Source organism: Heteronotia binoei, chromosome 17, assembly GCF_032191835.1.
Source record: "Heteronotia binoei isolate CCM8104 ecotype False Entrance Well chromosome 17, APGP_CSIRO_Hbin_v1, whole genome shotgun sequence".
In the NCBI taxonomy this organism is placed as follows: domain Eukaryota; kingdom Metazoa; phylum Chordata; class Lepidosauria; order Squamata; family Gekkonidae; genus Heteronotia; species Heteronotia binoei.
The window spans coordinates 6,905,686-6,977,774 of record NC_083239.1 but is presented as its reverse complement, the minus strand read 5'-3'; positions in this window follow the sequence as shown (position 1 = coordinate 6,977,774).

The window sequence follows — 72,089 nt, the reverse complement described above, 5'->3', positions numbered from 1 at the left end:
CGGGGGGAGGAGAAAAAACTGGGGGACTTGGGGAGGATGCTGAAAAGCATTACTTTCATATATTTTAGAGCAGCCAGCCCACCACACATTTGTTTCTGCCCCCAAACGCTACCACATTTATTCTCAATAATAATGTTTGGCTCTCCCTGTACAGTAAAGCGCTTGGAACTTGGTTACATGGCAACATCATCTAAACAGGAAGAATAAGAGTGTGGAAAGGCAATATTAAAAGGTAAGTATCAAAGCTGCTGGATCATTACAGAGCTGGAACTCCTGAAACTCCAGATTGGTTTTATACATGCAAAACATTTTCCCTCCCATCACCTGATGATTTGCAGCTGCATGTAGGACCTACTTCCGAAAATTAGCAGAACCTGTTTGTGGAGTCGGCCCTGTGACAGCTCTTCCCCACATGAAAGCTATCTCCTGATGAACACACACTTGTGGAAGCAGCGGATGGCTACAGACAGGTTAATACACATTTCTGCAATTAATACAACAAGAGCAGTTATTACAGAGCTGCAGCAGCAAGTGCATAGACAGGCAAGCCAAAGCCCCCAAGCTTACCGGAATTCCCGAATACAACCATCAGGTTCTTTCCACTTTACCAAAGTCCAAACAAACAATTCTTGTTCAATCAGAACTATGCTTTGCATAAGATGGGAAGGAAGGGAGACTTCCTTCAATTAATGACAACTCACGGAACTCCTGTTCCATCTGTACAGGCAGTCGGGAGCTTCAGGAAGAAAGGCAGGGATCCCCTGACCATAAAACCAAGGAAACAACCCCGGATGCTACGCCTTGGTCCAGCAGGCAATTCTCCTAACCAATGCTATATTTTGACAAGCCTTTTCTCCAAGGAGTTCAATGGTTAATCAGCAGATTGGGATCAATTAAGAGAACCAGTGAGAGAGATGGACTTGGGAGGCCTGGGCTCAAATCCCCACTCTGCCACAAAGCATACTGGGCTGGCAAACCTTGGGTCAGTCTCTCTTCTCAATATAACCATCCTCACAAGATTATGAGGATAAAATGGGGGAAGGAGAGGACCATTCCCTGAGCTTCTTGGGAATAATGGAAGAGACTGAAGAGATAGGGCAGGGTGTTTAAAGGTACAAGTGTGCCCCCCACCCAAAATTTTGTATGTGCATCTGAGCTGAGAACAAAAGATGGAATATTTAAGACAGACATTCCATACAAGGAGGAACTATAGTTTCACTTGTGTTTGTCTAAGAACGTAAGATTTTCTACCATTTTGGCAACAGCTTAAAAAGACGTTTTCACAAAATTTGGTAATATGCAAACATATTAAGTGGTTGTGATGACAACCCTCATCTACGGCTCCGAATCGTGGGTTTTATACCGTCATCACCTGCGACTCCTTGAGCGCTTTCATCAGCGCTGCCTTCGCACCATCCTCAGCATCCACTGGAGTGACTTTGTGACCAACACTGAAGTCCTCAAGCGGGCAGAGGTTACAAGCATCGAAGCACTGCTGTTGAAGACACAGCTGCGCTGGGCGGGGCATATTTCCAGGATGGAAAACCACTGCCTTCCCAAGATTGCCCTGTATGGCGAACTTTCCACCGGCCATCGAAATAGAGGGGCACCAAAGAAGAGGTACAAGGACTCCTTGAAGAAATCCCTTGGCACCTGTCGCATCAACCATCACCAGTGGTCTGACCTAGCCTCAGATCGCAAAGCATGGAGGCACACCATCCACCAGGCTGTCTCTTCCTTTGAGAACGCGCGCATAGCTGGTCTTGAGGACAAAAGGAGATCGAGGAAGAATCGCACTGCTACAGCACCAACCCCAAATCAGACTTTTCCCTGCAGCCACTGTGGCCGGACCTGCCTGTCCCGCACTGGTCTTGTCAGCCACCAGCGAGCCTGCAGCAGACGTGGACTACTGCACCCTTCTTAAATCTTCGTTCGCGAAGTCAAGCCGAGAGAGAGAGAAAATATAAAAATGCTATAGTCAACTGATGAATCGATTAAGAGACCAATGGCTAATCGAGTGAAATTTTGTCATCAGTCGACAGAATTTTGTCCTTCCTGATAGCAACCACTGAGTGGAGAAAAGTGTATCATGAGAAGAAGTATGGGAGGCAACTGACTGCGTACTGCTTGGCCAGTACAGAATTGTTCCCCGTCTTCCCTCCCTTTGGAACTTTGTATTGCAAAGAACTACTTCAGCAACTTGATTCAGCTAGGCACCGCTGAAGATCGGATCGATGGCCATCAGGTTCTTCCCGGGCCACATTTTTGTGGCTTGCCTGGAGTGGACTAGCTCCCCTCACAGTTAAAAACAAATAAATATATTTTTTTAAATCATCTGTCTGCTTTTAGTTACTTCTTTTAAAAAAGCACTTCAACGGCCCTTATACTGAGCTTGTTCTACATTTTCAACTAATAACGCATTGAATGAATTACTATCCTTGTCACTTTAGGGAGGGGACACATGTGCTCTGCGTCCACAAAGCCAGAGGTTCAAGCCCTGGCCATGTCCAGTTGTCATTTTCTTTATAAAGACTGCACAGTGGTTAGAGTGCTATACTAGGATCTGGGAGAACCAGGTCTGAATCCCAGTCTGCTGTGAAAGACGACCGAGTGACTTTGGGCCAGTCATCCTCTAAGCCTATACTACCTCACAGGATTGTTGTTGTGAGGATAAAATGGAGCAGAAGCTGCTTTTGGTCCTCATTGGCGAGAAAAGCAGGGGCACAAAGACAAATATTTCTGGAGAGCCAGTATGGTGCCACAGGTATTGTGCTGCCTTGGATCTAGGAGACCCAGATTCAGCTCCCACTCTGCCAGAGAAGTCACTTCGTGAATTCAGACACTCTCTCTCAGCCTAATCTATCTTGCAAGATTGTTGTGAGCATAAAACAGAGAAGAAAAGAACAAAGCACGCCACTGAGCTTTTGGGAGACAGGAAGCTTATACAACAAACAAACATGTTTGGAAAAGGAGCACCAAACTTACCAAGAAAGATGCTTGGATTGCCCTTATCTCAAATTTCCCAGGACGCTCTCCTCTTCTGAAGTGAAAAGACCTTAGCCTGAGACCCCGGCTAAATAAACCAAGAGTCTGACTCGGCAATGAAACCATCATCACAGAAGTTGTTATTTCACAAATTCACAGTGGCAATCAAGCAAGTAAGGCGTGGCTACAAAGAGCTAGTTAATCAAGAGCATCCCACTTGGAAAAGAATGAGAGAGGCCATATCCAGGATCACTTCCCTCAGAAGATCTGAAGAAGCTGGACCGAACCTTCACACAAAAGCCTCTGGGGAGACATCTTCCTTTCCACCTTCCAAGTAGCCTTGCTTCTGTCCACAGATGAGCATCAGTCAGCGTTTTGCAGAGAAATATCCTGAACAAAAATGGGTTCTTCTGCAGTCTGGCTCAGCTTGCCCACACAAGGCAGCTAAGTGGAGAACTTTGAAGCGTTCCTACAGTTTTCACATCCCAGCTCTCGTTATTTACAGGGATTTGAGAGCCCATGAATCTGGCCGGAGGAGCAGTGAGTTTTCACCAGGATTCTCCTTGACAACCATAAAAACAACAGAAGTTCCCTGAAATACCCAATGCAGAGGAATTATTGTCCAAACAGCATTTCTTACATGTGGTTTCAAAAGAGTCCACAGTAACACAATGCTTGCATGAAGCATTATGCAATGCTGGGGCGGCAGGGTGGGGGGAGGCGGAAAGAAGCTTATTGTGACATTGGCGAAGTTACAGGTTTTACTTAACATAAGAAAGGGAACTTCCGTCCAGGTTTAGAAGGCCTGTTGCATTCAGAGGAGAGCTGTTTTCCCACTTATGCTCATAATCCAGAGGTCTGTGCGGTATAAAATACACAAAGGTAGACAAAGGTGCTGCCCTCTCATGGTCACAAAAGATATTGCAGCTAGGTTACACAAGGGAAGAGTTCACGCATGCATCGGCTCCAGCACACGGGCCAGACACACTGCAGTTAAGCACAGTGTAAAGGCAAAGATGTACAAAAACGCAAAGGCCAGCTTCTGCTCCCCAAATCCCACAAAGACAGCCAGATGGGGGCTGGAAGGTTGATGCAAAAACGGGAGGCAATGAATGGGGGCTGCTCCATTTCATGCTTCCTGCCTCACGTGCAAAGCGGGCAGCATGAGATCTGCAGGCCGCTCTTGGGCTCACGCATCTCTCTGTGGGGAAGAGATAGAAGCACCCTAAGGCAAAGCTGGCGATGCAGATTCAGACCGGGGGGGGTGTTTATACTATTTGAACAGGAGTTCGATTTCCAAGCCTGTCCGATTCAAAAACCGCAGTTCTAGCAGCTAGACGCTTCTGGCAACAGCACTGAGCCAGCCCTCACCGGTGGTACTAAAACTAGACCTGTTTTCCCACCTGCTTCTAGGAGACACAGCTGTAAAGACTCAGGGCAAGCCGCGCTCGGCAACACAAAGAGCTGCAGATGAGCCACTGACAGGACTTAATCAGAACAAAGGTTCTTCCGACCCCAGTAACTCTGTTTCTAATGCCCCGAGGTTTACTGATATGTCAAACTCTTCTAGAGCAGCGGTCCTTGGTTTATGGGCCGGGACTCTCAGGAGTAGGCTTGCCAATCCCTTGGTCCCAGCAGGGGATCCCCTGGTTTTGCAGACTCCTTCCCGCCCCCAGTCAGCTGGCCGGTTGGGGGAAGTCCCGTCTCCACAGCCCCGGCCTGCCTTTCCAACTTTAGAACTAGAGGAACCTTGAAAAGGCTTGCTTCCTGGATGGCGTGTCTGTGCCTTTAAATCTAGGATCCAGCCAGGCTGAGTGAGGGGGTGTGTGTGTGAACCAGCAGAACAAGCTGTGAAGCTGTAGCAGTTCAGGCCCTCCGTTTGTTTCACAATCCTTTTAGAAGTTGTTTGCATAGCAAAGGAGAAACTAGAACCTTTGCTTTCCATGTGTTAGTCTGATAGAACTTGGCAGGGGTCGTTTTGTAGAAAAATAGGTGGTGGAGCTCATCCAGGGATTGTTATGCAGCTGCAACTACTATTCAAAGGACAAGGAGTAGAGTTGCCAAGTCCAATTCAAGGAATATCTGGGGACTTTGGGGGCGGAGCCAGGAGACTTTGGGGGTGGAGCCAGGAGACTTTGGGGGTGGAGCCAGGAGACTTTGGGGGTGGAGCCAGGAACAAGGGTGTGACAAGCATAACTGAACTCCAAGGGAGTTCTGGCTATCACATTTAAAGAGACAGCACACCTTTTTAAATGCCTTCCTCTTAGGAAATAATGAAGGATAGGGGCACCTTCTTTTGGGGCTCATAAAATTGGACCCTCTGGTCCAATCGTTTTGAAACTTGGGGGGTATTTTGGGGAGAGGCACTAGATGCTATACGGAAAATTTGGTGCCGCTACCTCAAAAAACAGCCCCCCCCCAGAGCCCCTGATACCGACGGATCAATTCCCCATTATTCCCCGTGGCAGGGGTGGCCCATGGTAGCTCTCCAGATGTTTTTTTGCCTACAACTCTCCTCAGCCCCAGACATTGGCCATGCTGGCTGGGGCTGAGGGGAGTTGTAGGCAAAAAACGTCTGAAGAGCTACTGTTGGCCACCCCTGCCCTATGGGAATTGCTCTATGTAGGGAATAATACAGTGCCCAGTAGACATTCCCTGCCCCCCCCCCCGCTTTCTAAAGCGGGGGGAGGGCCTCCAAACCAGGGAATCCCATGCCCCCTCCCTCTCTCACACACAAACACTTACTGGGTCTGGTTCCTGCAGAACTTTACTTGCTCTGAAAATGAAAGCAAAACAAAGGGAGGGTCTGTTCTCTGACGAACCTGCTACTGACCCTTTCCCATGAAGCACTTCCTGCTCAGCTTTAAAGGCACACATTTTAAAAATGGACTTGTTTGCAGGTTTCTAAACCTGCTGGAGCTCTAGAGGTACATGGTGACTGGGGGGGGGGGGCTTCCCCCGCCGGCCAGCTGGCTGAGGGTGGGGGGAAGCCTGTAAAAACAGGGGATCCCCTGCTGGGACCTGGGGATTGGGAAGCCTAACAAGGATGTGGAACTCTCAGAAAGGTTCAGGAGCTCCCACTGAATCTGAGGCCTGGAACTTGAAACTTCATCAACTCATGAGTAAATTGCCCCAGCGAGACCACACAAGTGTGGGATTGCAGACTATTTATTTTGTGCGTGTGTGAATGAGTGAGTGAGAAAGTGAGAGAGAGAAAGAGAGAGAGAGTACAGGGACATGGGCTGCTTGGGTATGAGAGTCTGGAATAAGCAGGGTAGTAGAGGAAGGGCAAGTCAATGAACGTTGTTTCGGCCATTGTGTGACACAGAGTGTTAGACTGGATGGGCCATTGGCCTGATCCAACAGGGCTTCTCTTATGTTCTTATGTGACACAGAGTGTTGGACTGGAGGGGCCATTGGCCTGATCCAACATGGCTTCTCTCATGTTCTTATGTGACACAGAGTGTTGGACTGGAGGGGCCATTGGCCTGATCCAACAGGGCTTCTCTTATGTTCTTATGTGACACAGAGTGTTGGACTGGAGGGGCCATTGGCCTGATCCAACATGGCTTCTCTTATGTTCTTATGTGACACAGAGTGTTGGACTGGAGGGGCCATTGGACTGATCCAACATGGCTTCTCTTATGTTCTTATGTGACACAGAGGGCTGGACTGGATGGGCCATTGGCCTGATCCAACATGGCTTCTCTTATATTTTATGTGACACAGAGTGTTGGACTGGATGGGCCACTGGCCTGATCCAACAGGGCTTCTCTTATGTTCTTATGTGACATAGAGTGTTGGACTGGAGGGGCCATTGGCCTGATCCAACATGGCTTCTCTTATGTTCTTATGTGACACAGAGTGTTGGACTGGAGGGGCCATTGGCCTGATCCAACATGGCTTCTCTTATGTTCTTATGTGACACAGAGTGTTGGACTGCAGAGGCCATTGGACTGATCCAACATGGCTTCTCTTATGTTCTTATGTGACACAGAGGGCTGGACTGGATGGGCCATTGGCCTGATCCAACATGGCTTCTCTTATATTCTTATGTGACACAGAGGGCTGGACTGGATGGGCCATTGGCCTGATCCAACATGGCTTCTCTTATGTTCTTATGTGATGCAGAGTGTTGGACTGGATGGGCCATTGGCCTGATCCAACATGGCTTCTTTTATGTTCTTCTGCTGTATTTTATGTGGCTTCACCCCCAAAGTCCCCAGATATTTTCTGAGTTAGACTTGGCAACCCTAGTCAGGAGAGTTGCAAGTTCCAAAAGAATTTCAGCTTCTGTCGCCTTCTGGAAGGACCTGCTGCATAGTGAGAAAAGGTGCCATGCCTCCTCTCCCCTCCTTCACACACGCACTGAGCAGCAGGAACAAGTGGTGAGGTCACTCACTGGTAGAGAGGATGGATTCCTTCATGGCAGTGATCCATATTCCTGAGTCCTAGGATTGCCAATCTCCAGACGGGGCCTGGAGATCTCTCAGAATTACAACTGTTCTCGAGTCTACAGACAGCAGTACCCTTGAAGAAAAGTAATGGTGGGTGAAAGAGAAAGTTAAGGCCTCCAAGCACTATAGCAAACTGAAGCCAAATCTAGGGACAAATGGCCACACATCTATGTGCCACCTGTTCTACCTTCTCCTGCATCTTATCCCAATAGACCATACAAGCTGATCTCCAGTGTTGGAGGGGACCTTTCTCCTAGACTCCCTTCTACAGAAGGTCTCTCCACCACCAAGTAGGAGTAGAGAGACACGGATGCTGCCTACAGTGCATTGGAGCAATGCATCCACACACCCAGCACCCAAGCAAAGATGGTACTGATCCTTCAATAGTTTCTACAGAAGAAGAAGAAGATATTGGATTTATATCCCGCCCTCCACTCCGAAGAGTCTCAGAGCGGCTCACAATCTCCTTTCCCTTCCTCCCCCACAACAGACACCCTGTGAGGTGGGTGGGGCTGGAGAGGGCTCTCACAGCAGCTGCCCTTTCAAGGACAACCTCTGCCAGAGCTATGGCTGACCCAAGGCCATTCCAGCAGGTGCAAGTGGAGGAGTGGGGAATCAAACCCGGTTCTCCCAGATAAGAGTCTGCACACTTAACCACTACACCAAACTGGCTCTACAGCAGGGAGGGGGAGGAAACCAAGTCGTTACAGACAGCACAAGGGGGAAAGGGAGGGGCAGAACCCCACACAGCGACAGTGTCTTGCTTTTCTGTTGTTGTTGTTTTGAATTTTTCATGCTAAAAAAAAAAATGGGAGGCGGAAAAACAAAGCCATAGATCTTACTCCTCCTCCCAAGTCGAAAAACAACACCTCATCCTCAGCTTTTTCAATGTGGCAGATGAGCCCCGCATCCCCCCCCCCTCCCCTAGAGGTGGCTGTTCGGCTGAGTTAAGCGTATCTCATACTTTAATTACTCTTAATAAGTCAGCCCCCTAAATCATCTTCATAGCTTCTCTCTGCTTCCGCTCCGGAGGTCTTGAGATACCTGCCGTGTCTAATGGGTAGGCTGCGCTGCTCATGGAAAAAGAACTCATCTGAGCCCCCCACCTCACCTATTTGATCTCTGCAGAGCAGCTTCTAAGGCATGTGACCTAATCAATCACTCGCTCAGGTGGCCTTTTGTTCACTCCCCCCCATCCGGAGAGCTGGGTGGTACTGATTCCCTCCACCCCGCCCCCCCAGCCTCTTCTGGCAATCTGCCCTAATTCATCTCCCTCTCCCCCCAAAAAGTTAATGGGGTGACCAGATGTGAAGTAGCAGGAATGAAGCTAAGAGATGACAACCATGCCCAGTGGGCAGAGCTGAAGGAGGCATGGCTGGCAGGAGGCTTGTCTTCTTGTAGCTATTTGCATTAATAGAAGGCATATGTCCCTCTCTCCCAAAAGAGGTTTCCCACAGAGAAGCAGAGAAAAAGATACGGTGCTGACTGCAAAAGAGTCTGGAATAAGCAGGGTAGTAGAGGAAGGGCAAGCCAAGGCAATGTCATGCTTGGATCTTTCCTTGGAAGCTTTTGTCCATAGTGCCCCACAGCACTTCTAAAATTCACACTGCCTGAAGAGCAGTTTAAAATGATGCACTCTCTCGAATAAATTCGGTGCGCCCAGATTTTTAATTGTCTCCCCACCACCCCCCTCCTGTCCCTCCCACTATCGCTTATTAATTTGGGCCTCTTCAAAAGGAGGAACAAAAGAACCAATCCCAAACTTTCTCAACTCTTCACTCACTAAATTTTGTTAAGAATGGGAAAGCATGAATGACCGCTGTGTTCTGAAGAGACAAAATGCAACCAAATAAGCAAGAAGCATTCCTTCAACCTACCAGGGGCCCAAAGCAGAGAGGTGGTGGGTAAGAGCATTCAGCAATGAAGAGCATAAAAGAAAGGCATCATAACATCCGATGACTTTTGGCTACGGCTCGTAGTTCAGTCAACATCTGGACTCTACGTAACTCTAGCATCATTTTTTAAAAACCATAGACATCACACTTATCCTGACAGCTCAGAAGACACATGACGATGTTAAAAATCTCATGTGCCACCTTGATTTTATTGAAGAAGAAGATATTGGATTTATATCCCACCCTCCACTCTGAATCTCAGAGCGGCTCACAATCTCCTTTACCTTCCTTCCCCCACAACAAGCACCCTGTGAGGTGGGCGAGGCTGAGAGGACTCTCTCAGAAGCTGCCCTTGCAAGGACAACCTCTGCCAGAGCTATGGCTGACCCAAGGCCATTCCAGCAGCTACAAGTGGAAGAGTGGGGAATCAAACCCGGTTCTCCCAGATAAGAGTCCGCACACTTCACCACTACACCAAACTGGCTCTCTTTAGAACATTCAGCTAACAATAATGCTATTCTGTGCATTAATAATATTTCCAGGGCAAGCCTATGCCAAGTTATTCCAGCCAAAACCCATAATCAGGCTGGAATAAGTCCCACATGGAATAATACTGTTTGCTCTAGTACATCGCAGGGAGGAGAGAGGGCTGATCTACAAGCAGAAAAATATAAAAAAAAGTCATATTCTATGTTTTGACATTTGTAAAGTGACTAGACACATGCTGCAGAGCAGCAATTCCAAACTAGGTCTCTCATATCTTAGTTCAGCACTCTAACCACTACTCCATGCTGGTTCTCATAGCACTCAACTACTAGAGGCTACCAACATCTCTGCCACTGTGCCATCCGTAGTCCTTCTCAACTGTCAGGGACCAGGGTTTGCAAGGGCTGCCTGCCTGAGATTTAGTCTCTCAAGTGCCCACACACATCAAAACATACACACCATCGCATCCTTATTAAAATGGAAGAACTCAACAGAGGCTTTCTCCAACCCATTCACCCCAGGGCTCTACCAGCAAACAGAGTAAGATCCACCATGAAGCGTCCACATATGAACATATGAAGCTGCCTCCTACTGAATCAGACCCTCGGTCCATCAAAGTCAGTATTGTCTTCTCAGACTGGCAGCGGCTCTCCAGGGTCTCAAGCTGAGGGTTTTCACGCCTATTTGCCTGGACCCTTTTTAGTTGGAGATGCCAGGGATTGAACCTGGGACCTTCTGCTTCCCAAGCAGATGCTCTACCACTGAGCCACCGTCCCCTCCACACACCAGCCCCCAAGTTTCCTCATCTCAGCATTTTAGTCTGGAGGAAGCCACAGTCTGAACCGTAAGTCTCCTCCTTGGTATTCTGGAAACCCGAGAAAGTGTAAGGCTTTAATGAATATCTGAAGATTAATGATCTTCAGAAAGCTCTAGCTATTCCTAGAAAGAATTCTGACAGATTGACGGGAAGCAAGGTACCTATTTTGATCATTACATGGGAGACTATTTATGACGACTCAAAGAAGGGAAATTCATAATGAACCATATTTTCATGATTTCTGTAGTTTGATTTTTTTTTTCCATCTCAGAAAAGGACAAAAAGGAACAAGCTGTTCCCTCCCATACCAGTTTCCAGGTCCTTTGCCTCTCCAACGCTCTTTTTCCCATTAAAAGAAGAAAGGTAATAAAAGAAAAGCTCATCTAATACCCCACCCCTTGCCAAAATCCCACCCTCAAAGCTACAATAAGCATGCGGCAGCCCAAGAGGAATGCTTGAAATGGGCCCATGCCTCAAATTCAAGATGGGATGACAGATCTCTCCCAGGTACAGCGAACTGGTTACAGAGTACGACGGCCCCTCCCCAAAGAGACACATAACACTGGTACAGATTTCCTTTTTTAACTTTTAACCCCCAGGACAGTGGATCTCTATCCCTGTTAACAGAACCGACCCAATCAAGAGGAACCATCTTTGACACTTCACAGCAGCCACTCAAAATCCTATTATACTTTCCATACTAAGTAACACGAGACACAATCCACCAGGAAGTTCTGCCACGCAATGGGGAGTCTCACGGGTTGTGCAAGAGAATTTTCCTGGTGGATCATGCCCAATGATGCAGCACATTTATTTAGAACAAAATTACGCACAGGGTAGAGCACTTTTAAGTAGAGCAACCTTAGCAATTAACAAAAAAAAAAAGGAAGTTGCTTTATACCCAATCAGAATATTGATACCCATAGCTAAGAATGGTCTGATCTGGCGGTAGCTTTCCAATTCCTGAGGTCTTTCCCACACCTGGGCCTGCAATTCTTTCACTGGGAACATCAGTCAACCCTGCAACCTTCTGCTTGCAATGCGGGTGGTCTACTACTGTGGTCTCTCTTGTCATCAAAACTCTTGTCATCAAAACTTGACCAGCAAAGGCAAGAAGCTCTTCTTTGCATCACATGGTTACTGCGACAACCTGGTTTTCATCAGAAAGCACTTTCTCTCAGTCCTGTCCAACAACATTGGTGGACTATGTTGAAAGTTGCAGAACTGTCCCTCCAGTCATGGATATTGCGTTCCCCTAGTTACTTCCTCAGGTACACTGATGATTAACTTGTTTCTTGACCCTGTTGGAAGCACTGGCTGGTGTTGACCTTTAAGGGCTTTAACAGCCTTTGACTACGGCATCTGAAAGACCACCTTCAGCCATACAAACCTGCCTGTAACTGAGGAGAGGCTTATAGCCCTTCTTCAAGTGCCTGATTTCAGTGTAGTGGGGGGCTGGGGATGACATGGGATGGAGACTGTAGGACACTGACTCCTGGCATTGCATCTACCTGCCCCCGAGTAAGCTGGCCATTGTATAGCCATAGCCTCCTTCCTCCATGCAGTTTGGTGTAGTGGTTAAGTGTGCGGACTCTTATCTGGGAGAACCGGGTTTGATTCCCCACTCCTCCACTTGCACCTGCTAGCATGGCCTTGGGTCAGCCATAGCTCTGGCAGAGGTTGTCCTTGAAAGGGCAGCTGCTGTGAGAGCCCTCTCCAGCCCCACCCACCTCACAGGGTGTCTGTTGTGGGGGAGGAAGGTAAAGGAGATTGTGAGCCGCTCTGAGACTCTTCGGAGTGGAGGGCGGGATATAAATCCAATATCTTCATCTTCCTCACAGGGTGTCTGTCGTGGGGGAGGAAGGGAAAGGAGATTGTGAGCCGCTCTGAGACTCTTCGGAGTAGAGGGCGGAATATAAATCCAAATCCAATATCATGCAACGCAAAGCAGAAATTCAAAGACAGATGGAGAAAATTTATATAGACCATACAGTACATTAAAAACTCCCTACAAACAGAAAACCAGCACAGCAGTCATAAAGGGTTGGCTGATCTCTGAAGGGTACACTTTTTTAAACAAATAGTTTTAAAAATGCTCTCCCCCTCTCTTTTAATCTGAAATGGCGCGGCCCATTCTTTACTGCCTCCTTCTACTCTGCATGCATAGATGAGAACCTTTGTCTCCGCACACGTGCAAAAACATGTTGTGAAAAAGAGAACAGACTTGGGGGGGGGAGGGGGTTCCTTGGGCCTTCTAGGATATGGGTTAACCTTGACACAGTTGCTACAATTGCTAAGAGAAGGTGCTATGCCCCATCCAGGGGGATGACGGCAGTTGCTAAGATACTGGCAACCATGTGAATGGAAATGGATCAGTAAACCTGTGGAGATATAGTGTGACACTCCTGCCACAGCAGCTGTTGATGTGCCGATCTAAATCCCACTCTTTCAATATTTATCGCTCCATGCCTTCAGGCTCCTTCCTGTTAGCAATTTCCCATTTTGCGCCGCCCCTTTCCCGGGGCTCCAGTTGGAAGTATGACAATCTGACAGCCGGAAAAATAACTCCTTCCCCGTTACTGCCTAAGACGTACCGACTGTCTCCCCTCCCGGTTCCCTAAAATTATTATTTGGAAATTCAAACGGGAGTTTACCAAAGGGGAAAAACCAGGAGAACAAACACAGAGGGGGGAAGAGTGTTAAATAATAGACACCCCCCCCCCCCCCAGATGCCTTCCCCTGTTAAACAGGATGGAACTGGTTTCTGCAGGAGATTTAACAGGAAACAGGCTCTAATCCCTTGGTAGGAAAAAGGGTTAAAAGGTCAGTTTTCTTCAGTCCCTCACTTAGGCAGCACAGTAAAATTACACTGCCGGTGGGAGGGGGGGGGAGAGAAAGCATTTTCCAGGCCTTGTTTTCCTCTGCTTCACAACGTGCTCCAGGTTGCAGAGCAGCAAAAACATGAAAGGGATGGGGGAATGCGTGCGTCGAGACCAGAGTTGCCAATCCCCAGGTGGGGGCAGGGGATCCCCCGGTTTGGAGGCCCTCCCCCCGCTTCAGGGTCGTCAGAAAGCGGGGGGAGGGGAGGGAAATGTCTGCTGGGAACTCTGTTATTCCCTAGGGAGATTTATTCCCATAGAAAATAATGGAGAATTGATCCGTGGGTATCTGGGGCTCTCGGGGGGGCTGTTTTTTTAGGTAGAGGCATCAAATTTTCAGTACAGCATCTAGTGCCTCTCCCCAAAATATCCCCCAAGTTTCAAAAAGATTGGACCAGGGGGTCCAATTCTATGAGCCCCAAAACAAGGTGCCCCTATCCTTCATTATTTCCTATGGAAGGAAGGCATTGAAAAGGCGTGCCGTCCCTTTAAATGTGATGGCCAGCACGCCCTTTGGAGTTCAATTATGCTTGTCACAGCCTTGATCTTGGCTCCACCCCTAATGTCCCCTGGCTCCACCCCCAAAGTCCCCAGATATTTCTTAAATTGGACCTGGCAACCCTAGTCGAGACGTGCGTGAGACAGCATGAGCACTCGCTGGCCACAGGGCCCAGCCAAGCAGATGGAACTGGTCTTCCTATATGGCCTGTGCCACGCAGACAGTGAGGGCAAGCAATGCCACCAGACTGGTGCAAGCGGACACGGGGCTGATGGAATAGCTCTGCAAACCATGCACTCATGAAAAATCGGCTGAGGCTCCAGGCTAGTCGGAGCCTGCAACAGAAAGGAAAGCAAGTTTGGATCAGAATCTCTGTACGCAGTTGTGCCAAGACCGGTCTATAAAAACATCCATTTTAAAAAAAAAATCAAGTAACAAAAATAACTTTAGTGGCCTTGGTGTCTGTGCTCCATCAGTCCTGCTATCCAGTCCAATCCTCCTCCCTCTTCTCCAGTTCTCCATGAACTGCTTCGCTCTACTCCAGCTGGGCATTTTGGGTTGCGGAGCACTGTTAAATCAACAGTAAACATCAACTGAGCAACTTTCATAAGCAGATCTGTAGTGCGGGTGACTGTTGTTACATCTGCCGCAATTGCTCTAAAGAGTTCAAGCAATCGCTCTTATTTTTACTGTAACAACAACTGTGAGGTACATAGGGTTGCCAATCCCCAGGTGGGGGCAGGAGATCCCCCGGTTTGGAGGCCCTCCCCCCGCTTCAGGGTCATCAGAAAGCGGGGGGAGGGGAGGGAAATGTCTGCTGGGAACTCTGTTATTCCCTAGGGAGATTTATTCCCATAGAAAATCATGGAGAATTGATCTGCGGGTATCTGGGGATCTGGGGGGGGGGCTGTTTTTTGGAGTAGATGCACCAAATTTTCAGTATAGCAGCTAGTGCCTCTCCACAAAATACCTCCCAAGTTTCAAAAAGATTGGATCAGGGGGTCCAATTCTATGAGCCCCAAAAGAAGGTGCCCCTATCCTTCATTATTTCCTATGGAAGGGAGGCAATGAAAAGGTGATGGCCCTTTAAATGTGATGGCCAGAACTCCCTTTGGAGTTCAATGATGCTTGTCACAGCCTTGATCTTGGCTCCACCCCCAAAGTCTCCTGGCTCCACCCGCAAAGTCCCCAGATATTTCTTAAATTGGACTTGTCAACCCTAGAGGTAGAAGAAGAAGAAGAAGATATTGGATTTCTATCCCGCCCTCCACTCCGAAGAGTCTCAGAGCGGCTCACAATCTCCTTTCCCTTCCTCCCCCACAACAGACACCCTGTGAGGTGGGTGGGGCCGGAACTGTTTAATTTTTTAAAAATTGCCTCCACATGCACACTCTCACACCCAACTATTCTACTATACTTTGTACCATTTTATGGCCATGATTCCCCAAAGAATCTTGGGGGTTGTAGTTTCGTAAATTGCTAAGATGTCTTCATTAAAAATCCTTTGCCACACCTCACAGCATTACAATTCCCAGGGAAGAAGGTGACGCTTAAAACAGTCTGGGCCTGTAGGGTCGACATGTTCAAAGTCATCATTACTGTAATATTCTCCGCTATTTTACATGCATATGTTTTATGAAGTATAAAAAGTACTGGTGTTTCGGTTAGAAAAAAACAAAACAAAAAGCAAGAACAGCCATTATTAACTTCAACACTTCTGTTTCACATCAGTCATTTCTGTAGTGCTATACAAGACGCAGCCATGAAAGAAGAGATCAGATATTAAGCCCAAACAATAGGGATAATGCAGAAAAAAATCTTGCAATAGTAGCTACTGGTCAAGTGATGACTTGAGGGAAATGGGGGAGGGAGAGCTTAAAAAGATTTCTAGGCAGATCTTAAGAGGAAAGGGAAGCAAACTGGTTGCCAGAAAGAACAGGAAATAGTATAATTATCTTTTCCTGCAGCTTAGCCATGCTGGCATCTCACTTTCCTCAAGACATGCAACCAGCATCTTACACATATGTAAATCATTCTTCCTTTGCTGTGGGATTCTCTATGTAAATAAATGTTGGTTGTTCCCTTGTGGGATGTAACATGCAACTTACGTGCTTACTAGTGTTCATACAAGAACCAGAATAGCAGGCGACTTCACTGCCCAATGCAGGTACATGCAGTAGCCATAATACCGATTTGGTGTTTCAGAGCTAGGATGAGTGGGGTATCAAACCATGCAACTGGATACTTAAGATATTATTTCTATCCTTCTCAGGAAGAAGTGCCTTTTAAAACTGAAACTATAGACAGTCTTCTCAAAGAAACAACTGAATGAATTAACTAGGTGGTTGGGGGCATTAGGGCTTATGCCTGATCTGCCACTCTGCTTACAAGTTACGGGACTCCCCCACAAAACCTTCCTTCTTTGTGGGGAGGGGTGGGACCGTTAACCTTCCCAGAACTTTTGACAGCTTCGAGTTGTGGTGCAGAATGGAGAAAAGCCGACCCTGACAAAAACCGCATTCTTCAACAGAGCTGGTCTTCACAGCGACCCTGTTTTTAGTGAATGGTACCTGTAGAAACTATTTGCTTTTAAAATCCTCCCTATATCCTGGAATAAAGATGGAGGAGCTGGGTGGCTGCAGAACATTCAACGCTTCACATCTAGTGGCTCCAGAACTTCATCCACTAAATGCCATCCTTCCTGCATCCCCACCCCACCCCACTGTGCAGGTGGATCGAGCAGAACAGTCGATATGGAGACAGAGGGAAGAAGCAGGCTGGCTACAGCGACATGTGACAGATGTTGAGACGGGCCTGCTCATATCCAGGTTCTCCATCACCAGTTCCTCATCGGCCAAGGCTGGGGTGTGAGTAGGCTTCCCAATCCCCAGGTCCCACCGGGGGATCCCCCGGTTTTACAGGCTTCCCCCCTCCCCCAGCCAGCTGGCCGGCAGGGGAAGCTCCGCCCCCATAGCCATCATGCACCTCCATGAACAATTCCCATAGGGAATGATGGGAAATTGATCCGCGGGTATCAGGGGCTCTGGGGGAGGGGCTGTTTTTTTAGATAGAGGCACCAAATTTTCAGTATAGCATCTAGTGCCTCTCCCCAAAATACCTCCCAAGTTTCAAAAAGATTAGACCAGGGGGTCCAATTCTATGAGCCCCAAAAGAAGGTGCCCCTATCCTTCATTATTTCCTATGAAAGGAAGGCATTTTAAAAGATGTGCAGTCCCTTTAAATGTGATGGCCAGAACTCCCTTGAAGTTCAATTATGCTTCTCACACCCTTGCTTTTGGCTCCGCCTCAATGTCTCCTGGCTCCACCCCCAAAGTCTCCTGGCTCCACCCCCAAAGCCCCCAGATATTTCTTGAATTGGACTTGGCAACCCTAGGTGTGAGAGGCCTTCCTTGGATTACACCCCCCCCCCCCACACACACACACTTATCAAACCAACAGGCAACCCCCCCTTTTTTCCCAAACAAGAGAATCCAGTGGGAGTACAGCACTCTTATCTTAACCTTCAGACCAACAAGCTAATGTTATCATTGTTTGAGGGACACGTTAGAAAAGTTACACAAGGTAGGCCAGTATTACCCCAATATTACCCAAGTCCAATTGTCAGGCCACTCAACAAGTTGACGGGAAAGGCTTGGTTTGAACCATAATGTTTTCTGCATGTTTTCTTAACCAATATGCAATGTCCAGAACATATTTGGATACTTCTAAACATAACTCTAACACATTTTTTTATCCCATTTTATACCAGGGAGTTCAGGGAAGCTACATGCTTCTTCCTTCCCCCATTTTACCCTCAGAACAACCTTATTAAGTGGGTGAGACTGAAAGAGAGTGCGACTGGCCCAGTTCACCAAAGAAGCTTCATGGCAGAGGGCGGAACTTGAATTTAGATCCTAATTCGACCTTCACTAGAATGGAGGTTTATTTAAGGAATGAGCTTTTTGTGCGCAGACACGCTTCCTCCGAAATGGAAGTGAACACAGTTCCCATTCCATGCGGCTAATGCTGCGCCTTCCACGAAAACAGATCCAGGTGGGTAGCCGTGATGGTCTGAAGCAGCAAAACAAAGTTAGAATCCAGTGGCACCTTTAAGATCGACAAAACTTTATTCAATCATCAGCTTTCGTGTGCAGGCACACTTCCTCAGACACACAGCGTAGCTGAAGAAGCGTGCATGCACACTGAAGCTCTTACCACGAATAAAACTTCATTAGTCTTAAAGGTGCCACTGAATTCTAGCTTTGTTCTGCTACTTCAGAACAGCACAGCTGCCCACCTGGATTTAAAATGGAGATGCAATCAACCCCGGAAGTTTGGACTGCCCTTTTTTTTTTTTGCAGAAGAATCGACATCTGATCCCTCCTTCAGCAGCTGCAGTAGGACAGCAGAACACAGTTGACTAGATGTTTTTGTTCCTTACTAAGGAACAGAAAGCACAAAAGCATTAGGGAACTACTGCATCGTGGGGATACAGCAGGGAATGGAGCCGTGGAACAGAGAGTGGCAGGATGCGACTCAATGGCAGACCCCTTGCATTGCGCACAGAAGGCCCCAGATTCAATTCCTGACATCTCCGGTGAAAAAAAAATCTTGCACAGCAGTGCTAAGCCAGACCTCAGAGACCCATCGCAAGTTCGATCATGTAGTTCCCTGCAGTGATTCAGTAAAAGGCTCACAAAGTCACAAAGGCAGGAACCAGAAGACGCAAGAACTTGGGGAGGGACGGTGGCTCAGTGGTAGAGCATCTGCTTGGGAAGCAGAAGGTCCCAGGTTCAATCCCCGGCATCTCCAAAAAAGAAGAAGAAGATATTGGATTTATATCCCACCCTCCACTCCGAAGAGTCTCAGAGCGGCTCACAATCTCCTTTACCTTCCTCCCCCACAACAGACACCCTGTGAGGTAGATGAAGATATTGGATTTATATTCCGCCCTCCACTCCAAAGAGTCTCAGAGCGGCTCACAAGCTCCTTTCCCTTCCTCCCCCCCAACAGACATCCTGTGAGGTGGGTGGGGCTGGAGAGGGCTCTCCCAGCAGCTGCCCTTTCAAGGACAACCTCTGCCAGAGCTATGGCAGACCCAAGGCCATTCCAGCAGGTGCAAGTGGAGGAGTGGGGAATCAAACGCGGCTCTCCAGTTTGGGTGCAGGCAAATAGGTGTGAAAAACCTCAGCTTGAGACCCTGGAAAGCCGCTGCCAGTCTGAGAAGACAAGACTGACTTTGATGGACTGAGGTTCTGATTCAGTAGAAGGCAGCCTCATATGTTCAAGAACCAAATTTTTTAGTAACACCACAAGATGCTTTTGCTCTGAACCAGTGACAAACGCTGCCCTCTTCCCGCCTAAAAAGTCAGGAGAACTCAGATTTACATTGGCCCTCTCAAACTGTGCTAAGCCCTAGCAGCAAGCAGCCCCAATGCCAGTAGAAGGAGAGGGCATTTGTCAGAGAGGGTGTGGGTGACTCGGCCCAAAATTAAGCCTGGAACTCACCGGCAGTGTGATTCTCCCTTTTATATTGCCTGCAATACCCTTTGTCGTTTGCAAAAGGGCCTTTCCCCCCTCTGTAAATTCTACTCCACCACCACCACCAATTTGCTTTGTTATCCTCCTCTTCCTTTGCCCCTCCTCCAGAGCAGCAATTAAAAAGAGAGGGAAATGAAGCGCTTTGCTCTCCTGCCACAGGTTCGCCAGTGCTGAGATCAAAGGACCATCTCGCAGGACTGCAAGCAAGGGGCAGGAGAAGGTTCCCATCCCACAAAGATCCAGGCACCAAATTCCTTCTCACAGCCAAAGCAGGGGAGGAGATTGGGTCACTGGGGCCACTGTCCCTTCATGCTAGGGAGCAAAAGGAGACAATGCTTCTACCCAATCTAAGTGGATCTTGCCAGTGTCGGCTTCCTTCATCCTGTTCTTTTAACTATTCACCTGCAGCACCTTCTGGTTGTTCCAAATTTCACACACTGATTACCAACCCCCCCTCCCCCCTCCCGTTTGCTCTAGCCATGAACACAAAATACCGTATTTTTTGCACCATAAGGCGCTCCGGACGATAGGACGCACCTTCCTCCTGGGGGGCGATCCGCTGCCTCCGCCTCCGGCGCTTTCCCCGCGCCTGCCTGCCTGGCTCCAGCTTCTTCCAGCAAGCGCTGGGATCGCTCCACACTGCCCCCACCGCAAACCCAGCACTTTGCAAGCGCCGGCTGTGGAGAGGGCAGCGTGCTTCCTCCGTGCCTGCCTGCCTGGCTCCAGCTCTGACGCTTACAGCAAGCGCCAGGATCGCTCCCTCTGCCCTCCGATCCCGGCGCTTGCTGTAAGCATCAGAGCTGAAGCCAGGCAGACAGGAACGGAGGAAGCATGCCGCCCCCTCCACAGCCGGCGCTCGCGAAGCGCTGGGTTTGCGGAGGGGGCGGGTGCTTCCTCCATGCCTGTCTGCCTGGCTTCAGCTCTGATGCTTACAGCAAGCACCAGGATCGGAGGGCAGATGGAGTGATCCTGGCGCTTGCTGTAAGCGTCAGAGCTGGAGCCAGGCAGGCAGGCGCGGGGGAAGCGCGGGATCAGAGGCGGAGGCAGCGGATCCCCCCCCCCCGGGAGGTAGGTACCTTCGCTCCATAAGACGCACACACTTTCCCCCCCACTTTTTTTTGGGGGGGGGGGAAGTGCGTCTTATGGTGCGAAAAATACGGTAAATTCAGGCTACCCCAGACTCACACAGTATGGTGATTTCCTCTTTCCCTCTCCTTAAACGCACACATGTCTGATGTGCACCCGCAGACCATTCATAGCTCCATCCAGAGTTGGCCACTTCCATTCACACGACAAACATGGCAGCCTGCACTAGGGTTTGGTTTCTGCCTTTCTGAGCCAGCAGGCAGCTGCAAGAGCTGTAAAAAGAAGCTGCCATTTCGATCTGCCCTTTGAACTGTCACGCTGGGGGTACTTGTGACGTCAGAAGTAGTCATTGCACAAATTTCATGTTTTAAATAATGCATATCCTGCCTTTTAAGAATAGCTTCCAGGGTAGGGTTGCCAATCCCCAGGCGGGGGCAGGGGATCCCCCGGTTTGGAGGCCCTCCCCCCGCTTCAGGGTCGTCAGAAAGTGGGGGAAGGGGAGGGAAATGTCTGCTGGGAACTCTGTTATTCCCTATGGAGATTTATTCCCATAGAAAATCATGGAGAATTAATCCGCGGGTATCTGGGGCTCTGGGGGGGCTATTTTGAGGTAGAGGCACCAAATTTTCAGTACAGCATCTAGTGCCTCTCCCCAGAATATCCCCCAAGTTTCAAAACGATTGGACCAGGGGGTCCAATTCTATGAATCCCAAAAGAAGGTGCCCCTATCCTTCATTATTTCCTATGGAAGGAAGGCATTGAAAAGGTGTGCCGTCCTTTTAAATGTGATGGCCAGAACGCTCTTTGGAGTTCAATTATGCTTGTCACACCTTTGTTCCTGGCTCCACCCCCAATGTCTCCTGGCTCCACCCCCAATGTCCCCAGCTATTTCTTAAATTTGACTTGGCAACCCTATTCCAGGGTGACTTACACCTGCTATCCAAATGTAAACAAATAAAATCCAAAGTCAAAATAACACAAAAGTCAACTCTATCTCTTTAAAAAGGCAGCCGGAGGGGAATAGTATATTTTCCCTGCCAACATAATTCAAAATTCTATGTGGTGTGTAGGCCGTGGTTAAAGTGTGAGACCCAGGTTCAAATTCCCTTTCTATCACAGAAGCTTACTAGGTGGCTTTGGGCCAGTCACACACACCCTGTCTAACCTACCTCACAGGGCTGTTGTGAGAATAAAACCTGGGACAGGAGAACAGTGTAAGCTGCATTAGGTCCCCACTAGGAGGAAAGGCAGGGCATAATTCAAGTACATCAAATTCTGGATGAGAAAAAATTGAACTCTGCAAATCAAGCAGGTGGTTGCATAAATTGTTCTGCTCCTGTTGAGAAGGTGCTCCAAAGGACACTGATGCTCCGGCTTTGGATCCTAGGCAGCGACTTCTGTGGATGTCTGAGGTGGCCAGGTGACGCCCATGCACTCTGAATGTTTCATCAAGAAGCCTTACAGTGCCACAAAGGGGTAAGATGAGTGTACAACACACAGCTATTAACATAAGAGTGTATTTAAAAGTTTCTGCGCTGTTTCACTTGGTTGCGTTATCTTTCATGTGCTGTTTTGACTGCATTGTTGGTTTAGTTTATTTTATTTTAGTTTATTTGCAATTTATATCCCGCCCTTCCCACCAGGTGGCTCAGGGTGGCTTACGGCATATAAAATCTAACATAAAAATTTAAAAATTTTACACAGTTTACACAGTTAAAACATTAAAAAACATACAGCAGTCTTATAAAACTACACTCAGTTTCAGGTGCCGGTTAGTTGTAAGCCAGCCGGAAGAGGACTGTCTTACAGGCCCTGCGGAATTGGGCAAGATCCCGCAGGGCCCTCACCTCTTCCGGCAGCTGGTTCCACTAGGAAGGGGCCATTACGGAGAAGGCCCTATCCCTAGTAGATTTCAAGCGGGCTTCCTTTGGCCCGGGGACGACGAGGAGGTTTTGAGTTCCCGATCTCAGTACTCTCTGGGGCACAAATATATAACAGTTTTCCTGGGAGTAAGCCCCACTGAACAGCATGAGACTTACTTCTGTGTAGACCTGCTTAGATCAAATTCCTACGTGACCAAAACAGCTTCAGCTTTGGACTCTACTTTAAGCACTACATGTGTTTCTTTCCAAAGAGAGAACTGGGGGGGGGCATCTAGATTTCAAATGTCCCTCCTCTTCCCCACTGCACAAAGCTGGGTGACCCTGAGCCACTCATTCTCTTAGCCCGCTTTCCCTCACAGGGCTGTTGTGAAGATAAAATGAAAAGGAGGCAAACAACAGAAATTACCCCAAGGTACTCAAAGGAGGACACAATGTGTGAGATAACAAACATAACAAAAACTTAACAATCCAGATTCTGTATGAGGAAGAAGAGTCCTGAGTATCAAGGTACTCATCTTGCTGGAGAATGGCTGGGCGGATGGGGTCCCAGGTATGCTCTCATGTTACAAATTCCTAGCATGGGTGAATCCATGAAAGAAGGGAGTTTCTGGAAGGGGAGGCTGACAAGGATGAAGCCTGCAAGAGGGGATCATTCCCCCAGCGCCTCTTTGAAACACAGCCATCAAAAGCTCACACAAAATCAGAACGTTGCTGACTTGTCTGCTGACGGCAGTGGCAAGGTAACGCAAAAGGGCACAGGACACCCTACAAAAGGGTGCACATGATGCGGAGGCAACAATGAAGCACCCAGGCGAACAGAACAAATCCAGGAAGTATATTTTGAAAAGGGGGGAGGCTAAGAAGTGGATGGATCTCTGCTCCCTTTTTGGGATGAAACAAAACCCAGAAAGATTTGGCTGAGCCTGTTTGCCTGATAGGCATAAAGCCACATGATAAGCCTGAGTGATTGAACACAGGGTCACATTCTGCGAAAGAACCACCTTAAGGGCTGGGCAGGAAATGAACGAGAGAGGCCTGGGCATGGTTGAAATCCAGGCAAGAGGTGAAAATGAGAGGGGGGAGGAGAGGGAAAGAGATTCACAGCTTGCAACTGAAACAAGGTGAAAAAGCCAAAAAAACAGCACAGTGCTCTCACACAAGAAACTCTTTAATTCCTGCTCCATGACTTCTTCCACAAAACGCATCTTTTTACTCTTCCAGAAGGTACCTGCGCTGTTTTCTTTACTGATAATTTAAAGTTTGCTCTCCTTCCCCCCTCCTTCTCAGCAACCTCCCTTCTTGCTTGCTCCTGCACACTCTCTCTCTCTTTCTGGCATTTGGTGTGTTCTCAGCTGCAGGAAATTCCTAATGCGCTCCATCATGCAAGTCGGCTTGCAAGTAACTCTCCGCCAAGTCTCCCCTAAAGGACGGACATGTGTTGGGCATTGGAGCACACCCGATGTCAAGATTGCTTTCTCCTCCTCACTTCCTGACACAGATCTGGTTTCTTTATCTCCCTTTCTTCCTATAAAGAAAAAAAAAAAGGCAAAAAGCTACAAGCCATATTAAGTTATCTGGAGAGAGACAGAAAAGCCCCTTTACAGGGTAGAGCACCTTAGAATCAGCCGAATCTGCAAAAAAACCAGCTCTGTACGTCTCCCCAATTTATCTCTCTGCCTCCCCGCCACCTTTTCCTTTCTGAAATTGCTCCTGATCTTATTTTAATTCGTCTCAGACGGTGTTGAGGAGTGTTATTTTAAGAGAGAGGATATGCACAGACATTGTATTTTCTGGTGTGTGTGTTTTTTTCCCTTCCTGGCCCCAAGCCAGTCTCTCTGGGCTGTCAAGCTACCCACTGTGTTATAGTCACGTGTGGGAAGAGGCAGCCAGCGCCAGCTTCAGAACTCCTCGTAGCAGCATGAGAATCAAGTGCGCACTTTTCTTCCCTCTGTGTGTGTCTGTATTATTAATAGCATCTCCCTTCTATCCCCAACCCCTCCCTACTGCATGAACTATCCGTAACCAATCTTAATACCTGTCTAGGGATGGCAGCAGAGGGACAGCAACGCTTGGTGATTATCAGGATACCACTTGCCTACATATTCTCTCTCTCTCTCTCTCTCACACACACACACACACAAAGAGGGCAGAAGGAGAAAAGTTCAGGATACAACTATAAAGCTCTGTTAAAGGCCTTGTTTCACAAGCCCCCCGCCCCCCACAAGCTGGCATAAAAACCACCTCTGATCTAGAAGAAGAGAAGCTTGTTTTCCGCACAGCTGTGATAAGAGTCATGGTTTGCAGACTCTTCGCCAGCACTGAATCTGGCTCACAGACCAGATTCCTCGAATCTGAAACTTTCCTTTCTTTAGAAGTACAGTTACTAGTCCTTATGGTTGTGAAGAAAGACACTGGGTAAGATTTAGGAGTGTCGTGACGAAGCCACCTTGTTAAAGCTACGGCTTGGGGGCTGCTTAGTGCCTTGATGGGAGACGTTTTCACCTCCCCCCAATGTATATGGCTCTGAGTTCATCGTGGGGTGGGCTGGATAAAAATAGTCAATGACTGAAGAAAGTAAAATGGCTCTAAATCAGGGGAACCAAACACATGGCCTCCTGCACCAAACTGAGACCTAGGTTTCCTGTCTCATTACCAATGCTGATATATCCATGCCTATTAAGGTAAAGGTAGTCCCCTGTGCAAGCACCAGTTGTTTCCAACTGGTCGCTTTCACAACGTTTTCATGGCAGACTTTTAATGGGGTGGTTTGCCATTGCCTTCCCCAGTCATTTACACTTTACCCCGAGCGAGCTGGGTACTCATTTTGCCAACCTCGAAAGGATGGAAGGCTGAGTCAACCATGAGCCGGCTACCTGAACCCAGCTTCCGTCGGGATCGAACTCAGGTTGTGAGCAGAGCTTGGACTGCAGAACTGCAGCTTACCACTTTGCACCTTGGGGCTCCTAACCACACCCCTCTGTGTATCACACCTAATCCAATCATGCCTGCTACTGCCATTCAGCATCTGAAATCATCTTTATAAAGTTTATATCTCTGGAACCTCGTGTTACATTTTATGACACACACAGCCCGACAAAGTGACATTTATGTCAGATCCAGTGCTCATAACAAATAAGTTCAACACCTCTGCTCTAAACGAAGGTACCCTACAGCCAAAGAAAACAAGTTCTCTCTGCACAGGAATCTAGGCACATGAACATATGAAGCTGCCTTATACTGAATCAGACCTTTGGTCCATCAAAGTCAGTATTGTCTCCTCAGTCTGGCAGCGGCTCTCCAGAGTCTCAAGCTGAGGTTTTTCACACCTATTTGCCTGGACCCTTTTAGTTGGAGATGCCGGGGATTGAACCTGGGACCTTCTGCTTCCCAAGCAGATGCTCTGCCACTGAGCCACTGTCTCTCCCCTAACTGGCAGTGGCTCTCCAGGGTCTCAAGCTGAGGTTTTTCACACCTATTTGCCTGGACCCTTTTAGTTGGAGATGCCGGGGACTGAACCTGGGACCTTCTGCTTCCCAAGCAGATGCTCTGCCACTGAGCCACCATCCGGCTCTCCAGGGTCTCAAGCTGAGGTTTTTCACACCTATTTGCCTGGACCCTTTTAGTTGGAGATGCTGGGGATTGAACCTGAGACTTTCTGCTTCCCAAGCAGCTGCTCTACCACTGAGCCACCATCCCTCCCCTAACTGGCTGTGGCTCTCCAGGGTCTCAAGTTGAGGTTTTTCACACCTATTTGCCTGGACCCTTTTAGTTGGAGATGCTGGGAATTGAACCTCGGACCTTCTGCTTCCCAAGCAGATGCTCTGCCACTGAGCCACCGTCCCTCCCCTAACTGGCAGTGGCTCTCCAGGGTCTCAAGCTGAGGTTTTTCACACCTATTTGCCTGGACCCTTTTAGTTGGAGATGCCGGGGACTGAACCTGGGACCTTCTGCTTCCCAAGCAGATGCTCTGCCACTGAGCCACCATCCGGCTCTCCAGGGTCTCAAGTTGAGGTTTTTCACACCTATTTGCCTGGACCCTTTTAGTTGGAGATGCTGGGAATTGAACCTCGGACCTTCTGCTTCCCAAGCAGATGCTCTGCCACTGAGCCACCGTCCCTCCCCTAACTGGCAGTGGCTCTCCAGGGTCTCAAGCTGAGGTTTTTCACACCTCTTTGCCTGGGCCCTTTTGAGTTGGAGATGCCGGGGATTGAACCTGGGACCTTCTGCTTACTGAGCAGATGCTCTGCCACTGAGCCACAGCCCCATTCATGGCTCTCCAGGGTCTCAAGCTGAGGTTTTTCACACCTATTTGCCTGGACCCTTTTTAGTTGGAGATGCCGGGGACTGAACCTGGGACTTTCTGCTTCCCAAACAGCTGCTCTACCACTGAGCCACCGTCCCTCTAGGCATGTCATTACTATTTCTGTCAATATGGACTACAATTGTTCAACAAACTAACTTGATTCTTTAATCTGATCAAACATTCACTTGTGCCCACCAAGATCTGCCTTGTTTTGTAAGACCTTAAAGGACAGCATAAAGCACACAGGAAAAAAAATGTTGATACAACTACAAAACCCATGATGTTGTGCTACTTAAAAAGAAAACTAAGATTGTGTCAAAACATTCAAGTCCATGAGCTGAAGCAAGCCACTGTCAAAACTAAGCAGCCACGAAAAGGGAACTGAGCGCAGCTGGGATACATGAACAGATTTCCCCAAGGAAAGTCATAGACTTAGGCAATACCAATGTAACCTCGATGGTTTGTTTTGTTGTGAAACAGCACTGAATCCGCAGTTTCATTCAGATCACAGTTACTTGCTTATTCCAATTGGTCACCAGACTCCTCAGAGATTTTATAAAATACAAAGGCAGGATACAAACATGATAGAAGTGCATCACAGGGCAGTGTTTTTCAGATAGGACGGCAATATGATAGAAAAGCAAACGGCATTAAAAGTCACCCAGAAATCAGGAACATAAGAACATAAGAGAAGCCATGTTGGATCAGGCCAATGGCCCCTCCAGTCCAACTCTCTGTGTCGCATAAGAACATAAGAGAAGCCATGTTGGATCAGGCCAATGGCCCCTCCAGTCCAACTCTCTGTGTCGCATAAGAACATAACAGAAGCCCTGTTGGATCAGGCCAGTGGTCCATCCAGTCCAACACTCTGTGTCACATAAGAGAAGCCATGTTGGATCAGGCCAACAGCCCATCCAGTCCAACACTCTGTGTCACATAAGAAAAGCCATGTTGGATCAGGCCAATGGCCCATCCAGTCCAACACTCTGTGTCACATAAGAACATAAGAGAAGCCCTGTTGGATCAGGCCAGTGGCCCATCCAGTCCAACACTCTGTGTCACACAGTGGCAAAAAAATTTATATATACACACACACTGTGGCTAATAGCCACTGATGGACCTGTGCTCCATATTTTTATCTAAACCCCTCTTGAAGGTGGCCATGCTTGTGGCCGCCACCACCTCCAGTGGCAATGAATTCCACATGTTAATCACCCTTTGGGTGAAGAAGTACTTCCTTTTATCCGTTTTAACCTGTCTGCTCAGTCCTGACTGCTTCTCCTTGGCACTCAACCCTTTAACCAGAGCTAACTAAAAGGATTATTCTTCTGAAACTGGACACAGTCAACCACACAGGAAGCTCAGACTGGAAAAGACAGGGTTGGTATGCTTTCTAGGGACAGGACAAAAGCAAAATGGGTGAGTGCAGACTCATGGGCACATCACCAAAGGACACGTGACCCCCCACCCACCCATTACCAGCGCATGTTCATGTTCTCTCTACCCGCACCCCCACCCAGGAGTGGGGTGGTGAGTTACTATCGTATGTTCTCTCTCCTCAGCTGAAAAACTATTGACTGGCAAAGGGAAGGTTGACAGATTTATTCTTGTTCAAGCTTTAGGCGACTGGCTGTATGCATCTGGTAGGGCCATAATAAATCTGGAGGATGCCACAAGACTCTGTTATTAGTTGTTTTGGTTGCAACAGGCTAACTCAACTACCCCTGTGGAATGCCTCTGCAGGGGAAAGGCGCGCTGAAACCGACATTCAAGCCAAAGAGCACAGAGAGATAGGTAAGCTCCGTTTTACACTGCGAAAAGGGAATCTAGCACATTTTTATCCTTCTCTTCTTCCGAGGAGCTCAGGACAGTGGTCAGAGCGTTAGACTAGGATTTGGGAGGTTCAATCCCCCTCTTCCCATGGATCCCAGATGAAACCGGGCCAATCACTTTCCCCCTCAGCTTATCCTACCTCACAGGGTGGATGTTGTGGGAGTAAAATGAAGCTAAAGCCTGCTTTGGTATAACTTGGGGCAAGGAAGGGGAAAGTTGGGTGTACTCATTTTTTTTCAAAAAACGATATGAGTTTTCTTTCCCCAAAGTCACCCAGGGTTCCTTGAGGCCAAACGAGGATTTGAACCTCGGTCTCTCCACTCATAGCCAGATAGTGCCACTCCCTTTTAAACTAATCTGCTGTTAACCTGAATTGTTCCGTTTTTTTCTGAGCAGGCGGTTCTCTTCTCTGCTGTATTTATCCATGCCTTCCAAATGGTGGAGCTGGGGTGGCCAAACTGTGGCTTGGGAACCACATGTGGCTCTTTCACACATACCGTGTGGCTCTCAAAGTCCCAGCACCCCATTGGCTGGCTTGGATAAGGCATTTCTCTCTTTAAATTAGTTCTCCAACCCAAGCCAGCCAGCAGCCTGGAGAACGCACTTAAAGTTAAAGCTACTTTCTTTCCACCTCTCCCTCCCCCCACCAATCTATTTCCCTTCCTTGCAACTCTCAGACCCCTGACCTTCATTCATGTCTTGTGGCTCTCAGACATCTTATTCTATATGACTCTTACGTTAAGGGGGTTTGGCCACCCCTGTGGTAGAGCATCAGCTTGGCATGCAGAAGATTTGGGGTTTAAGTCCCACACTCTGCTATGAAGCTCACGGGGTAACCTTGGGCCAGTTACTCTTTCTCAGCCTAACCTACCTCACAAGGTCAAGGCTGGTTTTGTAGAAAAAGCCCAGTAGAAACATTTGCATACCAGGCCACAGCCCCTTATAGCACCATTGTTTTGCACAGGGCTTTCTTGTAGAAAAAGCCCAGCAGGAACTCATTTGCATATTAGGCCACACCCCCTGACACAAAGCCAGCCAGAACTGCGTTCCTGCTCAAAAAAAGGCCCTGCACGAGGTCATTCAAAGGACAGAACACAGGAAGGGAGAGCCTTGAACTTCTAAGAGAAAGGATGGGATAAAAATGTACTGACAAACACAAAACGCACCGCTTAAAAAACAGAGAGTAGTTTCCCCTTCATATTTGTTTTATCCATCCACACATTTAAGGCAAATTTAAACTGCTTAAGACTCGCAGCCAAGAAAGGGTTCTTTAAACTGAGTAGCACCCCTGCTTTTAAAAAAGGAGCTACAAAGCAGTATTCCACATCTTCTCAACTGATATACACCTAACGCTGAAAAACCTCTGTAAACATGCTGTTTTAAAAATAATAAAATCAAATGCTAGTCATTGAGAGAGTTGATTGTGCAGTCAAATCATTAAAGCTACCTTTCTTAAATTTAAGACAACGGTGCCACATGACTGGCTGGGGGTGGATATGGCTACCAGGCAACTCTTGCTGTGATTGGCTGTTGAAAAATTCCAACCTCGGCATTGCTGCCTGGCCTCCCCGCAGTGCCCAGGCGGAACAGAATTGGAAGCAACCCTGTCTGGAAGAAGTTAGCTCATTAAGACCACAGCCCAACTGCTGCCTGAAAACCAAGGTGGATCCAAATCTGGAGCTGATTTTGGAATCCGACACTCACTTGCATCCCTCAGAAGTCAGCCAACAACTGAAATAGCCAAGGGAGGAGCTCTGCGCCCAGCTGGCAGCAAGCTTTCTTGACTGTTTTCCAGAGACAAGGGGCAGAAATGCAGGGGGGACAACTGGGCTGAGATCTGCCTAAAGCTCTTTGCCAGTCCTCCCCCCCAACACACATGCGCACACACAAAATCCAAATAAGAGAATCTGCTCCTAAAAGCCAAAAGCCTTTTACAAGGCTTCTCCCATCTGATGTCAGTTTCCCTAGGGGAAATAGAAAAGGGGAAACTGGAATCTGGTGAGTGAAATTAACAGGAGCTATAGGCTTTGCAATTCTGGATTCTAGTCCCCCCCCACCCCGATTTCTGCTCCTGGCTCTTGTTTCCATGGAAACTGGCATCAGACCTGGGAAAATAAGGTTAGGTTGCGTTTTTGGGGGGTTTTTTTGAAGGAAGGCTCTCTTCCAGCTCCCCCCTCCCTTAATTTCTGGTGCTCCGGCCCCCTGTTCCACTGCGAAAAGCAAAAGTGAGGAAAAAACAGTGAGTGAGATTCTCTTCCCTGGAAGATTGCTGCTGCCTGCTGAGATGGGGTAAGTGACGCTCTTCAGAACCCAATACCGATTTGCAGTGCTTAAAAAAAAAAAAAAGAAAGCTGGGAGGGGGTGGGGAACATTTTAATTAGTAAGTGACAATAATAATACCTTTGTGCTTCTCCGCTGCCTTTCATCTGGGCATCCCACAGTGTTCTGCAGACATTCATTAATTTGGAAATGCATATCAGCAACCCAGCACCTCTGCCAGGAGGGAGGAGGAACTCTATCACTCTTCCCCCCACCCCAATTTTCCAGGAGATAGCTGTGCCCACAGTCCCGTCATCAATCAAGGAGTAGAAAAAAAAGCAAACAAACAAGAAACCCAGCAACGGAACCCACAAGGGCCAAGCCAAACCACATCGCTGCACTCACGGGAACTTAAGATGCTTTTAAGAGAGCATAATCCTCATTCATATTAAAAAAAAAAAACGGGCACAATCTTCATATAAAAATGGGCTGCATACTTTTAGCAGCTAAGACAGGATGTCTCCCCCCCCCCTCCCCGTTCCAGTAAGGCGCTGAAGCTTTCTGCTTATTACCATTCGGCGTCCAGACCCGCAATGCCAGCACTTCGGGCGAAGAGACAGAATTTTTAAAAAAAACATGCAGGGAGGAGAGAGGCAGTTTAAGAGTTACCACTCGGACTACTCATCTTCCGGCTTCTAAAATTCAAAGTACAACTTTCTACCTCAGTTTCTACCTCTACCTCAGTTGGAGAGCCAGTTTGGTGTAGTGGTTAAGTGTGCGGACTCTTATCTGGGAGAACCGGGTTTGATTCCCCACTCCTCCACTTGCACCTGCTAGCATGGCCTTGGGTCAGCCATAGCTCTGGCAGAGGTTGCCCTTGAAAGGGCAGCTGCTGTGAGAGCCCTCTCCAGCCCCACCCACCTCACAGGGTGTCTGTTGTGGGCGAGGAAGGGAAAGGAGATTGTGAACCGCTCTGAGACTCTTCAGAGTGGAGGGCGGGATATAAATCCAATATCTTCATCTACCTCACAGGGTGTCTGTTGTGGGGGAGGAAGGTAAAGGAGATTGTGAGCTGCTCTGAGACTCTTCAGAGCGGAGGGCGGGATATAAATCCAATATCTTCATCTACCTCACATTGTGGGGGAGGAAGGTAAAGGAGATTGTGAGCCGCTCTGAGACTCTTCAGAGTGGAGGGCGGGATATAAATCCAGTATCTTCATCTACCTCACAGGGTGTCTGTTGTGGGGGAGGAAGGGAAAGGAGATTGTGAGCCGCTCTGAGACTCTTCGGAGTGCAGGGCGGGATATAAATCCAATATCTCCATCTACTTCACAGGGTGTCTGTTGTGGGGGAGGACGGTAAAGGAGATTGTGAGCCGCTCTGAGACTCTTCAGAGTGGAGGGCGGGATATAAATCCAATATCTTCATCTATCTCACAGGGTGTCTGTTGTGGGGGAGGAAGGGAAAGGAGATTGTGAGCCGCTCTGAGACTCTTCGGAGTGGAGGGCGGGATATAAATCCAATATCTTTCCCTTTGTAGCAAGGAGGCGGGAGCAATAACATTCCAGCAAGAGGACACAGAACTTCACAAATGTATTTTCAAAATACTCTGAATTGAAAAAAACATGAAGGTTTCAAATTATTACTTCATGTATACACACGGACAAAAAAGGTGCTTCTTCAAACAACAGGTGGTTTAAGTGTGTGGTCCTTGTGGCCTCAAGGGCTTTACCAGAGATATCCTCATGAAGGAAAGGTGTAGCGATGGGCTAGGATAAGAACCTCCATGTTCAAAAGCACTGTACCTCTAAAGACAGGCGGCTGGCGGAGAAGCAATGGGAGAAAAGATTTGTGGCTTCATGTCCTGGAAGCACTTGGCTACCCACTAGTGGAAACTGTAGATTAGATATAGTTTCAGGAGGATAGCCATGTCGGTCCGTTGTAGAGCTAGATTCTAAACCAAGAGCATATTAGAGAACAACAAGATTTTCCGGGCATAAATTTGGGAGAGTCAAAGAGAGACCAAGAGAGTTTTGACTCTTGAGAACTTACACCTCCACAAACTTGTTGGTTTCTAGGGCAGGATATCAAACTCATTCGTTGTGACGGTCGGAACTGACCTAAATGAGATGTCGTTGGGCCAGGCTGGTTTGTGTCGGGCTGGGCCTTGTGTGTGCAGAGATATATACCGTTTTCGCACGCAGCTTACCTCGCAGTCACAATCCTGTTCCCTCCGCAGTGTCCGGTCGGATTTCCCACCATCTGCGCCGGAGTTACAGGAAGTGCTGCAGCTTCTGCGTAGCAAACGTAAACTGGGTTTTAGCGGTTTACATTTGCTACGCAAAAGCCGCGGCATTTCCTGTAACTCTGGTGCAGATGGTGGGAAATCCGACCGGGCGCTGTGGAGGGAACAAAATTGTGACTGCGAGGTAAGCTGCGTGCGAAAACGGTCATCAACTTCTTAAAGAACACAGATAAACACAATCAAAGATTTAATAAAAAAAACTTAAAATAAAACATGCTTAAAACAGTAGCACTTGTTGGTCTTAAAGGTACGTTCTTTGTATTTCTCCTATGGGATCCAGGGACCTGGGCAAAGGAAGCTCTGGCGCTTTCCCTTCCTCCCCAAGGCACTAGGAGGGGGAGGAGCCTCAACCAATGGAGAGAATAGAGGTTTTGAGCAAACCTTGCAAAGCAAGCTGAGATGCAGAAGGAAGCGAGAGAGAGGGAGAAGGAAGCAGACAACAGCCAGTTGCTTGGGAGCCTGATAGGAGCCCTCCAGGGGCCTGGTTCGGCCCCCGGGCCAGATGTTTGACACCCCTGCTCTAAGGTGTTACTGGAAGTGTATCCAGTAGCCTAGAGGAATCCTTGTTTTCATCTGGCAAAGCTCTTATTTACAGTTACTGGAGATGGACAGTGTTACACCACCACCCCTTCCCTGTATGGTGTCAAGAGTGGTACAAGATAAACATTGCTGTCCATCATCACCTTTGACAGTACTTCCTACAGGATTTCCGCCCCCCCCCCCAATCAGTGTTTGGCCAAACAGGTTCAGTAGCTTTTGAATGAAATAAATACAATCCCTGATAAAACTGTTCGACCACAGGTGAGACCCCAAGGTGAAAAGAGATGTATCTGTCATACCAACAACCACGTTACCTCTTTTAACGCTCCTACGACAAATTTAAACATTTATCTCCAGCCAAAACCAAGTCACCATTCTTTCAGGCAAAATAAGTCACTTGATTTGAGACAGGACTTGGCTTTGGCATTTTTTTAAAAAAAAAATAAATACTGGTACTTCATTCTTTTGTGGCTTTGGACGGGATAAAACTCTGAGTACGATCATACATCAGGAAATGCGCCTGTTCACAAACGCAAGAAAAGCTACTTCATTTGCAATGCTGCTCTCTCCTCAAAACAAGGGATTCTTGCCTGCCCCTTTTAGTCTCCAAACAGGGATTCCAGCAATGGGGCGGCGGGGGTGGGACCCTTGCCCTTTGAATAGAGGCTTAATTTGTGGAGACTGGTGAGGCTTCTCATGGCATGGAGACAGGGACATAATTTGGTAAATAACATTCCATTAAGCCTCTATTAAAGAGGTAGGGCATTTTTTCTCCAGATTGTTGGCAACCCTACCCCATTAAGTGATAATTCAGTCTTTTCTGTGAACAACCCCAGGATGGAAGCCCTCTCCTCCTCTAAGTAGCAACCACACGATACTGCACAAATAAACATGCATAATATTATGCACAGATTTTTTTTAAAAAAAAAACCTTGCCTTTTTAAAATGAAAACCAAAACCCATATATTTCAAAAAGGATATTATAGCATTGGAGAAAGTCCAGAAAAGGGCAACTAGAATGATTAAAGGGCTGGAGCACCTTCCCTATGAAGAAAGGTTGAAACGCTTGGGACTCTTTAGCTTGGAGAAACGTCGACTGCGGGGTGACATGATAGAGGTTTACAAGATAATGCATGGGATGGAGAAAGTAGAGAAAGAGGTACTTTTCTCCCTTTCTCACAATACAAGAACCCGTGGGCATTCGATGAAATTGCTGAGCAGACAGGTTAAAACGGATAAAAGGAAGTACTTCTTCACCCAAAGGGTGATTAACATGTGGAATTCACTGCCACAGGAGGTGGTGGCAGCCACAAGTATAACCATCTTCAAGAGGTGTTTAGATGAAAATATGGAGCAGAGGTCCATCAGTGGCTATTAGCCACAGTGTGTGTGTATATATAAAAAATTTTTTGCCACTGTGTGACACAGAGTGTTGGACTGGATGGGCCGTTGGCCTGATCCAACATGGCTTCTCTTATGTTCTTAAAATACTTTCTACTGATGCAAAAATGCTTAACCTTGGATTCTTTAATTTATTACTAAGCTATTTATACTCTGCTTGTCTCCACAGCTAGGGAATGCCAAGCAGCTCACACTGCTGCTCTCCCATACACCATTTCATGCTCATAACAACCACCCTGTGAAGTAGGTTGGGATGACAGACATAAGTGTGTGACTGGCCCAGCATGCGTTTGTGGCAGCATAGTGATTTGAACCTGGGTCTCCCACATTCTAGTCAGACCCTCTAACCACTATACCACGCCATGTTGTTGAACCTGAATGGCTTGGAATTCTGGGCGAGAACAGTAGTTGAGCTGGCACCTTTCAACCCAAATGCACAATCTACTTACATGATAGGTTTCATGAAGTTCTACTTCGTATACAAAAACATTACGTTATTCCAGCAAATCAAAATGATTTCTAGCGCTCATCATCAGTGACCAGGTAAGAGTTTGGAAGGATTTTGGTTGAAAACAGGGCTTTGGGGTTTTTTTAGCAGCAGGAATGCACAGGGACACAGTTCCGGATGGTTTGGCGTCTGTGGCCTAACATGCAAATCAGCTCCTGTTGGGCTTTTTCTACAAAAAAAGCCCTGCGTGAAACAATGGTGATGTCAGGGAGTGTGGCCTAATATGCAAATGAACTTCTGGGCCTTTTCTACTAAAAAAGTCCTAGTTGAAAAGAATTATCAGCATGGCCCAATTGTTTACATTCATTATTCCAACTGATGTCAGTGGGAGAGTATAGAGGGCTATTAAGATCTCCCCCATTGTAATCAATGGGAGCAAAATGCTCAGCTTTGGCTGGATCAGGCCTAAAGTACTGTGTGCCACAATATGTATGTCAGTGCTAAAGCAGACGAATCTCATATGTAGTTCAGTCTCTAGCATCTCTGACTGACACACACACACACACTAGGTATTTATTTTGTATATTTTTATTCTGCCTTTCCTTCATCAAAGTCAGAATACATGGTTCATCCCTCTTTTATTCAGGAAAGAGCTGTGCTCACAAAATACACAGGGGTTGTTGGCACAGGAATAATGCTGTCAAGTCCTCCTAGAATTGTTTATTTCTACTCGCACATGCGGAGAAGGTGGTTGTGACTACTGGGCACACTGCACATGCTCAAACTGCACTGTTACCATCATCAATCATCAACATATCTGAAGGGCTAGAAAAGGGGTCCCCCCCCCTTATTACCACTAATAAAAGACCAATTTATTATCCCTACTTTTTAAGGCTGCAAGGGTAGCAATATGTTGGCCTGTCTCCCTCAACCCAAGATAGTGAATACAACTAATCTACAGCCCCTCCTCCCTCCCTAGAGAGCTCCATAGTTGAGCAAGGATTTGAACCCAGGCCCTACCTGATCACAGTCCAATTTTTTGCTTTTATTTATATCCTGCTTTTCTCTCCAATAGGGCACAAAAAGCAGAGTAAGGAACCCTTCTTCCCTCACCCACCAATTTTATCCTCACAACAACCCCGTGAGGTAGGTTAGGCTGAGAATGTGTGTGACTGGCCAAAGGCCATTCAACAAGCTTGCACAGCAGAATTAACATTCAAACTTAATAATAATAATACCTTTTATTTATATCCCGCCCTCCCCGCCGAGGCAGGCTCAGGGCGGCTAACGCATCAGTCAATATAACAGGTAATACAATACTTTAACAGCAGGTAACAATTAATTAAAATTCTAAAAACAGTAAAACAATAAAATTGACATCTAGGTGCTATTCTGACAGATAACAAAAACATTAAAGCAGTCTCTCAAGCAGACTAGGAACTTGCTCTAGATCTTAGTCTGGCACTCTAGCCCAGATGTCTGAGAGCCATGAGACATGAATGTCAGATGTTGGAGGAAGGAAGGAAGGAAGGAAGGAAGGAAGGAAGGAAGGAAGGAAGGAAGGAAGGAAGGAAGGAAGGAAGGAAGGAAGGAAGGAAGGAAGGAAGGAAGGAAGGAAGGAAGGAAGGGGAAAAGGAAAGAGGTGGAAAGAAAGCAAATCTAACTTTAAATGCATTCTCCAAACCGCTGGCTGGTTTGTCTCAGAAAAGTGATTTAAAGAGAGAAATGCCAACTTTAGCTTCCTGTGGGGAGCTAGCTGGCAAGATCCCATTTAGCTAGCAAGATACTCTACAATGGTTGTATCACAGGCTGTCCAAGAGGACATCCAGTAGCTGGATCCAGAACCTCAACGCATGTTCTGAGTTAAGCTTCTGTGCTTCATTTTAGGCTTTTCTGGCCACCAAGGCCATAGATGGAAACTATGGGAGAAGCCAAGCTGCAACAGACTGGGGGAGGGGAAAGAACTCAGCCCCGAAACAAGAAAGCAAGCAAGAGGCGACTCCTTCAGCACAACAGAGTTCCAACCCCAAATCCCATTCCCTAGAGTAGGACTTCACACGTTCCACATCAGAATATAGTCCTCCTAGGGGCTTAACATGTTCAGGAGGATGGGAATGGAGACATCTTAAGGTTAAGAGTGGAATCTCAAACAACCTGTTTTAGCTGGAGAGACAATAAAAGTCCTCTTTGTTAGACTTTAAACAAAATATGGGCATCGGTATGTTCGACCTTCGAAAATTGTAAGAACAAAGAATGAGTTCTCCCACAAGCATTTCTCAGGATAAGACCAAAGGACTCACTGCGCATGTTCCCGGCTGCAGCAACTGAGGTGGGTGAGGAGAGGTCAGGTGTTTCAGTACTGGCATGCGGATCGCTGCACTCCCTCCCCATAGATGCTCACCAGGCACCAATTACAATCTTTTAGTAACCAGGCAAAAAAGGTCCCATCCCCCCCGTCCCCCGCCAAGGTCCATTGCAGCAGTATTTTTATCTGCCCAGGTTTTATGCCTCCACTCACTTTACGCCACCAGGTATTATGATATACTCCTTTTAGAACAGTTTAAGATCACTACTGTCTTTTTAACCGCCCCCCCCCCCCCAACTGCTTCTTTTTATATTTTGTTGTGCTGTTGTGTTGATGTGGTATTGTCATTTGTTATGCTGAAAGTTGCCTTGCAGATAGTTACACCCGTAGGAAGGCAATAAATAAATGAATGAGGTTTAAATCTGACCCTCCGTGTAAGTAGCTCATGTCAGATGTGGTTTTCTCAACCAATTTTTGTCTTAAGCCATGTAGCTCGCTGCAGATACAGCAGGAGCTGGTTAGATGGCCACCAGCATCCCAACAATTAAGAGTGATTTTTCAAATGGTCTTTTTTGGGATGTTGCTGAAGACTTATTTACGCTATATGGGCATTCTATGCAACTGTGACATCATGTGCCCATTCAGTGGTACAAAAAACAGTCCAGATCTGACCAGGATGGCTCCACCATGAATTAGCTACCAGGCTCCAACAGTTTTAATGAACATATGAAGCTGCCTTATACTGAATCAGACCCTGGGTCCATCAAAGTCAGTATTGTCTTCTCAGACTGGCAGCGGCTCTCCAGGGCCTCAAGCTGAGGTTTTTCACACCTATTTGCCTGGACCCTTTTTTTTGGAGATGCCAGGGATTGAACCTGGGACCTTCTGCTTCCCAAGCAGATGCTCTACCACTGAGCCACCGTCCCTCCCCTGACTGGCAGCGGCTCTCCAGGGTCTCAAGCTGAGGTTTTTCACACCTATTTGCCTGGACCCTTTTTTGGAGATGCCAGGGATTGAACCTGGGACCTTCTGCTTCCCAAGCAGATGCTCTACCACTGAGCCACCGTCCCTCCCCTGACTGGCAGCGGCTCTCCAGGGTCTCAAGCTGAGGTTTTTCACACCTATTTGCCTGGACCCTTTTTTGGAGATGCCAGGGATTGAACCTGGGACCTTCTGCTTCCCAAGCAGATGCTCTACCACTGAGCCACCATTCCTCCCCAAACATATGAACATATGAAGCTGCCTTATACTGAATCAGACCCTTGGTCCATCAAAGTCAGTATTGTCTTCTCAGACTGGCAGTGGTTCTCCAGGGTCTCAAGCTGAGGTTTTTCACACCTATTTTGCCTGGACCCTTTTTATAGTTGGAGATGCCGGGGATTGAATCTGGGACCTTCTGCTTACCAAACAGATGCTCTACCACTGAGCCACCGTCCCTCCCCTAATGCATTTGCAATATCACCTATTTCCACACCAGACACTACTAGGATCTCAATTTGGGTATTGTGGTCCTGGGCACATGCCCTGGCACCCATGGCATAGTCACCCTGACCTACCTTCTTGGCAGACATATTAACTCTTATCTAGATTCCTGTTTCAGTAACCAATGGGAAGATGATCCTGCAAGGCAACCAAGATCTAGTTTCTGGAACTGTCAAGAACAGCTTAAAGGGCCACTGGAGCCTAGCTCTGGTTACTTATCTTTGGGCAGGGAGGGGAGGGGGGGGCATAGAACTACTTCTGTCTCCATGGTATCTGCTGCTTATACAGTGCAGGGCTCAGCGTTTAACTGGAATGAACCTGTGGCACGTAACTGTAAGACGGAAAGACTTTCTGGATCTGGGAAGAGCATAACAACACAATGAGGCTCTTCCATTATTAATACTTGGTGGAAACTCACCTTGGGAAAGGCCTCAAGCTGTGGCAGAACTCAGCACATTCTCCCCTTTGCGACTACATCTCTATTCCAATAACCCCCGAGATTTCCCATTTCCTTCTGCTTGGCCCAGGGCTAAAATGGTTCCCGACCCTCCCCATAATCCCAAATGCAATAAGACGCATTCCACTTTGCTGCCAGATTCCAGGCAGAGGCAGAAACTCCTCCCCCTAGTGGCGAGGCAGGCCCTGCTGGCAATTCTTTCTTCTCCTTCCTACACAGCAGCCATCATCTCCCCTAGATGCTCAGCGAAGAAAACGTGCATGAGAAGGAAGGCTTTTTTGTGTTTAGAGTATCCCTCAACTCCTGCTGTTTGATTCTACCTCCAGCCAGACTCTAATCCCATTTGTGTGGAGGTGTCAGTTGAGGGAAAATGAGATAAGAAGGTGAAAAAACAATTCCTGTTTTTGTCAACAAGATGCCACCCCCCTCTTGTGCCTGGTAACTTTACTCTCTGATAGTAAATGCTGCAGATGAACCACAGAAGTGCCTGAAGATCTCCCTTCAACCAACCCCAAATTCCTCTAAAGCAATGACTACTTTTTAAACACTACAATATAATGTCGTGACAGATAGAATTTTAGTTGATCAGTTCCGCAGGGCCTGCAAGACCACCCTTTTTAAATTAGCTTATGAATAACTGAAAATCCGCCATCAGCATCAACTAGAAGAATGTCAAGGATAGCGTCATAAAATGTTTTAGTTAATTGTTTTAATTCAGGCTTTTAAGGTTAGTTTAATGTTAATTTAATGTTTTTAATGTAACTGTTTTACTGTTGGTGCACCATTGGTCACCGTATTGTTAGCCGCCCTGAGCCTGCTTCGGCGGGGGAGGGCGGGGTACAAATAAAATTTATTATTATTATTATTATTATTATAGTTGACACAATTTTATCCAAATAGGGCAGAATTCAGAATTTCCTCATCCTCCGTTTTATCTTCACAACAACAGCCCTATAAGGTAGGTTAGCCTGAAAGCATGTAACTGCCTTGAGGTAAGCCAGCAAGCTTCCATGGTAAAGCAAGGATTTAAACCTGGGTCTCCCAGATCCTCGTCTGACTCTCACAGTATTGTATGGCTGACCCAGCAGCTGCAAGCAGAGGAGTGGGGAATCAAACCCGGTTCTCCCAGATAAGAGTCCGCACACTTAACCACTACACCAAGCTGGCTCTTCAATTAAAGGGCTGAACATTAAAAACAAAGTGTAAAAAAAATCATAAATCAACATACATGCATTTATTGTTGAAAGCTAAAACCATTTAAGGGCCCGTCATAAGCCTCTATCCTATGTAAAATCATAAAACCTCATTTGGAACCCACTCAACTTGACCTGACGTGTTTCAACCTAAATTGGTCTTCTTCAGAGGTCAGAAAGGCGAGTACACATATTGGCTCATAATACAAAACAGAATAAAACAATAGAACAATGCTAGACCGCAAGGAAATTTAGTGAAGTGACAAAGGCTTAGAGATATTCTTGAGGCCTCTTGTTCTATAGCCTTACGTCTTAATCAAGAGCATACCTATAGCATGCAGTGTTTTTTTGTATGCCACGTGGTCCAGAATGGATCAAGTCAAGTCAGAGCCTATGTGCCAAGAGGCCTCAAGAATATCTCTAAGCCTTTGTTACTCTGTGTACTCACCTTTATGTGTACTTACCTTTCTGACCTCTGAAGGAGACCAATTTAGGCCGAAACGCGTCAGGTCAAGTTGAGTGGGTTCCCATGGAGGTTTTACGATTTTACATAGGATAGAGGCTTATGATGGGCCCTTAAATGGTTTTAGCTTTCAACAATAAATACATGTATGTTGATTTATGATTTTTTTACACTTTGTTTTTAATGTTCAGCCCTTTCATTGCATATTAACCTTTTAAGTTCCTTACTCCAGTTTTTGGGTTAAGTTTCTTTCTCTTTGTTTTTCTCTTCTCGCAGTATTACACCACGCCTCGCTTTTGTTTGGCTTATTAATTTTTTCAGGACTCTTTTTTTTTCTGGAAAAAGGGGTGCTAGAACTCTCAAGAGGGAAACGAAGGAGAAATACACGAGTGCCCCTCATGAACTTTTAAACTCCATCCCACCGCATTCTCCCAGAAAAGAAGCCCTGATTTTTTTTTGGGGGGGGGGTATATTTGTGTGTGTCTGTGTGTGCATGCACACACATATATGTGCCTGGAATTCATGACAACTTTTGGCAGCCCCTACTGGGCCATGGAGTTTGTTCAGACTGGATCCAGTCTGCTTTTGCCTCCTGTTATTCCATTGAGGCTTTTGCAGGGTCAGTTCTGCTTGGCTTCCAAGATCTGATGATAGGACTTGCCTAGGCTATTCAGGAAAGGGTCGGCTTATTAATTTTTGAAATACTTCTGACTAGATGAAATAACTGTCATAATCAGTGTCCCCCCTAAGCTGAGTTAGTGTGAGTTAGCTCACAGATTTTTTTAAAATATAATTTATATTTTATTGAAACTTTACAAAAAAAAAAGTACGAACTCAAACAAACAAAAAGAAACAAAATAATACACAAATAAATGAGGACAAAAAAGGAGGGCAGGTTATAAAAAAAAAGTCATTCGATACATCACAAAGCCACAAGGCCATAATTTCAACAAAATAACTAGATATACAGTCAATATAGCATAATATTCATGTATTTTGGCAGAATTACAAACGTTAGAGCAGTGTTCCCTCTAAGCTGAGTTAGCGTGAGTTAGCTCACAGATTTTTAGCCTCCAGCTCACGCATTTTTGTCTTAGCTCAGGAAGGATGACCTCAGAGCACAATAATTTATGCAGTAGCTCACAACTTTAATGCCAGTAACTCACAACTTTAATGCCAGAAGCTCACAAAGTAGAATTTTTGCTCACAAAATTCTGCAGCTTAGAGGGAACATTGGTCATAATAGGTGATTTTAACTTCCCACACATTGGTTGGGTCAATGTGTGTCCAAATCAGGAGAAAGAGATTGGACTTCTAGATACTCTCAGTGACTGCGCCATGAAGCAAATGGTCACAGAACCTACCAGGGGGAAGCAATGCTGGATTTGCTCCTAAGTAGTACTGAAGACCTGGCGAAAGATGTAAACATGATAGCACCAGTTGGGAACAGTGACCGTAAAGTTGTTAAATTTCACATTTATGTAAAAATGGGGTTTCCCAAAAAGACCAACACACCCAAATTTAATTTTAAAAGAGGTAATTTCTCTTGAATGAGGGGCATTGCGAAGAAGAAACTGAAAGGAAAGGTGAGGAGGGTCAAATCCCTTAAGGAAGTTTGCTATTTTAAAAAAGGCCTATATGGTTAACAAACCATTTTTCAAAGGGGATCGTAGAAGCTATCTTGCCACTGTTATTTGACATTTTGGCTTGGAATACCATTATGATACTGTGTCTTTTATGGATGCCAGGCCATGGGAGGTTTGCTAGCGGGGATGTAAGCGGGCTGCAACACAGTCTGCGCTGCTACTGCACTTCCCAGGAACACATGAAAGTGAAATGCAGCATCTCTGAAATGTTTCCAGTGATTCCTAGAGTTATCCTACATTAGGGTTACATGGGGAGGGACGGTGGCTCAGTGGAAGAGCATCTGCTTGGGAAGCAGAAGGTCCCAGGTTCAATCCCTGGCATCTCCGAAAAAGGGTCCAGGCAAACAGGTGTGAAAAACCTCAGCTTGAGACCCTGGAGAGCCGCTGCCAGTCTGAGAAGACAATACTGACTTTGATGGACCAAGGGTCTGGTTCAGTATAAGGCAGCTTCATATGTTCATAGGGTTTGTAGAATCTTTCGGGCTCAAGTGCCGTGTTCTACTGGAGAAAGTTTTCCTTCCAAGGAAAGGAAGGAAAACTTTCTCCAGTGGAAGAAGCTGCAGCTGGTGCAGAACGCGGCGGCTAGGCTGTTATTGGGGCTCCCAAAATGGGAGCACATACAGCCAGGGCTGCGCGGACTGCACTGGCTACCAGTTACATACCGGATTCGTTACAAAGTGCTGGTCATTACCTTTAAAGCCCTATATGGCCGAGGACCTGCCTACCTGAGGGACCGTCTTTCCCCATACGAACCCCAGAGAGCACTGAGGTCAGCAGGGAAGGACCTGTTGACTATCCCCGGGCCGAAGGAAGCAAAACTGCAGAGTACCCGCACTCGGGCCTTCTCCGTCGTGGCTCCACACCTATGGAACCAGCTCCCGGAGGAAGTGCGGGCCCTGCGGGACTTTGACCGATTCCGCAGGGCCTGCAAGACCTTCCTCTTTAGTGAAGCCTTCACCGACTAAAAACTGAGAGACTGCTTAAATGATTTGTTATCTGCCAGAATAGCACCAAGATGTTAATTTTATTGTTTTACTGTTTTTTAGAATTTTAATGAATTGTTACTTACTGTTAAAGTACTGTATAATTTGTTATATTGACCGATGCTGTTAGCCGCCCTGAGTCTGCTTCGGCGGGGAGGGCGGGATATAAATAAAATGTATTATTATTATTATTATTATTATTATTATTAGAACACGGCACTTGAGCCCGAAAGATTCTACAAACCCTAATGATGTTACCAGCCGTGAAAACCTGAAATCTTTGATTATCCTACATTACTTGTAAGGAAGTGAACTTGTAGTGCAGATGGCAACGTAAAAAAAAAATTGTTCTGCTGCTGGTAACCCTTGTACCTTTAAAGGTTGTCCAGAAGCTGCTGCTGACCCACACGGAGGCAACCATACGGGGCAAGCCATACATTTCCTAGAATTAAAGAGATCTACACTGCTTGCTGGTTTGTTTTGAGCAAAAAATTTCAAAGCATCAACAATGACCTATACGGTCAGTGGCCATAATGTCTATAGGGCGACATAGGGTGGGGCTGCCTCAAGGACTTTGCCATTCACTAAGGTTATGCTAGGTTTATTAACGTAAACCCCTCTTGCACTGGAAAAATGGCAGCTATAAAACAAGGTATGATGCAACTATAAAGTGTTATGCAACTATATGCAACAATAGCTAATGCAACTATAAAACAGGGTTGGTACTTACCTGTAACTATTGTTCATTTCGTGCAGGCACACATGGGGGACTGCACATGAGACAGCATGCTTATCGGTAGGTTTTCATAGCTCAGAACCTCTACAGAGTGCTGTGCACAGAAGCTACTCAATGAACAACAGTTATAGGTAAGTGCAACCCTGTTTTCATCGTTCTGTGCAGTCCCACATGGGGATTCTATCAAGCTACCGGATGGCAGGGCATGCTCACCTAAGCAAATGGCCCCACTCCATGCACAGCAGCCAAGAAGGTCAGAGCGCCTGCTCCGGCTGCAACGCCACTGAGGATGTTCTCCACAGCTGAGAACGAAACGTCTGGAAGGAAAACTTTCTCCAGTAGAACACGGCACTTGAGCCCGAAAGATTCTACAAACCCTAATGATGTTGCCAGCCGTGAAAACCTGAAATCTTTGGCCACTGGACACTTACCATGATGGGCCCTTTTCCTCTGAGAACAAGAGGACATCTTGCTGGGTGCTTCCCACCATCCAATCAGGGAGGCAGGATCAAATTCTTCCAACTTCCTGTCTCTGACATGGGAGCCACCCTACTCTTCTCCTCAGTTCTTGCGACTCCAAAAGCAGTAAACTGAAACTTAACTCTGGTAAACATCATACTAGATAATAACTTTAGAGAAAAGAAACTGGTTCACAGATAGAGGAAAAGCTTCAGGAAAGGAAGTAACATGAGAGTAAACCAGAGGATGATGACTTCGAGAGGCCAAGATGTCTTTCTGTCCTCAGAGGAGAACAGCCCGTCACAGTAAGTGTCCAATGGCTGTTCTCCTTCTGAGGGGAGACATCTTGCTAGCACCTCCCAGAGATCCCAAGCCCCTGTGAACTTGAGGTGGTCCAGATCACAGTGCAGGATCTTGCCAATGCTGATCACGCCCCCGTGTCTGGGTAGGTGGATCTACTGGCCATGAGCCAATTCCAAAAAAGGTTTGAAACCAAATTTGGCAGGGCCAAAACAAGGTTGCCAAAATCATCCTTGAACCCTCCCATCTGGCTTTTTCCAGAACTCTGATCCAAGAGGGAACGGGGGGAATGTGTAGAACAGTCCTCCTACCCAAATCCTCTGGAAACTGTCCCCCAGGAACTCGAAGTCTCAGCCAGCGCAATAACAAAACGCAACCATCTTCGTGTTGTCTCGCATAGCAAACCAATCTATGTCTGGAGTGCCCCATAGTGCAAAAAAAGTTCTACATATACTGGGTTCAGGGGCCACTTGTAAGACAGAGTTCCTGCCCTGCTCAATCTGTCAGCCTGCACATTCGATTTCCCCAGGATGTGAATTGCCTGGATAAAGGCACTGAATCTGAGAATGGACTGCCAGATTGATATAGCCTCTTGGCAGAGGTCCCCAGACCCAATGTCACCCTGCTTGTTTAAAACATAGTGACCAAGTTCTCTGTTTGAAGTAAAATGGACCGATCTCAAAGGATATCTGAGTGTAACGGCCTCATATACAGTCCGGCCAGAGGCAAAAGCACTATTGTCAAGGCCATAAGACCCAACAAGCAGAAGATAAGTCTCGACCAACTGAAAAAAGGTTTGCCGTTAATTGTCCTACCAAGAACAGTAGAGTTTGCATTCTGTCTGGGGGCAAGAACCCATTCCCCAGCATGGAATTAAGTTCTGACCCTATGAATTGGACTTTTTGTGATGGAATCAACCTGGACTTTTCCCCAGTTGATTAGTGGACCTAATTTCTGGCAAAAGCTCCAGAACCAAAGAACAGTGCTTCGATAACTTTTCACCAGTGTCCACCACCACTAGCCAGTCATCAAGTTAGGGGAAATGTTGCATCTCAGTAAACAAAAATGGGCCATGACTAAGGTTATACATTTAGAAAAGTCCTGAGGCGCAGTGGCTAGCCCAAAGGGCAGTACAGTTTCTTGAAACACATGCCCTTTACACAAAGGAGGTGACCTCGGATTCAGGGGGCATGTTGGAGTAAGTTCAGGGGTTGGAACCAGAGACCGAGGTTGGGGAGCTGTTTCTCCTTCCGCTTGGCCTTTTTAGCAGGCAGTTCAGATGATGCATGCTGTGCACTGGGCAAGTGTGAGCCTTAACAGATCCCATGAGATCTGGAACCTGGGGGCACAGCCAATTGGGTCAAACCTGACAATGGGGCTGTAAGTGGCTTTTCAGAAGTCTTTGGAATGTGGGGGGGGGGGGGAGAGGAGGCTCTATGTGACTTCTCCTAAAGTGCTGCTGCCTTCAACTTTGAAGTCTAATCACCATGGGCTTTAGGGGTGAACTTCTGCCATGGTTTGCATGTGGAGACATTATGTACTTCCCTTAAGCAGAACAGACACAAGCTGTGCCATCCATTTCTATCAGCAGCAGCACAAGTGGACTTTTTAAATAAAGCTTTCTGAGCCATTCCGGGGCTCTGAAGGTATCCAAAATTATATGAAAATTCCTCAGCAACTCCAAAGCACACACAACCACCAACCTACTACTTTGTTGGCAAAAGAGGAACTGAGGGTAAGGGCACTCCTGTGGGGGAACACATGGTTCCCCGGACAGGAAGTCTTGATCTGGTGCACAGCGACATCTGGAGGCTCTGAGCTATAAAAACCTAGTAACAGGCAGGTCTGATCATGTGCAGTCCCCCGTGTGGGACTGCACAGAAGATCAATGATGAAACCTGCAGGGACACTCCCTCACCACTAGTGGTGTTGTGGCTGTGGTCCTGACGGCCTTTGAGGTGATATTCCAATTCCAAGCAGGCTGATTCCGGCCACTTCTTGCAGAACACGGGTCCTAAGTTCATTCAGGACTCCCCGAGAAGCTAGTTTGAGTTGCGGGAGGGGACTCAACAGCTGCATACTAAAAAGATGCAACTATTTGTTCCATTCTGTGTATGGTGTATATTGCAAAATTATTTAGCTACAGCACAAAACAGGCTCAAATGTCATTTGTTCTTTGTTCTGTATAAAATATAAAGTATTATCCAGTGAAGGTGACTTTGGAGCTTTCTGTTATAGCATTACAACGCCTGAAACTACTTGATCAGAAACAAAAACTATGGAGAGATGAAGCAGGGGAGGGAAAGGAAAGGAACTGGCAAGCATGTAGTTAAATACAGCATGTAGTTAAATGCAGAAGGAGCCCTGTGGTTCAGAGTGGTAAAGCTGCAGTACTGCAGTCCGAGCTCTCTGCTCATGACCTGAGTTCAATCCCAGCGGAAGCTAGGTTCAGGTAGCCGGCTCAAGGTTGACTCAGCCTTCCATCCTTCCGAGGTCAGTAAAATGAGTACCCAGCTTGCTGGGAGTAAAGTGTAGATGACTGGGGAAGGCAATGGCAAAGGTCTGTCATGAAAACATTGTGATGCGACGTCACCCCAGAGTCAGAAATGACTGGTGCTTGCACATGGGACTACCTTTACCTTTATAGTTAAATACAGGCATAGTTTTTGGGGGGAAATGCATATGAGGGGGCCACAAGCCCAATAATGTGCCTTGCCATAGGGCCCAATAGTCCTAGCTGTGCCATTGTATGCCTGGGATATCTTAAGGACCACTTGCTCCTATATGAACTGCCTGCCAACTGAGATTTTGGTCAAAAAGGCCTTCTTCTGTGACGTAGACTATTGGGGAGTGCTTTTCTGCTATCATGAGCAAATGCTGCCGAGCACACCTGGCACGTACATATCTGTTTTCATCAGGTGGCAAGGTCCGTTCTGTTGACCACACTTTCAATCACAGTTCTGCTGCTTTTGATTTAAAAAAAAAATACTGCAGACTGGAAATTGTTGTATTCACACTGGATCTTCGGCCCCATTTTCCACCATTGCTTTTATCACTAGGCCCCATATTGCTGCTTTCATCTTGCTAAATTACTAATGGTGTGGTTTTTCTTGTTGGAAAGCCCCCATGCAAGGTTTTGTTGCTTTTTTTTTTTTTAAAAATACAGAATAAAAATGTTTAACATTAAACAAAAATAGCAGATAGCTTGGTAGATTTGGGAGGACAGAAGCCATTCCCAGAGAGCCTCTTTAATGCCGAATCCCCAGAGATGTTTGGAACTGTGGCTATCGGCTTTAAAACCAACCTTTAAAATACAGAAGCAGCAGGATTATTTCTAAAAGGATCATCTAACAACAAAGTACTAATTTCAACACCAAAGCACTATTGGCTAAGTGCAAACCCTGCAGCAACATTGCAGACCTCAAACACACATTACCCCCCCCTCCCCAATCCAGTGGTAAAAAACACAGCTTAGGTGTTGGCTAGCCTGCTTGCCCGCCTACAGCAAATTCTGTTTTGCATCTGCCTTGACAGCACAGACCATAAGGGGCTTTTGTGCGTGGCACAGCTGGGAATGTTTTGAGCACAACCCGCAACCCCCCTAACACACACCCTCCTATTTCACCAGCCCTCTGTATCCAGTCAGTTCCACATTCCATTGCTTAAGTTTGGGAAAAAACAGATTCCGCCTCTGCTCTCTCAAGAGCTTGCCTGGCACTGTGGTGATGGGCTTCCCAGCATGCACTGCAAAAGGTGTACCACAAACAAAAGGAGGAGAACAGCAAGTCAACAGCTGGATTGCAGGCGCTGACCAAAGGCAAGGATAAACAAGCAGAAGCCCGCATGTCCTTGTTGAGGGTAAGCCCACCTTCTGCATATGTGCGCACACACACACACACACACAAATCCTCTTCCCAGATAAAGAGCAGACAGAGGATAATGCATTCCAGATTCAATACTGCTGGGCAAAACTTGGAGGGCAGAAACTAGAATCCTTTGGCCCCTCGACAACTGCAGAGTTTTGGGAAAGGTATATCTTAAAAATGCATGCAGACTTAACTGAGGCAAACATTTCCATCTTGGTCCTAGAAGATATATACTCTCTGTAAAATCCACTGTGTGAGCAGAATTCTCTTTGGCTTGCACTGAACTCTTTCTCAGGCTGGATATTTCAGGTGGAAATTGACTACACAACAAACAAAAATATCTCCCTTCATATGCATCCCCAGACATTGTTGGGGGGCAAAGATCTCTTTTCACAGCTGGGGCATGGAAATGGAAATGCAAAAGGCCCGGATGAAAATTAGGTATTTTCAACAGACCAAGTTTTCTGAAAAATGCAAAAGCAAAGTTGTAACCAGCCACGCTAGTCCACACAAAATCCAGACTAAGAAGAAAAAAATCCATGTAATACTTTTTATTATGATCGAAACAACACAAAGCTGTCTAGATTCATCAGAAGTTAAAATCATTTCAAATGCGGAGGAGGAAAAAAGCAGATTTTATAGGTCAATAAAATATTTGGCAGCCACTGGTGTCAAATTCTGAAAGGCTCACAGTTTGTTTGTTTGTTTGTTTATTTCGATTTATATCCCGCCCTACCCCACCGATGCGGGCTCAGGGCGGCTCACAACACAAAGTTCTAACAATAAAAACAAAATTTAAAATACATTAATAATTTCTCTCTCTCTCGGCTTGGCTTCGCGAACGAAGATTTAAGAAGGGTGCAATAGTCCACGTCTGCTGCAGGCTCGCTGGTGGCTGACAAGACCAATGCGGGACAGGCAGGTCCGGCCACAGCGGCTGCAGGGAAAAGTCTGATTTAGGGTTGGTCCTGTAGCAGTGCGATTCTTCCTCAATCTCCTTTTGTCCTCAAGACCAGCTATGCGTGTGTTCTCAAAGGAAGAGACAGCCTGGTGGATGGTGTGCCTCCATGCTTTGCGATCTGAGGCTAGGTCAGACCACTGGTGATGGTTGATGTGACAGGTGCTAAGGGATTTCTTCAAGGAGTCCTTGTACCTCTTCTTTGGTGCCCCTCTATTTCGATGGCCGGTGGAGAGTTCGCCATACAGGGCAATCTTGGGAAGGCGGTGGTTTTCCATCCTAGAAATATGCCCTGCCCAGCGCAGCTGCGTCTTCAACAGCAGTGCCTCGATGCTGGTAACCTCTGCCCGCTTGAGGACTTCAGTGTTGGTCACAAAGTCACTCCAGTGGATGTTGAGGATGGTGCGAAGGCAGCGCTGATGAAAGCGCTCAAGGAGTCGCAGGTGATGACGGTATAAAACCCACGATTCGGAGCCATAGATGAGGGTTGTCATCACAACCGCTTTGTAAACATTGATCTTTGTGCCTTTTTTCAGATGCTTGTTGCTCCACACTCTTTTGTGCAGTCGGCCAAATGCACGGTTTGCCTTTGCCAGCCTGTTGTCAATCTCCTTGTCGATCTTGGCATCTGAGGAGATGATGCACCGACATGGTATTTGTTCTCAGGCAGCTCCAAGAGAAATGCAGGGAACAGAACAAGGGTCTGTATGTGACTTTTGTCGACCTTACCAAAGCTTTCGATACCGTTAGCAGGAAAGGCCTGTGGCAAATCTTGGAACGTTTAGGATGTCCCCCAAGGTTCCTCAGCATGATCATCCAGCTACACGAAGACCAGCGAGGCCAAGTCAGACACTGCAACGACCTCTCAGAGCCCTTCCCAATAGGCACAGGTGTAAAGCAAGGCTGCGTTCTCGCTCCAACTCTCTTTACGATCTTCTTTAGCATTAATAATTTACACAATAAAATAAACACAATTGTCAGCGTGCTCTGCTACAGTCTTCCTTAAAATTCAGATATTCAGGTATTCAGATATTCAGATATACAGATGCCGGTCAGTTGTATGCCAAACTGCCCAAGGTTCCGCAGGGCCCTCACCTCCTCCGACAGTTCTATTGCTCTAGGTCATGGGTGTTGAACTCATTTGTTATGAGGGCCAGATCTGACATAAATGAGACCTTGAAGGGCCGAGCCATATTGGGCCGGGCCATGTGTGTACCTATTTAAGATTAGGTAGCAGACAAACACACACACACACACACATATTTTAAAACTTAAAAACATGCTTAAAACGTTAGCACTGATTGGTCTTAAAGGTGCTTTCTTTGTAGGAAACAAGAGAGAGGGAGAAGGAAGCAGATGACAGCCAGTTGCTCAGAGGCCTGATAGGAGTTTTCCGGGGGCCTGATTCGGCCCCCGAACTGCATGTTTGACACCCCTGCTCTAGGCGTTAGATTATAGCATGGGCATTCTGGGAATAGGCAAACAATAGAAAATAATCGCACTTGGAAAAATGCAGTCCACCAAAGTCCAAATGCACAGCTCAGGAAAGCCTCTCCCTTCAAACTGCACCTTCAGGGAGCTTCGTAACAACGTCCAGCACAGAACAGTTGACTGGCTAAAAAGCTGTGGGCGTGACAGGGCATGAGCACTGAGCACAGTCTGCAATGGGGAAGTTTCCTTAAACTTTACAGATTTGCCATGTTCCACCTGGCTGCCAAGTCCACCATCGCTTACCTGCGTTGATGTCATAAGGGAAATCCTACGACATTATGAAAGACTTCAGGAAAGCTTTTCAAAGGTTGGAATCTGAATTCAAGGCCTCGGAGCACCATATCATACACGTTATAAACTCTGACTCACAAAAAAACTTATCCGAAAAAAATTAAGGTGCCACCGGATTCCGGCTTGATTTTGTACATCCCTGTACAAGCACATAACAGCTTTTCAATATTGTCTGCAGCGAGAATCCCCCTGCCAGATTTTCTTGCATCCCAAAGTTCAAGCATGTGCTACTGCAAGCCCTCCACATTACTATACAATGGATGGTTTGGCTCTGGCAGACCCTGTGTCAGCAGAAGCTCAGTTACAGCTGTGCTGTCCCTCAGCACTGCAGGAGGGTCGAAACAGCTGTAGTTTCCTCCCTTACCTCCAAGCCTCTACACACCCCGCCCCCCCCCCCACACTCTTTAATTCTGGGTGTAAGCTTCTGTGTGCATGCACACAAATGTGATGAAGTGTGCACGCACATGAAAGCTTATACTCTGAATTAAACTGTTGGATCATAAAGGTGCCACCGAACTCAAACTCTGTTCTATGCTACAGACTAACATACCTGCCCACCTGAATTTATTTCCATAATGTACATCTTCCTCACACCCCATGGTCCTCAGCTGTAACCTTTAGTTGCTAAGGAATTTTTTTTTTTAAATGGAACTAAAATTTACAAAACTACAGCTGCTCTGGCATATTTGTGAACACATTTGTATATAAAGTGCCCCCGATGTAACATTGTAAGTGACCCTGACGGGGCAGAAAGGAAGAAGAAAAATTTTGGTAAATACTTCAGACAGGGAACCTGGAGAACTTCTAGTACATGCTAAAATGATGCAACACAGCATTGTAAACTCTAAAAGTTAAACACAAATAAACTGCATATCTATTTATAGATCTAATGAACATTGATTCAAAAGAGACTGGTAGGACTACATATGAACATACCGGTATATGAACATATGAAGCTGCCTTATACTGAATCAGACCCTTGGTCCATCAAAGTCAGTATTGTCTTCTCAGACTGGCAGCAGCTCTCCGGAGTCTCAAGCTGAGGTTTTTCACACCTATTTGCCTGGACCCTTTTTTGGAGATGCCAGGGATTGAACCTGGGACCTTCTGCTTCCCAAGCAGATGCTCTACCACTGAGCCACCGTCCCTCCCCTGCTCTCTGGGGTCTCAAGCTGAGGTTTTTCACACCTCTTTGCCTGGACCCTTTTTTGGAGATGCCAGGGATTGAACCTGGGACCTTCTGCTTCCCAAGCAGTTGCTCTTCCACTGAGCCACCGTCCCTCCCCTGCTCTCCAGGGTCTCAAGCTGAGGTTTTTCACACCTCTTTGCCTGGACCCTTTTTTGGAGATGCCGGGGATTGAACCTGGGAGGGACCTTCTGCTTCCCAAGCAGTTGCTCTACCACTGAGCCACCATCCCTCCCCTACAAAGGTGGGTCACTTCTTGTACCAAAAGCGCTCCGTATTTTGATGGAATTGGGAAGGGGACAGAAACCTAGGATATTAGTGAACCAGGACAAGGGTGGTGGAGGGGTCCATAAAGTGGTGTGAATGGTTAAGAAAGTGCTCCCTTGTCTATTGGAAGCCATAAAACAGACCTCTTACTGATTTTTCCTGCTGCAATAAGACCTAACAACTTTGTTTTATGAAAAATAACAGAACTTACTCGTATGAGAGTCTAATCTCATTACATGCAATAAACTAGATTCTTTAAAGTAAAGGAGTACAGTATCACCTTTAAGACCAACAAAGTTTTATTGAGAATGTTAAGCTTGTGTGTGCCCATTTCATTGCCTGACAAAGCGTGCATGAACAAAAGCCTTCACCGACTAAAACCTGAGAGACTGCTGAAATGACCTACTATCTGTCTGAATTGCACCACGATGTTAATTTTATTGTTTTACTGTTTTAGAATTTTAATCAATTCGTTACTTATTGTTTTAAATTACTGTATAACTTGTTATATTAATGGATGTTGTTAGCCGCCCTGAGCCAGCCTCGGCGGGGAGGGCGGGATATAAATAAAATGTATTATTATTATTATTATTATTATTATTATTATTATTATTATTATTATTATTATTATTATTATTATTATTATTATTATTCCAATATGGTGATGAACCCATATCCTTTCTGTGGCTACCAAAAGGTAAAAATGAACTTAAAATTCACCCGGAACAATTCCTGTTTCCACCATCTTGAACAGTTACTCTGAATCCTGGAGAAGGCTGCCCCATTTAAACACACACACACACACACACAAAGCTCACAGGTCTCCCAACACTCAATTAACGCCCCCCCCCCAAAAAAAAATTAGTACTTGGAACAGATACCAGATAAAAGTGTAATAGTTTTCCTCAAAGGTTTGTTTTACAAGTCTCCTGCCACCAAAGCAGTACCATCTACTGACAACACAAGGCCACCAGAGATCACGCCACCATGCAATCTGGACAACAACTGCATCGTGAGCATGAAAGCTCAAAGTACAGGGTAGGTGAATCGAGCTGTAGCTACATGGTTACACAGCAAGCCATGCGCACCTAGTGTATCACTGAAGATTAAAATATTTCAGAGATGTTCTAGAGAATGCTTTAAAAATGGAGAATACCAAAGCCAACGCAGCCATCAAACAGAGGTATGTGCATGGCAGACACAAAAGCAGAGCTATTTTTGTGCTTGCACACTTGACCTCTCCCCTCTTCTATCACCAACTGGGAAAAACCTTGAAATCAAGGATTAAATCAAGCTCCCCACGCAACTGGGGCTCCAAACCTCACTTCAGAATCCTGATTTGGAAGAACCAAACTCCAGTTCCACCCAGTGCCTGCATACCAGCACCACAGCAAACTGGACATCATTTCAAGGCCTCCCAAAGCCTGACGATTTCAAACTGCCGGTGAGGAGAAAGGGAGAACTTAGGGTAAGCTTGCCAGCACAACTTCATGCACTTGTGCCCCTCACAGACAAACTCCATGATTATCCTCAAGGCCAGCCAGTGAAACGGTAGCGAACTTCAAGTTCCTGAAGAGAAGATAGTGTAGGCAAGTGAGCCAAACCGCAGGTCAAACATATAACATATAGTCAAGGAATTCAGCATTTGGAAAGTATGTACCCATTATATAGAAAATGACCACTAAATGGCAAAATAACCCAGTCAGCAAACCTCAAACAGATTACGCCAGGAGTCCTCAAACTACGGCCTGCGGGCCACATGCGGCCCGCCGGGTTATGGCAAAATCAGACCGGAAGTGACGTTCGACCTAAACTCGCGTTAGCAATGCACACTTCCGGCACTGGGCTGAGGCGGCGGAGACAGAGTGTGAAGTGATACCGAGGTGAGGTGAGTTCCCAGGCCGGGGTGTGTGGTGTGGGGAAGGGAGAGAGATGCAGAAGACGGAGAACTGACGGCCCGCGGCCTTGTACAGTAACGGCAGTCCGGCCCTCCAACAGTCTGAGGGACAGTGAACTGGCCCCCTATTTAAAAAGTTTGAGGACCCCTGGATTACACAAACATAAAGCATCTATGTTAATTTCATTTTATGGTGGACGGTACATAAATACAGTACATACACACCACAAAATGACAACACAGTGTTTAGCGCACTGAACATTTCACGGATCAGTGGATCAACCAATGGACTAATTAAGCTCAACATCTTGCTTCCCACAATGGCTAATCAGAGGTTTCTGGAGCACCTTCAAGCAGGACAAGCCAGCTAAAGACTTGTCCTATGGCTGCCCTTGAACATGGAGACTCCATTTAGCTATTGAGGACAGATATACAACCAAGCAGAACATACAGAAAACACATAACACCAAGTTCTCTAACTTCTCATGTTTCTGAATTGTGGTTAAACCTGGAGGAAAAGGCACTTCAAGGGAGTGAGGGCTCCTTTTTTGCTGTGCCAGCAGTCCCCAAATTCCAGATGGGAGCCAGTGTGGTTACAGTAGACAGTGTTGGGCTGGGATTGGGGAGACGCAGGTTCAAATCCCCCGTCGGCCATGAAGTTCACTGCATGACCTTGTGCCCATCACACTCTTGCAGATTAAACTACCTCACAGCATTGTTGTGTAGATAAAACTGAAGACGAGAGAGCCATATGCATTGCTGTGAGTTCCCTGGAGGAAGAGAAGGACACAAAAGAAACAGATTGAGGGTCTGTTTAAGCGCTACTTTGAGCCTAGGATTTTACCCAGTACAGGCATTAGACCCACCCTGCTTTCTCCCCCAACCTCACTGGAGTAAAGGGGAAGCCAAAATCCCAAGGACAAATAATGTCTGAACAACCCTTCTCTCTACAGAAATAATTTTAGAAGTGGCAGTCTACTGTACGGATTGTTAGAATCATACACAAGATCTCAAAAAGTCAGACATTCAGAGACAACGGCTCAAACTTTTGGCTTTCAAGTCAAACCATTCTAGTTCATTTATACAGGGGTGGCCAACAGAAGCTCTCCAGATGTTTTTTTTGCCTACAACTCCCATCAGCCCCAGCCAGCATGGTCAATGGCTGGGGCTGATGGGAGTTGTAGGCAAAAACATCTGGAGTGCTACCGTTGGCCACCCCTGATTTATAACGTTGGCACAGGAGTTCTGTTGTGAGGTTCTTCAGGTTAAGCCCCTTCCCCACTCCCCCGGCAACTTCTCTCTATAATGGTGTAACCTAACTTCTAAGAAAAAAGCTTGAGAATCAGGGTTTGGAACACAGCAAGAAGAAAAACATTACCAAGGGACATGGCTGGAAAAAAGAATCCAAACAGGATAGCATTAAGGTGGCAAATGTGATTTGAAAACCAAAGCTTGGGCAACCATTGTTCCCTCTAAGTTGTGTGTGTGAAGGGGCTGCTCGTTAACACAGAAAGCCCCACTCAGCAGTAATCTGGAGCCCTGCAAGGTTTTGCACTGCCTACTATCCATTTTAAGATTACAGCAGTTATATTCTGCTCAGGATATGAACTGCTCCACTCAGTAGGGGGGGAAATTAGAGGGAACATTGGTCTCTGCATCTCCTTGCATTACTTATAAATCAAACGCCCTGGATATCCTTTCCCAGCTCGACTGATACTTCACAGACTTTTTTTCCTACCCGCTTCACCACCCTTTAGCTCTCTTCCTCTCCTTCATTCTTCTCCCATCTACTTTGGGCCTATGAAACCGCCCTCCTCCCTCTCCTTTCTCAGGCGGCAAAAGAGCTGTTCAAGACCACTAGACCAGCATCAGCTACAGAGCTCAAGGTTGTAAAAACAAACACACCCCTCCCTATATCACAGAGCCAAGACAGGAAGGTGGCTCTCCCAAGGTCGCAGAGCGCAATATTTGGACTTCTCCCCTTGGTCTTTGGATATCCTGGGTCACCAGTAAGGCTGGGATGCGCCAGGTTGCATATCTAAACGCCACAAAGCTGCAAAAGTGATTGTGTTAATCCACATGGTAGACTGCAGGGGATTTGCAGCTAACACAGAGAAAGGAAGAAGCCCATCCCACACAGCCTGTGGGACTTTCCTTTCCTCCACTGCTTCATGTAGTTTAGCAGAAAGAAGAATGGGAAAATCTAATGCAGGCATCGTCCTTGTTAGGAAACGAACACTACCGATGCACAGAGAGCATAACAGCATAGGGAGAAGGCAGACTCCCCCCTCTCCAATCCCAGAGGAAGGAAATACGCACTGCACCCCACATACACTGTTCATTTGCATATATTAACTTATTTTGATTAGGGCTGATTAGTCAACCAAAAACATGTCTTCAGTCACCTACCTTTTATGTCAATTATGTTTCAATAAACTTGAGCACAGCCAAAAAACTTTATATATGCCTTAGATCTACTAACAGCTTCACAGAAGCTACCACTCCACATCCAACATTTTCTTTGTCATGCCTTCTCATTAGAAACCTAATTAAACAGAAGTGCAAGTTTAACTCATAGGTGTAGCATTTAAAATCAAAGGCAGTGTTGTGCAATGGCTAGACTACTGGACTTGGATCAGGGACACACAGGCTCAAATTCCCCACTTTGCCAGGGAAATTCCCCACCCACCAGGAAACCCACTAGGAGGTGAAGTTGGGTCAATCAATGCGTCTCAGTTCTAATTTACCACACGCAACTGTTGAGAAGGTAAAATGGAGGGGGAAGACACCATCTACAATGCCTTGAACTCTCTGGGAACGAGGGAGGGAAATAATAAAATTAGCTCATGGGTCAAATTTGATTAGTTCATTTAAATTTTGCAGACTTTTCTTAATAGAATAAACATTTAGGAGTGGTGTAGTGATTTGAGCATCAGATTACAATCTCAGAGAGTCAGGTTTGAATCCCTCTCTGCCACGGAAATTCTCTGGGTGACTGACTCTCAGCCTCACCTTCCTCACAGGGTTGAAGAAGAAGATATTGGATTTATATCCCGCCTTCCTCACAGGGTTGAAGAGTCTCAGAGTGGCTCACAATCTCCTTTACCTTCGTCCCCCACGACAGACACCCTGTGAGGTGGGTGGGGCTGGAGAGGGCTCTCACAGCAGCTGCCCTTTCAAGGACAACCTTGAAAGGGTGTCGCAAGGATAAAATAGAAGAGGGGAGAAGGCTGATGTAAAGCTGCTTTGGATCCCCATTGGAGAGAAAAGTAGGACATTAAGATCTTCCACACAAACAAAAAGTTACCTTTCCCCTATACATAACCAGAATTAAATTCAGACAGAATATCCAGTTATTTTTCTTCTTCAACAGCTAATCTTTACACACAAGCAAAGTATTTACATCTTTTTAATTAGAAAATGACAGCCACGATTGGCAGACAAGTAAGAAAAGCTACACTGGGGACCCTCAGGAAAAAGATACCACACTAGTTCAAGCCTGCCAAAGAATCATGAGGTCTGCCTTGGTATAAAGCATGTTCATGTGGTATAGTCTTCTCAAGAGACTGCCTCCCTTCAGAATACAGATGAGAAATCCCAGATCTAAAGACAAACACAGGTCGCAAAGAGAGACAAATCAGGAGAAGCCTCTTGGCCAGAAACCATCTCACCTTTCCTCCAAGAACAACATGTAACAGATTTTTTTTTTAAGCGACAACAATCACAATACCCTCACCTGTCTGGAAGAGCAGAAGGTCTCCCTTTACCTGTAATAAGCTGTGAGCTTTTGAGCTGGGAATGCATTCAAACATGCAACCTCTTGCTGGCATTTAGAAGTACTAATGCTTATCAGGGTCAGGCTTGGGGGGCAGGGGAGAGAAGAGGAGAAACCTCTCTCCATTCCCTTCTCTGCCACAGGCTGGCCCATTTTGTTGGCGCTTCCCAAAGTTACCCAGGGCTCAACTCCCACCCCATGCCAAATCCATGCCTTTAATTTCTTCTGCATACAGGTTCACCTCTCTGGCTCACCTTCCCCTCCCTGGAGCTTGCTTAGCCCTACAAAAAGTGTGTGGGGAGTTTTCTGAGAGGTCTGAAAGAAATGACTCCAAGGCACCCCAAGTGGTGCAAGAGGAGAGGGAGAAGAGACGGCTGGGCATTGAGCAGTACGTTGGGAGTCTATTCCCAAGCTGTATCTTGAGCAGACCGAACAAGCCTTGAATCTCCTCCAGACATGCAAGGTGCTGGCAAAAAACCCCACCCCAATTTTCAACAGTCGGCCTGTATCATTTCAGTTAGCCTGTGCCCAACTTCTTCTGCAGCTTGCCTTCAGCCGGAGCTGGAAAGGGGTGGGGGGGACAGAGAAGAGAGAAGATTCAAACCCAGAGACAGAATATGGCTCCCAATAACACCAGTAACATTTTAAAAAAAAATCATCCAATACTAGCAATACAGGTATAAAGGCTCAACACTTTTTTAAAAAAAACCTGTGCATCCTAGCTTTCCAACCATTTAAAAACCAGTTTTAAAAATAAAGGGGACAAAAATAGTTTAAGTGCCTCTGGGCTTGAATATCCGCAAAAACCCAATTCACACAAAGCTACGGCAGCTCATTATAGGACACTGGAGCATCTCTCTTTAATAGTGTGGTGGGAAAGAGGTTAATGGGAGAGCCAGTTGGGTGTAGTGGTTAATCGTGGCGGACTCTAACCTGGGAGAACCGAGTTTGATTTGCTGCTCCTCCACAATCAGCCATCTGGGTGACCTTGGGTCAGTCACAGTTCTTGAAAGAGCTCTCTCAGCCCCACCTACCTCACAGGGTGTCTGTTGTGGGGAGGAGGGAAGGCCACTCTGAGCAAAGGGTGAGGTATAAATCCAGTTATTTTTCTTCTTTCTTGGTAATAACACAAAGCACAGCCCAAAACGGAAAAAAAAAACCCTATAAAATAAAACTGACTCCATTGGTACCTTAGTTTGGAGATACTGCCTTGGTGCTTTTCCAGTTCTCTTTACAAAGGAATTTCAAAGGGAGAGCCCAATGAGAAATTGCAGAATTGCAAATTTATTCACAAATTTAACACTAGGTATTCCCCACTGCTTGATGTAGTAGTGTGAGGACTCTTATTTGGGAGAACCAAGTTTGATTCCCCACTGCTCCACTGCTGGAATTGCCTTGGGTCAGCCATAGCTCTCGCAATAGTTGTCCTTGAAAGGGCAGCTTCTGTGAGAGCTCTCCCAGCCCCACCCACCTCACAGGTGTCTGTTGTGCGGCAAAGAAGATTGTAAGTGGCTCTGCGTCTCTGATTCAGAGAGATTCAGAGAGAATGGGCAGGGTATAAATCTATGGTCTTCTTCTTCTTCACGAATAGGGATCTGAGATTCCTAAGCCACCACAGGTGCTAATAACTTGCATATTCTATCCTGACAGACGTTATTTACCTTAGCCCTCTCTATAGCTTCCTATTTCAGGGGTTCCCAACATGCTGCCCACCAATATCTTACCTGGTGCCTGCCAGGTATTTTTAGAAAGTGGGTGGAGCCAGGTAGAGCTTTTGTCCTGGGTTCTGATTGGCCACTGGAGATTTAATTGGCTGTGCATATTTTTTTAAAACACTGCTTTGGCATCAGTTTTTCTCAGCTCAAGGATCTTTAGTGTGACTGAAAATATGCTGGGGCAGCCATTTTGTGTCTTGCTTCCCCTGTTGCGGCAGCCATACCGAAACAGCCGTTTAGCGGCTGTGCCCACCACACCGTCAGAATTCCAAAGGTACCTGCGGGCTTAAAAAGATTGGGAACACCTGTCCTATTGTATTGGCTTTTCTGATTTCATCCTGCGCTACATTTTTGGTATTGCTTATCTAGCCAAGTCAGAAATGTCTCACATCCACTCTGAGCAAACTGACAACTCTTTGGATTGGATTTTTGTTTTGAATTAGCCACTATCACATCCTCACCAAACTTTTCTGTTGTGCATATAAACAGGGCTGATAGATTTCATGCATCTGAGGAAGTGAACTCTGACTGATGAAAGGTTATGCTGGAATACACTTCGTTTATCTTTAAAGGTGCCACTGGGTTCCTGTTTTATTCTACTGTTACACACGACTAACATGGCTACCTATCTGGAGGTGGCTTTCTACAAGCAAAGCATGCTATCTCCAAACAGGCCGTGGATACATGTTAGTTTAGTTTAGTTTATTTGTAATTTGTATCCCGCCCTTCCCACAAGGTGGCTCAGGGCGGCTTACAGAATATAAAATCTAACATAAGAATATAAAAATTTAAACATTTTACACAGTTTGCATAGTTAAAGATTTAAACATTTCACACAGTTTACATAGTTAAAACATTAAAAACATATAGCAATCTTATAAAAACTACACTCAGTTTCAAGTTTCAAGTGCCGGTTAGTTGTAAGCCAGCCGGAAGAGGACTGTCTTACAGGCCCTGCGGAATTGAGCGAGATCCTGCAGGGCCCTTACCTCTTCCGGCAGCTGGTTCCACCAGGAAGGGGCCATTACGGAGAAGGCCCTATCCCTAGTAGATTTCAAATGGGCTTCCTTTGGCCCGGGGACAACTAGGAGGTTTTGAGTTCCCAATCTCAGTACTCTCTTGGGAACATGTGGGGAGAGACGGTCCCTCAGGTAGGCAGGTCCTAGGCCATATAGGGCTTTGAAGGTAATGACCAGCACCTTGTACCGAACTCGATAAAGTATTGGCAGCCAGTGCAGAACCCGAAGTCCCAGCTGAATGTGCTCCCGTCTTGGGACGTGTTAGGAGGTCCAAGTCAGGCTACCATGGAGACACACATCTCCCCATCCCACTTGTATGTACCACTCTCTCAGTCCTTGGTTGTAGCCACAAGCCCTTCACAACTGTGGGCTCCTAGGATCAGGTCATACTGCAGAGCAAGGATTGGCATTCAGGAACCAAGAGCAAAAAATGAGTGTATAAAGGATGCTTAGTGGAGGCTGATAAGCTCTGCAGACTTGGCGTGTGTGAGAGAGTGTGGGGTGCGAGCCTTCCCCTCCCCTCTGAAATTCAGAAGTGGAACATATTCATAGGACACTGTAGTTAGAGTTGCCAAGTCCAATTCAGGAACTATCTGGGGACTTTGGGGGTGGAGCCAGGAGACTTTGGGGGTGGAGCCAGGAGACTTTGGGGGCGGAGCCAGGAACAAGGGTGTGACAAGCATAATTGAACTCCAAGGGAGTTCTGGCCATCACATTTAAAGGGACAGCACACCTTTGTAAATGCCTTCCTTCCGTAGGAAATAATGAAGGATAGCGGCACCTTCTTTTGGGGCTCATAGAATTGGACCCCCTGGTCCAATCGTTTTGAAACTTGGGAGGTACTTTGGGGAGATGCACTAGATACTATACTGAACATTCGGTGCCTCTACCTCAAAAAACAGCTCCCCCAGAGCCCCCAAAACCTCCAGATCAATTCCCCATTATACCCTATGAGAATCGATTTCCACATAGGGAATAATGAATTGCTCAGCAGATGTCCCCCCGCCCCCCCCCCCCCCCCGCAGTTTCTGGAGACTCTGAAGCGAGGGATTGGCCTCTCTACTCACAAGTTGCCGCCAACTTCTTCCAAGTAACACAGACACACCATCCCAAGAGGAAGCCTTTCGATCGGAGACTGAAGCCTCCGGAGGTGTAAAGGCACATGGTCCTCTGGGGGAGGGGCTTCCCCCCGCCGGCCGGCTGATTGGGGGTGGGAAGGAGCCTGGGAAAGCGGAAGAACTCCCGCTGGGACCTGGGGATTGGCAAGCCTAGCCGTAGGACAACATATAGGTTAAAATGACCCTGAGAATTTAGAGCTTTTACATTTTCAGCATCACCTTAGCATAAAACAGACCCTCTGGCTAGTTTAAACAGGAGGCGTTAGGCTCATAAACAAAAAAGGGAACCTTGTAAGTAAAGTATTAGAAACATCACTTTTCATGACGATTCAGAGACCGGGGGGCCTTCTCCACAACATGCTGCAGTCGGCAATGGGGGCAAGGCACAAGAGATGAACAAAGCAACTAAAAACACTCTCCTTCCCCCCCCCCCAGGTCCCATGCAAAGATTTACCAGCTAGCACCCAATACCTCAGTGCAGTACAGAACACATAGGCAAGAGGAGTGGGTGAGGAATACCAGTGGGGATTGCCTACTGGTTTCATCTGTCCAACACCTTCATTGACCTAGATCCACCCCCAACCAACCCCTGCAGCCTCTTTTCTACTTGAGTTCTGCAGCCACAGACATCAGAAAGTAGCTGGAGAGAAGGTTTACCCAGCAGTTAATTAAACTAAGCATCAAATTAAATACTGCAAAATTAAAATAGCTCCGGAAATTAATTTCTAGTATTAAAAAAAAAAACACCTGGTATGGAAAGATACCATTTAAAGAGTGAACAGAACCCGCTGAGGCAGGAAAAGATACAGCACCATCCAGTCCCTGAATCCCTGTTGCCAGCCCCAGGAAAATGGTGACACAGTCTCCACCACCACCACCACCCTCCTCCTCTATTTTTCTCCCAAATTCCAAGGAACAAAACATATACCCTCAATTTGACTATGGATCTGCCATCCCGGTCAGCTGCACCTATGCCCACCACAGCTATGTGGCTGTCCCCTGCCATTCAAAACCTGTTAACATGTCTACCACCCAAGCCTTTGAACTCCGCTGGAGGTCCAAATACCAGCAGCTTTCCTTAACAGCGCCCATCAGTCATTCAAGCGCACTAGAGACAAATCTCACTCTTGTGGGGCAGAGCACAGAAGCAAAAGCAGACAAGGCAGTGTGGAAATTTTTTATTATAAAATACCTCCTAGTGGAGATTTTGCAACGCTGCAGGCAAGCTTGTTGGAAATAACAAAAGGAAAATTTGGGCAAAAAAAAGCATCCGGAGTTTTGTGGCTTCTGCCTGCACATGAGTGTGCTAAGGAGAAAGAGGAGGGAAGAAGAGAGAAGCAAACCCTTTTGTAATTTAAAAGGAATTTTGTGCCACTTGATGGCATCTTAGTTATGGCAGTTAATGCAAACAAAAACATCGTTCAATAGGACAACGCTAACTTGTTCTGGTCTCAGCACAGCAGCAAAGATCCAGCTAAGATCAAAACCTAAAAGAACATCAGGAAATCAGGTACCGGTATCAGAACCAGGTACTCTCAATGCACAGACACCATTCTTTGATTCCCAGGATTACAGCCGGGCTTATCTGCAGCACTTACCATTTACAGCCTTAATCTCTATAAACCTGGGGGGGGGGGGGAATTCAAACTATTCATTAACAGAACACTTCATGCCAGAAAATGAAAACAGGATGATAATATTGACCAAAATTTCTTAAACTGGGAGGACAGAAAGGCAGCAAGGAAAAAAGCCAAGGGTGGGGGAGACAGCCTGGAGTTGCCTGATTCAGCAAATAACAGTGCCCAGACTTTAAGAGTAATAGGAAACTGCATAGAAAAACATGTGCTCTGTAGATTTCAAGCAGGAGACAAGGCTTTTACCCTTCGGAATTAACAAGGTTTTTTTGACTCTATCAGTGCCCTCTGCAGGCCAACAAGTGTTCCTGCATTATACTTCAAGGAGTAAACTCAGTGTGTAGTTTAAGTACAGACCACATGAGATCTTAGTTATTATAAAGGTGCTTTATTTCATTTGCCCAGATAATCCACCCTAACAGGCAGCGATTCTGCAGTGTCTTAAACAGAAAGCTCTTTCCAAATGCTTAATACCCACAATCTGAGGGCCTTCTGTACACCAGATATGAACATTAACATGAAGCTCCGATTTATATATTATATTGATCCAATTAGGTCAGGGATGTCAAACATGCAGCCCGAGGGCCAAATCAGGCTCCCGGAAGGCTCCTATCAGCCCCCTGAATAACTGGCTGTTTTCTTCCTTCTCCCTCTCTTGCTTTGTCAGGCTTGCTCAGTCACACAGCTTGCTTTGCCAGGCTCTCTCAATTGCACAGCAGAGCTACTGAGCCAAGTCCTTCTATTGATTGAGGCTCCTCCCCCTCCTGGTCCTCTGGGGAAGGAAGGAAGGAAAGAGCCAGAGCTTCCTTTGCTCAATTCCCTGGATCCCATGGGAGAAATACAAAGAAAGCACCTTTAAGACCAAACAAGTGCTAATGTTTCAAGCATATTTTATTTTAAGGGTTTTAGAAAATCTTTGTGTTTGTGTGGATCCTTCATAAAGTTTATATCTCCGCTACCTGCCATTACCGGCCCAACAAGGTCTCATTTATGTCAGATCCAGCCCTCATAACAAATAAGCTTGACATCCCTGAACTAGGTAGTGATACCTAGAGCAGAAGCTATCCCCAAACCTGCTGCCTGAGATCCTTTAACTGGAGATGCCACAAACTGAACCTTGGACCGTCTACATGTAAAACAAGTGCTTTGCCACTGATCTGCAGCCCTTCCGCAAAGGTTCATGTTTTCTTCTGCAACCATGGAGACTAAAAATATTCCCCTCCACATCTCTAAAACTCTTAACACATACAAATACACACACACACAAAAAAAAACTACCACCACCACCACCACCCTGAGGTTGTAAGAAAAAACTCTGGGTATGGAAACAAGAAGCCACCCATCTCACATTCAGGGTATTTTAAAACAGTAGTGAGATCTCTAGGGTTGCCAAGTCCAATTCAAGAAATATCTGGGGACTTTGGGGGTGGAGCCAGGAGACTTTGAGGGTGGAGCCAGGAGACATTAGGGGCGGAGCCAGGAGCAAGGGTGTGACAAGCATAAATGAACTCCAAGGAGTTCCAGCCATCACATTTAAAGGGACAGCACACCCTTGTAAATGTCTTCCTTCCATAGGAAATAATGAAGGATAGGGGGCACCTTCTTTTGGGGCTCATAAAATTGGACCCCCTGGTCCAATCGTTTTGAAAACTTGGGGGGTACTTTGGGGAGATGCACTAGATACTATACTGAAAATTCGGTGCCTCTACCTCAAAAAACAGCTCCCCAGAGCCCCTGAAACCTCCAGATCAATTCCCCATTATACCCTATAAGAATTGATCTCCACATAGGGAATAATGAAGTGCTCAGCAGTTTCCCTCCCCCCCCCCCCCATTTCTGGCGACTCTGAAGCGAGGGAGGGGCCTCTCTACTCACGAGTTGCTGCCAACTTCTTCCAAGTAACACAGACACCCCATCCCAAGAGGAAGCCTTTCAATTGGAGACTGAAGCCTCCGGAGGTGTAAAGGGACATGGTCCTCTGGGGGAGGGGCTTTCCCCCCCCCCCCGCCGGCCAGCTGAATGGGGGCGGGAAGGAGCCTGGGAAAGCGGAAGAACTCCCACTGGGACCTGGGGATTGGCAAGCCTAGAGATCTCCCCAGAAAAAACAAAGGGAAGGAAGTTTTAGGGTTGAAGAATTGTTCATTCCTGCATATCAGCTGCAATATGTTGATATCAGCAGTGCTCAGCAGTGTCCATACTAGACAGTTTTCACATTATCCAAGGACAGCATTTGAACAAAGAAGGGCTGCTTCCCATCCTCCGTGCCAACAGTGTTTTTGCTTAGGGCTTCCAGGCCTGTGTTGGAAAATACCTGGAGACTTTGGGGGTGGATCCAGGCTGATCTCTGCTGGCTGGAGGTCAGCTGTCGAAATGGGAGATTCCCAGGCCCTACCTAGAGGTTGGCGACCTATTTTTGCTCTACTTGATGCTCTCAAGGTAAGCAAAAGCAGAGCTGTGAAGATTTTGCCTGGTTGTGGTGCAACACATTATATTCTTGTTGATTTTAATGATCTTGAAGGTATTATTGATCCTGTAGTAAGATCCTTAAACATGTTTCAAAGCAGAATAAACTAAGAACCCTAAAAAAAGTTGTCGCAGTTCTTTCTTCCTTTGCTAGCAAAATCTTTTTTCATTTAAAAAGTTGGGGTAAATTTGAATTTGTTGTACCTATGTAGTGATGAACAAAGATACTTCACCAATTTCTGAAAGTCTGCAAAAGCTTATCCCCTACACAAAAACATTTTATTTCTTTTATCGCTTGAGCCAAAAGCCTTAATTAAAATTACTACCACAGAATACACATAGATGTAGTAAAAAACCTCCCAATATTATAATCATTTCTATCCAGCAAAATAATTACCACTATTCATTTAAATTGTCATCTTTACTTCATTTTCCATTTTGATGCAAGGAATCTTCAACATATTTTAGTGTCTGCAATTGCAAATCCAGTTTCTTTCCAGACAATCTGAGAATTTAGGATCCAGAGCCCAATTACTTCACGATCTGGGAGGAGGGACCACATAGTCCAACATCCTCGGTCTTCCTTTACTTCTCCTTTTAGACACACCGTATTTTTGGAAATATGTATACCCAACAGAGTTGACAAAACTATAAACTGTGGGAAATTCTATGGAGATGGATGCATTTCACAGTTTATGGAGGAGCTTTTTGTCATTTTCTGATAAATGTATTCCAGATTATAGATATTACTGTTTAAATTTTATTTTTGATTGCTTGTTGCAAGGGCAGGACACACTAACCAAAGGACAAAGAAAGACAGGTGTAATTTGTGTTTACTTATATAAACTCTCATGCATGTCATTCTGGGAAGCGGGAATCTATCTGCACAACACACACTTTGAAAAATTCAGGGCCAGTGAAGGACCAGAAAGCAAAACCGAAAGTGGGAAGCATATTAATAATGGACTTAGCCTTTCTGTCCTACCTGGTTTGCACAATAAATATGTCACTTACTCCCTTTTTGTTGTGCATATTTCCGCACAGCTGTGAACATTGCATTGTAGCAAAACCGCATTTTATAATGCAATACATGTGAAAATTCAGCGCTTCACCCCCCCCCCCCCCAGGTTTACACATTTGTTGCGAGTCTGAATTGCCACAGGAAACACTGTCAGGCAAACATCATGCTCTTCCATGGGTTGTGTACATTTTCTAAGGAGATTTGACAAAACTCCCCTACTCCCTGCAGTGTTGACAAGACTGACTTATGGGATTTCCCCCCTCACAGAACTCCTGTGGGAGTCTGCTCATCTACCAAGGTTATTTTACATGCAGAAGGAAGGTTGGCACTATTGTCAGTGAAGAGTCACTTCCAGGACTAATGTTTTATTGTTGTTTATATGACTTTAAATTGTTTGGACATTTCCAATTGTGGTTACCTGCCCTAAGCCCACTTGCAGGGAGGGCGCAGCACAAATTAATCAAAATAAATAAATAATGGCCACACATAGGCTTGCTCTTAATCCCTGTGTGCTTTTCTAAAGCAAAGCCAACATGGCCCACTCCAGATAGGAAAGGAACCAATGTGCTTTGTCCTAAGAAAAGGCCATTTGAACAGAAGTTGCCATCTGATGCGTTCCTGGGTTGCTCAAAAGTCTGAACAAAGAGGCTTTAGCAATACCGAAAAGTCTCAAGAGGCCAAAGATTTGCCATAAGACAAAAAACCCAGAGTCTGAAGTGAGGCAGCTCCAGCCATGGCAAACAGTGAAGCCACCCCTCTGGTGAAAAGACGAAAGGGTGTGGCATTTGCAAATGGGGAAACTGAGCCACAGATGCAAGCAATAGCTTGCAAGAGGCATGATTTCTAGATCATATTTTGGCCACTGTGGGAAATTGCTTGCCTACTTTACCTCCAAACTCCTACTTTCCTTATTTGTGTAACTTGAGCAAACTGTAGTGTGCATAAAGGATCCTCTTACTCATTCATCTTTCTTCCTTGGATGAACAACAGTCAACCATTATGCTCACTTTGCACTCCCAACATAATCAACGTGCACAAGGTTTATGACAACGCTGAATTTGGGAGTTCAAGTCACCGAGAACAGTGTCATCCAAGTAACTGAAACAATAAAAAAAACAAAAACCATGGCCAAGATAGGAACTGGAGACTCGCTCATATTCAGCTTGCTAGCCACAGAAACTAGCTTGCACATACATCAAGGGAAAAGGCCAACTGCCAATATTTGCAGGGTTGTTTTTTTTTTTTTTTTTAAAGGGGGGTGTCTTAGCTATAAACTGGGAAGGTTCCAACAGCTGCTACCTTGACCTCAGAGAGGCTCCGTCCAGGCTTATCACTTCGCCTTGTCCTCCTCTTAGTGGTGCTCTCTGGCAGAACAGTTTTGGGAGGGGTGGCTTTCTTGCCACAAAGGCTGCTGGCAGCAAGACTGATGAATACGCCACAGGCAAGAGAGTAAGAGCACATATGCATGCTGTAACTTTTGCAGCACCCCCCCCCCCCCCTACCACTTCCAAGTGCCTAATTCTGTCCCTGGCTGAGCATCATTTCATCCACTCCCCACCCCCAACACCACACACACACACACACCTTCCTGTGAGATGTCAGAACGATCTTGGATCTTTGCCTAGGCAGCTCCAACACAGATTTCTCCTTCATTTGACAGCAGTGCTGCCAGTGAGGGGGGGGTCAGGAGGGAAGGGAGAGAGAGGAGAGATTTGGTGGCAGGGATCCTTCTGGAGCTGGGTGGGTAGAAGAGAGATTGCAGGTGTTAGGGAAAGAGTGTCCATTCCTACCACGGTGCATTTTTTTTTGAGCCAGCCCTCTCCCACAACCCGTTTCTTCCTCCCCCCGCCCCCAAGTATCGCAGAACAGGCCATTTCAGTCTCTCCATGCTGGGCGGCCTGGCCTTCCTCAGCCTGTTCACAGATGGCTGTTTCTCCTCACTCAAGCACTTGACCTAAATCTTTCTCCTTCCTGATCCAGCGGCACTGCAAATGTCTCCCCCGCACTGCTCAAGGCACGGTGAGGGAGGAAGAAAGAAGACCGCAAGAGGGGAGTTCCCCCCTGCCCACAGCAAGCCCCCCACCCCACAGTTCCCCATAAAAGAAAAGTGAGAAAAAGGAAAATAAAATTCTAACTTCCATGGTCCAAGGCATCAGCTGTTGCCATCAGCTCTGAGCCACAGTCTGAAAACTGGGTAACCACACATCCGGCCCCAATCTCTCTGATAAACCTCCCCCCCCCCCCCCCCACCCCGCCAGCATGAAGAAAGCTCCAAGAGATCTAAAGTTTCGCCGGTGACTCAGCGGCTGCTTTCTTCAGCCAACAGCATGTCTCTTTCTCTCTCTCTCGTCCACACACACCCCACAAAGGAAATGGAAAAAAGTAAAAAAGATGCCTTCAAGTCCCCAGCAGCCGGACGACACCCATACTCAAGCGAGAGAGCGAAAAAAATTGCGTGCTTGTGCGGCAGTACCTCGTTATCCTTACAACAACCCTTGTTGTGCATGACAGGGGTTTCTAAAACGAGGCATAGGATGGAGAAAACTGATACAAGGAGTTTTTCCTCCTATAATGTGAGCATTCAGGGCACCCAATGAAACTGAGAAATAGGTTCGGGACAGAGAAAAGGAAACACTTCTTTATTCAACGGATGATTGAACTATGGAATTAGCTGCCGGTGGATGACCATGACCAAATATAGCTTTAAAAGCCTGTGGACACATCTGTGAAGGCCACAGCTGCCACAGGAGGTGAAACCAAACCTCACATGACTTCTGCAGGAGGTGGAGTCAAGTGGAACGCTTCCCAACCTGATTAAGGAAAGTCCAGTGCTCCTCAGCCTCCAGTGGAAAACTCTTTTATGAGGGCAGCCAAGCCAGCCTTACAATGGCCCCACCCACTTTGAGAGCTCATGTAGGGGAACACTGGGTTAGACAGATTCACGGAGGAGAGATCCACTTACGGCCGCTAGCCAATGGTGACTGAAGGGAGCCTCTGCAAACAGAGGCAGCAAACTCTGAATGCCAGCGCCAGAAGCAATAGCAAAGCTTGGTCTCTTTGGTGCTCTCCTACATTAGCCTTCTTTTACACCCACCACACTGAAACCGAAAGCTGCCAACTATAGGCTGGAAAATGTCTGGAGATATGGTGATATAGCCTGGGGAAGAGAGGAACCTCAGCAAGGTAAAATGCTCCAGAACCATTCTTTCTACTAACCCTGTAGTTTGGAGATCAGATGTGATTCCAGAACTCCGCACCCCACCTGAAAGGCTGGCAACCCTACTTCAATCCCTCAAAACCTCGTGGCACCTTAAAAGATGAACTACCATCTGGACTATCTCCAGGGCAGAAGTTTCCGACCTTTTAAAGCCTGCAGACAAATTAGAAATGTTGAGACCAGTGAGACCAGTTGAGACCAGTGTTGATACCAGTGGTATCCAAAGGAGGTAGAGCCAAACAGAATAGCTCCCTCCTCACATCTCCCGGGAAGGATAGCCTGAGGAATGGACCCACTCTCTGACAAAGGAAGTGCCGTTCCTCCTGTGGGAAGCCCATTAATTTGAACGAGGGTAGCTAGTACCAAATTCTGCCCTACAATGGCCCTGCACATTTTCTGAAAAGCTCAGTGGGCCCCAAGATAAATGACATCATGGACGCCATGTTGGAGAACCCTGCTCCAGGTGGTACCTGTGTTAGTCTGTTGTAGCCAATTTTTTAAAAAGTCTGTGGCTCCTTAAAGACTAGCAA